General features: G+C 42.5%; 1 protein-coding gene across 1 annotated transcript; it reads right to left on the bottom strand.

Annotated features, from left to right (window-relative positions):
* Positions 1 to 21,656: 21,656 nt before the first annotated feature.
* BATF3 (basic leucine zipper transcription factor, ATF-like 3) lies at positions 21,657 to 37,869 on the bottom strand. The gene is made up of 4 exons (XM_006834018.1): positions 37,786 to 37,869; positions 37,646 to 37,653; positions 34,420 to 34,522; positions 21,657 to 21,842 (listed from the first exon to the last, which is right to left on the bottom strand). Exons 1-4 carry the CDS (start codon positions 37,867 to 37,869, stop codon positions 21,657 to 21,659), a joined length of 381 nt encoding a protein of 126 aa, XP_006834081.1.
* Between the last annotated feature and the right edge of the window lie 21,500 nt (positions 37,870 to 59,369).

Genomic DNA, 59,369 nt, shown 5'->3' with positions numbered 1-59,369 from the left:
TTCACTAATTCAGGCTTCCATTGGTTTAAATGAACTATTTTCCCCTTTCAATATATTGTCCATTTCTGAAATCTTAGTGATAATCTTCTGGATTTCTGGTTGTAGGTTTTGTATTGTTTCAAAAATTTGTGTGTATTTTGTCTGTCTGTTCTGACAGTAGTTTCCTGAATCCTTGTAAAGTTTTTATTGTGTTCTCCTTGCTTTCCTCCATCATTCTGTCAATCCTTTGAATTCTTTTGAATCAATAGTTTCTTTTACAGTTTTTTGAATTCTTTTTCAGTTAGTTTCATTACCTTTACTTCCTCAGAAACATTTTCTGTATCTGCATCTTAGTCATTTGTTGGAGATATTCTCTTTTGTTTCTTCATGTGAGCTAAAATTGTCTGTTGTCTCTGGGGCATTGTCGGATTGTTGTATTTGTATTTAATTGGTGATTGTATGTTGATGTGTTCTTAAGATCACAGCAATTGTCTTCAGTGGGTATAGTTAGAGAATAGAAGCAAGTACACCATTCTCATTTGTGGTTTTTGCAGCTCAGTTTAGGGTGATATAGGAGCTGATATTGACTCTTGCCCAGTGGGTAGAGCTGTTTTGGGAATGGTTGGAAAGAGATCTCCCCCCCCGCCCCACACACACACATGGGGAAAAAAAAACAGAATAAACAAACAAGGTACCAATAATGAAAAGAGAAAAATGTAACACAGACAGGCAGCAATGAGAAAAAGAATATGATGATTATAAAAACAAAAGAAGGACAGGGAAATAAAACTATTGAAAAGAAAAAGAGAAAATAAAAGGAAGACATTTTTAAAACACTTAGAAAAACCAGGGAGAGGGAAGAGAAAAATAGTAGAAAGTAGTAAAGAAAGACCAAAAGGGAAAAACAAAGAAGAGGGGAAATGAAAAAAAAAAAAAAAGCAGAGATACAATGGATAAAATTCAAGAGAATGGAAAGAAAAGAAGAAGGAGAAAGACTAAACAAACAAAAACAATGAAGCAACAAAAAGAAAAAAACAAACTTCAAAACAAAAGTCAGTGCAGCTGTTGAATCCTGAGAGGAGAAAACTATTGGGGGGTTGGGGGGAGGAGCTCTTGCAAGCCAAGGAGTTCACAAGGTGGATGTGGGAGGGATGTGACCTGAATCCAGGCACGAGAGCAGCCCAGCCACCTCCCATGTCACATGGATATGGCTCCCAACCACTTGTCTCTGAACTCCTAGAGAGCAGGGTCTGTACTGGGGGTGGATGCAGGTGGGAGCTGGCCACAACTCTGGTCACCAGGGGAGTGTTTGGGAAAAGAAGGAATTGTACCTTTCCTGTTGCCTGTTGTGTGACTCTACTCTGCCAGACCACCTTCTGTTGCCAAAGCTGCTCACAAAAGTTCAAGATGGTCATGCCACATCTGGTCGGCTGTTCTTCCTCTCTCGCCATCCCTTCCAGCAAGCATTCAATCCACTTCTTTAACTTTTCCTCTAAAGATCATGAGTCCAGAATTTTCATCTATGTCTGTTGCATTTTAGTTCCTTATATCTTTGTTGTAGAATGTCCATTTTGTGCATCGGCGTAGTTCACCACCTTGCTAGAAATCACCACTGTGACTTGCTACTGCCACTGTGTCAGTCCATCTAGTTGGGGGTCTCCCTCTTTTTTGCTGACCCTCCACTTTACATCAAGCTTGATGTCTTTCTTCAGGGATTGATCCCTCCTGATAATATATCTGAAGTATGAAAAACAAAGTCTGGTCAGCCTGGCTTCTAAGCAGCATTCTGGTTGTACTTCTTCCAACACAGATCTATTTGTTCTTCTGGCAGTTCATGGTACCATTAAAATTCTTCTCCAACACTGTACATAACCCCAATGCATCAATTCTTCTAGTCTTCCTTATTCATTGTCCAACTTCCATATGCATATGAGGCTATTAGATATACCATGGCTTGGATCAGGCACCCTTTAGTCCTAAAACTGACATCTTTGCTTTTGAACACTTTAAAGAGGACTTGTGTAACAGTTTGCCTAATGCTGTACACCAGTTGATTTCTTGACTGCTGCTTCCATGAGTGTTGATGGTTAATCTGAGCAAAATGAAGTCTTTGATAACTTCAATCTTTTCTCCATTTATCATGATGCTATTTATTGGTCCAGTGGTGAGGATTTTCTTTGCATTAAAGTGTAAACCATAGTCTTTAATTTTCATCAGTAAGTATTTTAAGTCTTCTTCACTATAAGCAAGCAAAGTTATATCATGTGCTTATCACAAGTTGTTAATGAGTCTTCCTCCAATCCTGATGTCATGTTCTTCTTAATATACTCCAATTTACAGATTGAATAAGTATGGTGAAAGAATTCAATCCTGGCACATACCTTTCTTCACTTTAAACCATCCAATGTCCTCTTGTTCTGTTCAAACCACTTGTCTGTCAGTTGGTCATACTGTGGTGGCTTGCATATTGCTGTGATTCTGGAAGCTATGGCCCTGGTATTTTGAATGCAACAGGATCACCCATGATGGACAGGTTTCAGCTGAATTTCCAGACTAAGACAGAGTAGAAAGAAGGAGAGTCAGACTACTTCTGAATATTTAGTCACTGAAAACCTTGTGAATAGCAGTGAACACTGTCAGATAGCACCAGAATGTTGAATATTGAAACATGATGAATAACGCTAGAATACTGTCAGATATAGTGCAATAAGATAAGCCTCTCAGGTTGGAAGCACTCAAAATATGACTGGAGAAGAGCTGTCTCCTCAAGGTAGAGTTGACCATGATGATGCAAATGGATAAAGCTTTCAGGACCTTCACTTGCTAATGGGGAACAACTCAAGATGAGGAGATACAGCTGCAAACATCCAATGATAATTGGAATATGGAATGTACTAAGTATGAATCTAAGAAAATTGTAAGTTGTCAAAAATGAAATCGAATGCATAAATCTCTGTATCCTAGGCATTGTGGTAGTGGTGGTGTGCCTTGGAGTCGGTTCTGACTCATAGCAACCCTGCATAGGGTTTCTGAGGCTATAAGTCTTTATGGAAGCAAAAAGCCTCCTCTTTCTCCCATGGAGCAGCTGGTAGTTTCAAACTGCTGGCCTTGTTATTAGCAGCCCAGCTCGTAATCACTATGCTACCAGGCATTAGTGAGCTGAAATAAACTGGTATGGCCATTTTGAATCTGACAATTACATGGTTTACTATACTGGGAATGACAAACTGAAGAGGAATGGTGTTGCATTCATCATCAAAAAGGACAGTTCAAGGTCTATCTTGGAGTATAATGCTGTTTGTGATAGGATAATATCCAAACACCTCAAGGAAGGCCAGTGAATACCAATAATATTCAAATTTGCACACCAACAATCAAAGTCAGTGATGATGAAATTGAAGAATTCTACCAGTTTCTTAAGTCTAACGTGATCAAACATGCAATCAAGATGCATTGATAATTAGTGGTGATTGGAATACAAAGATTGGAACCAAAGAGGAAGGATCAGTAGTTGGAAAATATGGCCCTGGTGATAGAAATGATGTTGGAGATAACATGAAAAAATTTTCTAAGACCAATGACTTCTTCATTGCAAATATTTTTTAAAACAACATACAAGATGAGTATATACATGGACCTTACCAGATGGAATACACATAAATCAAATTGACTACATTTGTGGAAAAAGACAGTGGAAAAGCTCCATATCATCAGCCAAAACAAGGACCAGGGCAGAATATGGAAGTTCAGGCTGAAGCTGAAGAAAATTAAAACAAGTCCACAAGAGCCAAAATATGACCTTGAACATCTCACACCGGAATTTAGAGATCATCTCAAGAACAGCAAGCAGTAGTGAAAGTTAAAATCAATGGTACTAGGAAACATGGGGCTTGGGTAGCAAAATACATCTGGAATCTCTACTACCCACCTCTCATCCTGGTCACAAATTTTATATACTCTTAGGGGGCTGGGGAGTTCCTAGGTGGTGTAAATAGTTAAATTTTCAGCAAATAAAACTGAAATATTGGAGGTTCAAGTCTTTCCAGAGGTACCTCAGAAGAAAGGCGTGGCAATCTACTTCCAAAAAAATCAATCACAGAAAACCCTGTGGCGCTCACGTCTACACTGACACACAATGAGTTAGGTTCTACTGGACAACAATTAGCTTTTTTTTATTTAGAGGACAGAGAGCAGCAGCTAAGACATCTGTATTTTGCAAAGGCTCCCCAGTTGATCCTGGCTGAGAACTCCTGACCTTAACAAGATGGGGTTGGAAAACAGGGGCCAAATGGAAAGGAAGACAAATGGATTTGGAGACCAACTGGACTTGCAGGAGAAGAAGTCTAAGTTAGTGTGTAATGATTTCATTTTCCAGGATTGGGAAGTTAAAGGCAAAGTAGTTTATATAAGTGAGTGGGAGCAGGAAAGGCTGTGAAGAGGATTTCTAAGGTCCCAAAGGAGCTCTGGTAGCATAGTGGTTACGAGAAAGGTCATCAGTTCAAAACTACCAGCTGTTGCTTGGGAGAAGGATGAGGATTTCTTCTCCCCTAAAGATTCACAGCCTTGGAAATCCTATGCAGGGTCATTATGAGTTGGAACCGACTCCACGGCACACCGCCATCACCACCATCACAACAGAGAGCTCAGGAGTTCAGTCTGGGTGAGTGTGTCTAGCAGGGCAGCAATCCAGAGATGGGTTGATTCTAGTCTGCGCATTAGTTTTTGCCTCTGTGGGTCAGACCCTGCTGGGGACATTAACTAGTTGGGCAAATGCTGAGTCTTAGGGCTCTGAAAACGCATAAAGCAATTTTCTTCATGTTTTTCTTTTTGTTGTTATTTAGCATGGATTTTGTTAGCCCCTGAATAGCTACGGGAATCAATTTAACCAATGTTGTTTTTGTTGTTGTGATGTGCCACAATGGAGTCGGTTCAGACTCATAGCAACCCTGTACAGGGTTTCTGAGGCTGTAAATCTTTATGGGAGCAGAAAGCCTCATCTTTCTCCTGCGGAACAGCTGGTAGTTTCGAACTGCTGACCATGAGGTTTACAGCCTGATTAGTAAACACTATGCTACCAGAGCTCCTTTTAACCAATGTACCAGTCAGGATTCCAGGACTTTACTCAGATCATTCCACTGAGGAGATTTTAATGAAGGAACAGTTCAAAAGGAAATAGGCAATGACAGAAATTCCTGGGCAGTGAAAACTGTCAATACATTTGGCTGATAAAACACATTCAGACACCTTGAAGGGAAGCCCTGGTGATCTAATTCTGATAAATCAGCCATTGAAAACTCCATAGAGCAAGTGCCATTACTGGGCTCAGTGTGGCAACTCAGAGTGTCAACCTCCCTCTTCCCCCGGATGACTCATATAGTTGTAAATTGCTTAAATGTCATATTTCTTAGCTGATATGAATACGAACAACAAAATCTTTCTACATTGAATCACAACATTATTAGTAACTGAATGGGCGTCATTACAATCTTTTCTCCTCCTTTTTCTTTAGTTATGACTTCATTCTCAAAAACTTTCTTGCTTTAGGTTCACAGATACCAATAACCATAATACTGTAGTTAAAACACAAGAAAATTAGATAAAATCAGCAACTATTAAAAATACCAACTGTGGCAACAGCACGCAAATGAAACCAGCTGATTGGAAAGGTCACTGTAATTGGGTAACAGTAACAGCTCTGACAGGAGTATTTTAGAAGATTAATAATAAGCACTGTATTGCCAACTACAAGGTCCATGGTTCGAGCCCACCAGCTGCTCTGAGGGACAGAGGTGAGTCTTTCTGCTCCTACACAGATGTACAGCCTCAGAAACACTACATAGGGTTGCTACGAGATATTTTTATTAAAAAAAAAAAAAAAGAATAAATTTCTGCTGAAATGACACAAAAATTTTATAGACAGTCATTTTGCTGTTACTCCCTCTAAGTGTGTTTACCCTTCGTACCCCTCTAATGATGTGACTGTGTGGAGCACAGGTCTGTTCTGACACACACACATAGGATCACCATAAGTAGTGGTTACAAGTCGGGTCGCTAATCTGAAGGTCAGTAGTTCAAAACTACCAGCCAGTCTGTGAGAGAAAGATGAGGCTTTCTCCTCCCATAAAGCTTTATAGCCACAGAAACCTTATAATGGATCACTATGAGTAGGAACCAAATCCATGGCACATAACCACTGCCAGGCAGGGTTAAGGGATCCAAAAAGAGATACTGAGGTACTACCATCCACAGTAGGGAACTGCTGCCACATCTTGGCCTGAAGGGACAAAAGGAAGGAATGGTATTGCTAGAGAGTCCTGGTGTGGCATTGTAGGATAAGCACTGGACCACAAGGACGGCAGTTCAAACTCACCAGCCACTCCTGGGAAACCCTAGACAGGGTTGTTATGAGTTGGAACCGACTGGAAAGCACTTAACTATAACAACAACAACAAGTGGGAACTGGAGATGTAGAGGAGGGGCTGCTGCTCTAGAAGCTACAGCAAAGGAAGGATGCAGCCACTTCCAGAAGGAAAGCTTGGAATAGGCAAGAACCACCAAGACCCAACCTCTCACTCCAGAGTCTTACTGGTACCTTCTATCTGATTCCAACAGGAAGTCAGCCATCAGGGAGTCCAAGGATGGAGAATGTCAGAGAGCAAGGCAGAAAAGGATAAAGAACCAATCAGGTGTGTGTGGTTAAGAAGCACATAGAGAGGGACTCTGGTGGCACAGAGGTTAAGCACTAGGCTGCAAAACAAAGATCAGCAATTTGAACTCACCACCTGCTCCACAGGAGAAAGATGTTGCACTCTGCTTTTATAACAATTAAAGTCTTGGAACTCCTATGAGGCACTTTCACTTTGTTCTACAGGGTTGTCCTGACTTGGAACCAACCTGACAGCAGTGGGTTTGGTTTTTTTGGTTTGCTAGAGATAAACCAGCACAAACACATGTAGAACTCACCCTGGGTAACTCTATGAAATGGAAAAAAAAACACAGCACAGGACGTCAGCAGAGGTCTGACCCTGCTGCACACTCACTGTCCTGATTGCTGAGAGGCACATCCCAGGCATCTTGGGCCTCGACTGCTTCAGCTGTGAAATACGTGCGTGTGTGGGTTGGTCTCTGTCGTCACTGTTGTCACTGTCGAAGCCTTCTAATGCAGAATGCCCTGGCTCTGCATAAATCAGCATAAACTGACTTGGTACTCTGCTCTCTTCTCCTAGGGCTCAGACTACATTCAGGGTTTGAGTCAGAAGACGGTGAGGGGCGCTGGTCTAGGGGGAGCACTCAGGAATCCTGGGACTGGCCAACACCTGGGACTAGACCTGGTGCTCATCTGTTCCAGGAAACACGTGGTGCGTGCAGTCAGCCAGGGGCTTTCTCGAATGTACTTTTCACAGTGGTGAGGTACATTCAAAAAGAAAGAAAAGGCTATTCATCTCCAGAGAGCTGCAGCTTCACAGAGCTGAATTGCTGTCCTCCAAGTCCTGGTGGCCCCCCGCTCAGTTCCTGATAACTGAAGATGAAACTTGAACAGCAAAAGGGAAGTCTCCTGTCTCCTACAGGGTATCAAATCCTGTTTCTAGATGGTTTCAGTTCTTAAAGACAAAGGATTCCATATTTTCTCACCCAATAAGCTGGAAGGCACAGAACCTTCAGTGACCACCAATCATAATTTCACGGCCCTGGGGTGCAATGAAATGAACTACAAAGCCCTTCTGAAATGTGGTTTTGAAAGGGGGGGTCCAGATATTTCTGAAATGTATCATCATCTTTCTCCTTATTAATGTGAAGTGCTGGCCCGCATAAGTGCACAGATTTGATCATTCTGATCTCTGTGGGCCCCAAAGTGCTTCTTGTGCTTTTACTTTCCTAGCTTTCTATGGGGTCACATGACTCAGAGACGTGCAAGTCAGCAGTGCATCTTGGAGGAGAGAAGGAGGCCCCACACACTGGCTGCTGGGTCATTCACAGGCTGCCCTCAGAGAGTCATTGCTCCTTTGTGGTGTTTGGTAATGCCCAGGACTGCTGGGAGAATGGTCAGAGGTGGAATGGGCTGGGGTCTTGCTGCCTTGAAAGCGCTTGTTGGTGTACACAGGTTCTAATTGTAAAATTGATGGTTCAAACCTAGCAGCCGTTTCTTGGAAACAATGTTCCTCAGACTTGACAGCACTTTAACAACAACAACATAGTTAATTAAAGAGAATCCCAAACCACTATGATTCTGATTTATAGAGATCCTGTAGGACCGAGTAGATAGAACTGCCCCCATAGAGTTTCCAAGGCTGTGAATCTTTATGGAAACAACTGCCACATCTTTCTCCTGCTGAACTTTTGGTTAGCAGCCAAATACTTTTAATTGAAGAGGATAGAGGAGTGGGGAAGAAAGACAAACACACACACACAAAAAAGACAACAAAAAGGTCTCTAACCAAGTGAAAAAAGGTTATGTGCTCACTAAAATAAAAAAGAGAGGGAAACATTTCTGCAAGATTTCAATTAGACTCACCCACAAAATTTTCTCACTGAGATCAGACTGTTGTTGTTGTGAAGTGCCGTCGAGTCGGTTCCGACCCATAGAGACCTTGTATAGGGTTTCCGAGGAACAGCTGGTGAGCTTGAACCACCGACCTTGCAGTGCTGGTTCATTAACCCACAGCGCCACACCAGGAGATCATGATGATCCTAGAACAGGTGAATAAAAGATGTTGTGGAATCTTTCATGTCAAGATCCATTCATATATCTGTTCATTTATTGAAGAGGAAAACATACACACAGTTGCTATAGAATCAACGTTAATTCATGGCAACCCCGTGTGAGTTACAGGAGAACTGTGCCCCATGGGGTTTTCAGTGGCTGGTTTTCCAGATGGAGATCACCAGGCCTTTCTTCTGAGGGTGGGTGGACTCAAACCTCTAATTTTTCAGTTAGCATCTGAGGGCATTATTCATTTATTTAAATGTGAAATAACAACGAAATTGATGAGTGCTGTGACTCATGAACACAGCCACAGGAAGCACATAGGAGTAGCACCTGAGCAAAGCAGTAAAGGGTCCCAGAAAGTTTCTGGAATAAGTGTCAAGTAGCTGGTGACCTAAAGTATACTTAGGAGTTGGAAACAAAGTGAGGGGGAGGACCAAGTATGAGGACCAGCTTCAGCAGAGCCCAGCCCAGCAGACTAGATGCTGAGCTTGAGATTTGGTTTCTTGGTGATGATGTTCAATGTCAACAAAATGCCTGGCTTTCTCCATGGCTCTGTCCACATGGGAAAAATGTCTTCCAACAACACTAGGGGCACTTGACCCTGCTTTGAAAAAAAACCTTTTAAGGAAAAGTTCAAAGCATGACTCTTATTCAGCTGTGACATGAACAGGTGTGAAATCTTTTTATTTATTAAAGGTCACGAATCAGTGAGAGAACCAAGACGTTATAACCAGTTCAAAGAAAAATCATAAGACGTGTTTATAGATCTAGAATACTGAAATGAATGTGTTTTTTTCTGTGGGGTGATGGGAGGAAAACACATTGATCGCTTTATGGACAAGACATAATTTGCATAGCTATGTTGTTGTTAAGGGCTGTCGAGTTGGTTCCAACTCATAGTGGCCCTGTATAGGGTTTCCGAGGAGTGACTGTTGAGTTTGAACCACTGACCTTTCGGTTCAAACTGACCTTGTGGTCCAGTGCTTATCTTGCTTATCTATAACAAGAATTATTTTTGCACTTGCATATCTGTAGACAAGAATTGGGAAGCCCTGTGGCGCAGTAGGTAAGTGTTCAGCTGCTAAACTTAAGTAGTTTAAACCCACCAGTCACTCTGCAGGAGAAACACATGGCAGGCTGCCTCTGTCAAGATTTATAGCCTTGGAAGCCCTATTGGACACTTTTATTATGTCCTATAGGGTCACTGTGAGTCACACTGAACTGGACGACAATGGGCTTTGTTGGGTTTGGTTTAGACAAAAACTATTTTGCATTTTTATCAATTAGCTATCATTGAAAAGCAGAGCTGTCTAACAGACTCAAACTCATGGTGATCCAGGGTATCAGAGTAGAACTGTACTCCATAGGATTTCTGTTTTTGTACAAGAATGCTCATGGCACCTGGAGATGAAAGAGAGAAGAGGAAGGACTTGTTGGTCCAAAGTGTGGTGATATCTGGGGACACCTGAGCCCATGGACAAGGACATAAACATAGAGGGCTAGAGCTGAGAGTGAAGCATTCAGCTGATATGAAGTGAGGGGAGACGCACAAGAACACCCAAACTTGCAGATAGTACCCATTTGACCTAGCCTCGATGGTTTGATAATCAGAATTCAACTAGAGGCAGATAGAAACAGATTTAAAAATAAAATTTTTTTGGATAGAGGAAACAAGAGTAAATTGCTACAATTTGATGAACTTGACCTATACTCATGTATGTAGTAGTTCAAAACACCAACAGAGAAGGAAGGAGTCTTCACATCAAGTATCAATCCTATCCCCTCTGTATACAAGGCAGATAGGGATGGTCAACTTAGACACTGACTACCTAAAATGAGGGGGCAATAAAGGCACGAAGTGACTGGCTTACAAGTTTTCAAGAGGGAGTTTATTTAAGAGTGTGTGGGGGAAGATAGAGTCCCCACTGAATAGTTTTCGTCTTGTCTAGATGGGTCTGGTGCAAAGAAGATGAGGATAAAATTCTTATGATTCTATAGTAATTCTTATCATGACTAATTGCAACTGTCACAATTGTAAAGGTAGAAGTTTGGTAACAAAAACTGGGGAGTAGTTAATCTTACAGTCCAGAAACAGAGGACCCTAGGACCATCAAGGGAGAAGAGCATAAGCAGAATGCAGGACCTTATCCAGAGAAACAGCGACACCAGAGATGGAGGCAGAGATGGGGACATGGAGAGAGGGAGCAGCTGAGGACTCTAGATTCATGGAAAGAGAGGCAGGAGGCAGGCTTGCAGAATGTACCCTTTGGTGGTGTAAATTATTATATATGCCTGGGTGTTAAAAAAAAAAAAAAGAGCTAAAACTAATAGAGAGAAATACTGTTAATTGATGGTACATGGAGGGGATTATAATCATTGTAATGAAACAAGGTATATGATTTGTTGAATGTAAAACTGATGATCTGCCCTGTAAACTTTCACTCAATTCACAATAAAAACTTAAAAAAAAAAATGTTCATGGCAAATTCATTCATAATTGCTCCAAACTGGAAACAATCCAATGAAATTTAGCAGGAAAATGGAGAAGTTGTGGTACAGTCATATTCAGGCAGAGAAAACAGTGAACTACTGATATATACAAAAACACGGGTGAATCTTGCAGACGTTCTCTGAGCAAAAGAAGTTGTGCTTGTTTACATTCTAAAACAGACAAAACTAACCTAAGGTGAAAAAATCAGGAAGTGGTTATCTCTGGCAGGTGGAGACTGCCAGAGTCACGAAGGAAGGAAATGGTCTCTACTGTGATAGGGGAGTGGGTTATATAGCTACGTGTACTCATTTGACAAAATAGTATGACTATTATCTGTGCACTTTCATGTCAATTTCACCCAAAATATATATGTCAATTTTACAAAACAATAATTAATAGAAAATGACAATAATAATAAGAGTGTGTGTGTGGTGGGGGAAGGAGGGTTGAAGGTATTGGAAATAGAAATGAAATCAGAATGCTAATAATTATTAAAGCTAGGTAATGAGTACATGGTGGTGGTCATGTGCCGTGGAGTCGATTCCGACTCATAGCAACCCTGCATAGAGTTTCTGAGGTTGTAAATCTTTACGGGAGCAGAAAGCCTCATCTTTCTCCCATGGAACAGCTAGTAGTTTCAAACTGCTGACCTTAAGGTTCACAGCCCGATTCGTAACTACTACGCTACCAGAGCTCCTTAATGAATACTATATATATATTGAATATGCTTGAATTTTTACAGACTAAAAAGTTATTAAAAAAAAAAAAAAAAAAAAAGACTCCAGCAAAGTGGAATTGAACAAGTTATAGCTTGGAGCTGTACCCCAGCCTTGAACGGGGTTTCATTGAGTTCTGTCATCTTTCTGAACTCTGTCTTTTCATTTATAAGTATTGGTGGAAGTAGGTACTTTCTCTAGTTCACCCCTTTGTAGGTGTATTTGCTCAGATTCTTTGAAATACTCCCTTGTGATGCAAGTCTTATTGAACACTATGAAGGTGCTGTTCACTTGCTGGCAATGAGAGTAAGGGCTCAAATTTCAAGTAACCCAAAATGTTTGGCAGCTCTTCAGGAATTGTCTCTTCTTTGGAAGAATCCTCTTCTCCACCCGCTTCCAGTAGTGCTCTTATTGTGGATGTCTATTCACCCTTTGTGCAATGGTTATCTTTTAGCAGACACTAGTTCTCGGTTATGATGGGAAAGGATACAGACAGCAATGACAGGTCCTCAAGGAGACAGAGGTGCCAGGACAAAGGCAACTGTAGTCAGGGATGCAGACAGTGTCCTCTCCACTGTGGGACTTATGGAGCCAACTATGTTTGAACTCCTTATAAGAAAGGCAGTTGCTGAAAATGTCGTAAGCTTCTAGCACCATAGAAACTTCAACGACAGTCACTGTCTTCACATTAGCATACTTCACATTAGCATATTGTTTTCATACTGTAGGTCAGAACCTCTTTGAAACGTTCCCATGAAGCCTTGAGGGATGAAACCCACAGCAGTATCCAGTTTGGCGGCTACCCTGTTTTAAAGAGAGTCACTAGTTTCTTTTCCTTCAGTGGCACAGATAATGCCGTCTTAGAGTCCTGAGTTTTCTTTTTTATTATTATAATTTTATTTGTGAGTGTGTGTTGTTGATAACATACACAGCAAAACATGTACAAATTCCACAGTTTCTAGCTACCATTTAGTAACACTGATGACATTCTTCAAGTTGGTTCACCCTTCTTACCCTCCCTTCCTGAGTGTGCTTCCCTCATTAACAAAAATGCATCGTTCCCTAAGGTTTCCATCTAATGTTTCCAGTTATTGTTGTCAATTTGATCTTATATTGTTTCTAAGTGCTGTGGAGTCAATTCGGGCTCATATCGACCCTGTATAGGGTTTCCAAGACTGCAATTCTTTGTGGGAGGAGCAGAAAGTCTCATCTTTCTCCCAAAGAACAGATAATGGGCTCAAGCCGCTGAATTTGTGGTTTGTAGCCCAGTGTTTATTCTACAGAACCACCATGCTCCCCTTTATTCCATATTGTTGTTGTTAAGTGCCATCAAGTTGATTCCAACTCATAGTGACCCTGTATAGGGTATCTAAGAAGTGGTGGGTGAGTTTGAACTGCCAACCACGTGGTTAGCAGTCCAGGACTCTCTTGTTCCCACATAGATAGTGCTTAAAAGAGACTAATGCTCAAAAAAGCACTTCTTTACTAGTCAAACTATTGCTTGGTTTTCAAGAAGACTTCAAGGGATAGTTTTAGTTTAAAGATTATCTCAGAACAATTGCTTTCAAAGATTCATCCAACCTTCATGATTCCAGGAAGTCTTGTAGGCCACAAGAATTTGACATTCTGTTTGCATTTCTCCCCTTTGGGGCAGGATTCTTCTATGGAATCTTTGATCAAAATGGACACCATCCAGTTCTTCTGGTTTCATGGCAAGGAAGCAGTTGCTCATGGAGACAATTATCCGCACATTTCATTTCCTCCTCCTATTCCTGATTCTCCTTTTTCCTCTGCTGTTTCAGGTTAATAAAGACCAACTGTTGTGAATGGAATGACGACTGGCAAGATTTCAAGACCTCAAGCACTACACATCAAATTAGAAGGCAGAAGTGAGGCACTAAGTATGTTCATTAACTAGGATGGCCCCTGAAACCAGGACCCTAAGCCTCCAAACCAAGAAACGAAATCCCATGCAGTGTTTGGTTGTACGTAAACAGACCCTGCCACTACTCCTTTTTGCTGTTGTTGTTGTCATTGTAAAAATATCTATTACACAACTGTTGCCAATTCAACTTTTTACAAGTGTACAACTTACTGACAGCAATTAGAATCATCAGCTGAGTAACCCTACCCTTAATGGATGTAATGTTTCCATCACCACCAACCTGTTTCCTCTCACCTCTGTTGTTGTTAAGTGCCCTCCTAGTCAGTTGTTCCGACTCATAGGGACCCTGTATATGGTTTCCGAGGAGCGGCTGGTGGGTTCGAACCACTGATCTTAAGGTTAGCCATCCAGTGCTCATCCTACAGTCCCACACAAGGACTCCCTTTCACCCCTGATAACTACTAATAAATTTTGTTCTCTATAAATGGGCCTTTCATGTCTTTTAACATAAGTGAGGTCATACAATATTTGTCCTTTTGTAATTGACTTTATCTTATCCAGCATGTCTTCCGGCTCCATCCATATTGTAGCGTGCATCAAGACTTCATTGCTTCAACTGAGCTGTATTCCATTTTATGTATGTCTCACATACAATGTATGTCTCATACAATGCTAATTCTACAGCACCACACCTGTAAGGTATAGGGGATTGTTTTCCCCTTGCTGGTGCTGCTCCCACACAGAGCGGGTTTTTAACCACCAATTATTTTAACAATATTTAATTAGTAAAAAGGTTAGCTATAATAGTTAAAGGACTGCTGTGAATACATTTATTTGTTCTTTTCATTCTTTTGATTTTTTAGTCTCCAGATGCTAGCCACCATGGGTGTTTCTCAAACTTCCTTGCTTTCTCAATTCTCAAAAAAGTGTTTCCTAGCACATTAAGCCTTCTGTGGGTTTGTGACATTTTGGAAGGTACTTTTTCCCCCTTGCCATTGATCTAGGGGGAAGGTTGCAAGGAAGATCCATGAAGCCAGAGACATCTAAAAGCACTCCTGTTTCCAGAATTCTGTGCAGTGGCAAGTCCCCTGTCCAAGGACACATGGATCTTGGAATTCAGACAATACAGGAGGCGAATTTACAGCAGAACAGAAATCTACAGCCTGCAAAAAGTGACTAAGAACTTAAACCAACTCAAGAAGTGTTTGATTAACTGGCAAATAGACACTCAAAGCCACTATCATTGAGTCAATTCCAACTCAAGTTGTTGTTGTTAAGTGATGTCGAGTCAGTCCGACCTATAGCAACTCGACACATAGGGTTTCCAAGGAGTGGCTGATGAGCTTGAATGGCCGACTTTGCAATCCAGAGCATTAACTCGTAGTGCCAGGCTATTACAGGTTTCCAAGTCTGTAAACCTTCATGGGCACAGACAGCCTCATCTTTCTCCTGAAGATCAGCCAGTGGGTTTGAACTATCAACTCTGCAGTTAGTAATCCAGTGCTTATCCTGCAGCACCACCAGAGCTTCTTGGTACATAGATAAGTAGCAGATGATTAAGGGAAATCAGGGAAGTTCCAAGAACCTCTCTGGCCTTTCGGGGATGTTTTGTCGAATGCAAACACTGTACTCTCCCTCACATGTTCCCTCAGGGCTGTGGTCAGAATTCTGGGCCGGTGGCCTTTTTGGTCTAATCTGCGATGACATTTCAGATCTTCCTAAGAATATCTTAACCAGAAAAGGTCATGCTAGAACACCCAAAAGAGCAGGTGAGCTGTCTCAAGGGGCAGAGTAAACACAACCCCAGACTTAAGGTACAAGCTCTTCAAGCATGCCACACCAAGTACACCGCTACCTGCTAAATACAGACTTGTTTTTAGTATGCTGAAGTGAGTACTAACTATTGACTTTTGGAGGAGGTCATACTAAGGGTGATAATGTCTGTGGCGGTTGATTTCCTTTGTCCCAGATAAATAAAACCAGTTGCCATGGAACTGACCCTGACTAATGATGCTCTGTGTGTGTGACAGTAGACCTGTGCCCCTTAGGGTTTTCAATGACTGATTTTTCAGAAGACCACCAGGTCTATCTTCCAAGATACTTCTAGGTGGACTTCAACCTCCAGCCTTTAGTTAGCAGTCAAGCATATTAACTATTCACACTATGCAGGGAAGCCCCCAAATAGACAGGGTAGGAAAATTTCATCAGGATGCTCAATTGCCAAATGGACAGTCCAGAAAAGTTCTTTGAACTCAAATCATAAGACAAGAGATTCTGGCTTTGGCTAGTCCCATCCTCAATTCTCTGGTTAGATGGCGTTATCAGCTGGACTTCCAAAAATGTTCAGTCCTGGCATTCAGCATAACCTTCTCAGAGCAGAGATGGTTACAGTTCAGAGCTCAAGGAGCCCCAATGTTCTCATCCCTTTCTCCCCTTCTCCTTCCATCTTTCGTCTTCCTACTTTCTTTTTTCTCCCTGACTCTCTCTCTGACACCTTCTTGCTGTGGTATGGATGACCTCAGTGGCATCACTATGGGGGTAGAGGGATGGGAGGTATGCAAGTGATATTGTCAGAGGGGTGACACCAAATGACTGTCTATAAAATTTTTGTACAATGTTTTAGCCAAAATTTATCATTTTTATTAAACTATTCCTGCAGTTAGTTTTAACAACAAAAATTTATTTCATGAGCCTAGCTTACATGTATCAATATAGCTACAATATAACTCTATGCTAATTTGCTTTTTGAGCCTTCTTATACAGGGTTGCTATGCATTGAAACCAACTCTACAGCACCTAACAACAACAATATAATCCGGTCAGAGCTGTCATTGTTGTTGTTGTTAGGTGCCATTGAGTTGGTACCGACTCATAGCGACCCTGTGCACAACAGAACGAGACACTGCCTGGTCCTGGGACAACCTCACAAATTGTTGCCATGCTTGAGCCCATTGATGTTGCCATTTTGCCAATCCATCTTGCCGAGGGTCTTCCTCTTTTTCTCTGACCCTCCACCTTACCAAGCATCCTTCTCCAGTGACTGATCCCTCCTGACAATATGTCCAAAATATGAGAGATGAAGTTTGGCCATCCTAGCTTCCAAGGAGCACTCTGGCTGCACTTCTTCCAACACAGATATATTTGTTCTTTAGGCAGTCCATGGTACTTTCAATATTCTCCTCCAACACCATAACTCAAAAACATCAATTCTTCTACGGTCTTTCTTATTCACTGTCCAGCTTTTGCATGCAGATGAGGTTATTGAAAATACCATGACTTGGGTCAGAGCTGTCATTATTACCCAATTATAATGATTCTTCAAATCACGTGCTTTATCTCTAAGTACTTGCGGGTATTTTTGTTTGCTGCCAGTGTTTTCATAGTTGCCGATTTTGTCAAATTTTCTGGTGTTTAGCTACAATATTGTGGTGATTAATATTTGTGATAATAATCAAAAGTCAATAATTTTTTTGAGAATGATGTAGGAGTTCAAGGAAAAGAAAGAGAGAGAGAAAAAAAAAACAAAAAAAAACTTTACAAGGCTCCTGCTCAGTTACTAATAATGTAGCTAATAATGTAATCCATGTAGAAAGATTTTATAAAAGAACTTTGTTGTTGGTATTCGTATCACCTAAGGAATTTACAACGATACCACATATTACTCTATGATTTCCATGATTAAAATAGATAGATGGTTAGTAGTACTAAGGACTCTACATGCTCAGGGAAGAGTTCTGTGTGTGTTGGGGGTGTGGGGGGTGGGTGGATAGGACTCCACGAAGTCACACTGGGTGACACTCACTACCGGATGACCCTGCCAGCACTTCCTGGGTGTCTCAGGATGGAAGTTTGTGTCCGTGAGAGCGGGGCTAGCTAGCACTTTCCTTCCAGCTTTCCCTTGGGTTACCAGTAAGTACCTCCTGGTTGTGGGGACCCTCGCACTGATATGAAAGAAGACAGTGGTTTTTGGGTCTCTTGCTTTCTTGTCTGTTAGAGTCATCATTCTTACCCAAATTTGAGGCTGCAATTGGGGCCTGATTCAGTGATGGAAACCCCAAGCTTCAAGGCTGGTCTGGTGCAAAAGCGGCATGATCGCGGACAGGAAGAGGAAAGGCTGCGTGGGTGTGAAGGAAGGATTTCCTCCCTCTCTGACATTTTCTATGCCCAGGAGTTGTTGGGGTTTTATGGAGATATCTATGGAGACAGTGGGCTTTCTCAGTCACTGCCTGCCTTCTCCATAGCCCACAAATTGCGAGTCAGGGACTTTTCAACCTGAAGCAGCCGTGGGAACACAATCTAACAAACCCACCCTCAGCAGCCTTTTGTCCCTCCTGGAAACAAGTTTCTCCGGTTCATCCAAAAGCTGTCTTTTTTCATAGGTGGAGCTGGGAGCTGAGGTAGCCCATAAACGCTACAGGGAGCCCACTCATTGATCATTTGGTTTCCCATTATCATCATTTGATTTGTAGAGCTCTGCTTCCTAAAGTTTCAGACTGTGACCTTTCCTATGACGTGTCCCTAGATATGTTCAAACCACCAATCTTCTGGTTAGTAGTTAAGTGCTTAAGCATTTGTGCCAACCAGGAGTCAAAACTCGAAAGTCACATCTCCAGTCACCTGGGAGGGGATCTGGAGTCCAGAGCCACGATCCTCTTCCCTGGGCAACCCTGGTTTCAGTTCCCTGCCTCCGAATTGACTGCTTTGATATCAAAAGTGGAGGAAGTCATGCTTCTCCCTAAGCTTGAGTTCAAACTAATAATAGCACAGCTTAGAAAGGAAGGCAAGTCTCAAGCCCTGACTGACAGCAGCTAATTTAAATTACATCTTGATGGCAGAGAATGAAATTCACATGCCGTAGTAAAGGGGCCAAAGAGCGTTGGGATTGAATTAAGCATTGGGCTACTAACCGCAAGGTTGGTAGTTCAAATCTACCAGCCACTGTGTAATAGAAAAGTGAGGCTTTCTACTCCTGTAAAGATTTACAGCCACAGAAGCCCTATGCAGAGTTCCTGTGTTGGAATTGATTCGGTGGCCGTTAAGTTTGGTTTGGAGTTTGGTAGCATAAACGGCTACATCTGGGGGGAGATGTAGAAGATACAATTGACAAGACTTAGTGGATTATCCCAGAGGAACAGAATAGGCTTTTGACTCAATGTATGGTAGAGGCCTTTCTTAAATAACTAAGAACAGAATGAGATCCTGAACATGGTTTCGAACATGTTGAACCGATTGAACTTGTGAGAGGCTGTCTCAGAGGCCTGAGGAACAGTTGGACAGACAGGTCTGCCTCAGAAGAAAGTTGGGTTCTGGATACAGAGGTAGGAGTTATCAGCATAGGGACAGATGTGACCAAGTGTCAAAGAAGAGGCGCCCATTTACGCTAAGAAGTAGCAGGAAGAGAGGAGGAAACACAGAGGCCAAGGTCAGATACTGGAGGGGAAGGAAGACCAAGTCTGAGATATGCCCATTTGATTTAGCAACCAGAGCTGACATGTACCCTCCAAGTAGGATGCTTCAGCAAGGCTATGGGAATAAAAGCTCCATCTTCTTGTGACAGATGGCTAAATTTCATTTCCTGGACATATGGCTTAACTTTATTTCCTGGATTTATGGCTAACTGGGCATATGGATAAACTTCATATGGATAAACTTCATCTCCTGATGATCTGCCTTGAAATTGGCTGTGGCCACATGATTGAGTTCTAGCCAGTGAAATATAGGCAGAAAAGAAGGCAAAGCCATTTGAGAGTCCCTGAGTGATGCCAACAGTTAAGACACTGATGTTAACCTAAAAGCTGGAGGTTTCAATCTACCCAGAAGCACCTTGGAAGAAAGGCTTGGCAACCAACTTGTGAAAAATCAATCATGGGAAACCCAATAATGGAACACATTCTCACAACACACGTGGGGCTGTCTTGAGTCAGAGTTGATCTGATAGCAACTGATTCTAGACCCAGTCAATTCCCCATCCTCCATGGAGTCTCTCCTCCCTAGTCTCCCAGTTAGAACAGAGGGTCAGTGAGGAGCTCCAAGGCCTTGGGATACAGAGCCGCCAGACGGAAGGAACTGGGTCCCTAAGCATGGAGCCAGGGGACTGTATGAGGTCAGGGCTTAGGAAAATCAGGCCAGTGGGGTCAGAGGGCATGGATATGCTGGGTCTGCAGTGGAGTGGGGGAAGCAGCCAGCAGAATAAAAGAGACTCTATAAGGGCCTGGGCAGGGTGGCAGAGAGATTTCAAAAATCAGGTGAGCTACAGGGGTCAGCAACCAGAACGTGGAAGCACTGCAGAGTCAGGTGGCCACTTGGCCAAAGTGTTAAGCATTCCTACAGGGCTATGAGTCCTGGTGTGGAACTGCAGGATAAGCACTGGACTGTGTCAGTGTGAACTGCAAGGTCGGTGATTCAAACCCAACAGCCGCTCCTTGAAAACCCTAGACAGGATCGCTATGAGTTGGAACTTACTCGACGGCACTTAACAACAGCAATAACACAGAGTCAAGAAGTCTACTGGGTTGACAGGCAGCTGCAGTGAAGTGTCTGCACGTACGAGGCACACAAGTTCTCATGTTCACACTCACAACCACATAGTCCCCTGGATACTGGCTCCAAGTCCAATCTTCACAGACTCAGTCCTGGCCGGCCTTCTGAGGTTCTGGCAAGACTTGCGACTGCTGGACCCTGCCTCAACTCACCTCCTTACTGCCCGGCTTCAGCCTGACCCTATTAACTCAACAATGGAGAGCTGGGGTTTCATCTCAGGTCTGCTACTCACCTTGAGCAAGTCCCTTCCTCTTTAGGAACCTCAGTTGCCTCTTCTGCAAAGCAAAGGGTTTGGATGGTATGGTTGTAACTTTCCTTGCATGAAAAGATTCTATCATTCCCCTAAACTCACTACACTCAGAAAGCTTGGGCCTGGAATTGCCAGCAGACATCAGCCTTCCTGTACCTGTAAGGGGATTCTGCAGTCTTCAAATCTTGCAAGTTAGAGGATACCAGGCAGGCCTCCAATCAAAGCGGGGTATCCTCTCATGAAAGGGAAGCTTATAGAGAGTAGTTGTTAGTAATCATTCTATGAAGTCAACAAATCCATCACCTCTGGGCAGAGCTGTGATCTATTTCTTCCCTTTTCTTTTTTCCCCCTTTTTAAATCATCTACATTTGCAACAAAGAACTTTCCTTTCTGTTCTCATTTCTTGTTCCCTTTATGATGGGATGGCTCCACCCTCCACAACCCCCCTCTTCTTCCAGGGAAGAGGAAAATTAGAGGGGCATGGGGGAGTGCTTTCCCAATTTGGTTTCCTCTCTGGGGTCACCTCTAATTGACTTGGTTCTTTTTTTCCTGAAAGAATAGAACTAGGACACAGGGGTGGTAGGAAAATCCTGTTAGCCTTTGTTCTATTGCCCCCAAGAATGCCTCTCCAACCCACCATGACCATCCACTAAGAGTGTGACTGTCAGACAGAACAAGAGTGGAGAGCAAGACCCAGGAGGCACAAAAAAAATTTGAGGAGAAGACCTCTTCAGGAAGAGAAAATGAGTGTGTGGCTAAATTCCAAGAACTTGGAGGAAGAAGAGGCTATAAACAACCATCTTTATTATTCAAATTCTGAAGGAAGTGATTCTGCAGAACCATAGTACCTACTAGCTGCCAAAGTGGGTGAGAAGTGATTCCTGAGGGGGTCGTCCTTGTCTGCATCTGTACCAGAGTCAGGTGCCTGGGGGGCTTCATGTAGAGCCCCATCTGTGGAGACAGGGCTCCTGAGCTTCTGGGAGGAGGCCGGGCAACAAGTCCTCCTGTGCACAGACATGGAGGGAGAGTTCTCCTTCCTGGTGCAAGACCAAGGCTCCTCACTCCCCAGAGGAGGAGATCCTGGAGCTTCACCGGGGCAGGCAGCCAGCTATAGGGTCGGGTCGAGGCATTGTCACAAAGTTCATGGGGCAGAGCAGCAGAGGGCACATCTTCTCATGCTCCTTCAAGGCCTCGCTCAGGTGCTTCAACTCCTCTGTCAGCTTCCCGATTTCTCTTCGCAACACTGTGTTCTCTTGCTCCAGGCACTCATACTCCTGGGGGAGGCAGAAGAAAAGTAAAACCATTTCTAAAACCAGACCCTCTTCTTCTGCAGCCATCGCAGAGATGTTACCATTATCAACCCCTCTCTTTTACCCCTTATATTTATTTGCCTGATATTATTGCTCTATTCTCACTAGAATGCAAGGTTCATGAGGCTTTGCTTTTTTTTATGTCCACTTTACTAGGTGTAAACCAAAAACACCATGCAAACACAGCTATTAGTAACTTGATTCTGACTCATGATGGCCCCAGGTGGTCAGAGGGGAATTGCACTTCATAGGGTTTTCATGACTGTGAGCAGATCACCAGGCTTTTCTTCCACAGTACCTCTGGGTAGATTTGACCCACCAACTTATCTGTTGGTTGTTGTTAAGTGCCATCGAGTCAGTTCCAACCAATAATGACCCTATACAGGGTAGCACAGTGGTTACAAATCGGGCTGTGAACCTTAAGGTCAGCAGTTCGAAACTACCAGTTGTTCCGCGGGAGAAAGATGAGGCTTTCCGTTCCCAAAAAGATTTACAGCCTCGGAAACCCTGTACAGGGTCACTATGAGTCAGAACCGACTCCATGGCACACCACCACCATAGGATTTTCCAAGAATGACTGGTTAGCTTGAACCACCAACCTTGCAATTCAAACTGACTTTGACTTTGCACTCCAGCGCATCAACCCATAGCATCACACCAGGACTCCTATCTATTGGGAGCCAAGCACTTCATCATTTGTACTATCCAGGAATTCCTTCATCAAAGCAAACCCAAACCTACTGAGTCAATTCCGATTCAGCAACCATGTAGGACAGAGTAGAACTGATTGGCCCATATGGTTTCCAAGACTGTAATCTTTACAGGAACAGACTGCCTCATCTTTCTCCCAAGGAGCAGGTGATGGGTTCAAATGCTAACTTTTTGGTTAGTAGCTGAGTACTTAATCACTTAACCACTAGGGCTCCTTCAGGACCTCTGACTGAGAAATAATTTATATCAAATAAAATGCATCCATTTAAAATGCATAATTCAACGAATCTTGCTAAATGTGTACATCCATGTTATCAGGATGTAGAACATTTTCTTCACCCCAAAAAGTTTCTTCATGTCCTTTGCAATCAGTCCTCCATCTAACTCCCAACTGCTGATCTATAACATAATAAAAGTTTGTTGATTACATGCATAAACGAAAAATAAACACTAGGCAACTTTGGCTTTGCCTTTCCTCCAGCACTCGCATGTTGCATTTCCACAGAAGCTTAGAACTGAAGGGGATCATAGAGACCCCTTAGCCCAACCTGCCCAATATAAAAACCTTCCATGTGCTAACTCTAGTCCTTGCCATTTCTGAACTGCTCTATTAAAAAGCTCCTCTTCATAGTTGCTGTCAGGTGCCCTCAAATTCAGACTCGTACGACTCTGCATTAAGAGAACAAAATGTTGCTTGGTGTTACGTCATCTTCCATATAATAGTAGGCATGTTTGAGCCCAGTGTTGCAGTCACTGTGTCAATATGTCTTGTTTATGTTCTTCCTTTTTCATTGACCCTCTTTATAATGACCCATAGTCTCTCTCTTCTTCAAAACCACTTGCTGGGTTTGGTTGCACCTTGTGGAACTACATAGAGTAAATGCACTGTTTTTTCAATATCACAGTTCTTAAGATGTTAGCTATTCTCTTTAGCTTCCCTTTAGCTATTCTCTTTCTTGAGCTCAGCTATCGTAGGTTCTCTAAGTTCCTTGGGTGACAGGACTTCCAGCCCCTCTGCCTTCCTGAATACCATCCCTGAAACATACTCCAGTTTGGCAAAATCTCTGAGACAACGCTGCTTCCAAAGCGCATGATCCTGGCGTGGCCTGATCATAGGTGGACAGATCGTGGTGACGTCACCCCCTCCCTTGTGCTGACTCAAGCCCTCAGCCAATGCTTGCCGGTGATTCTCCCTGCGCTTGCAGTGAAGAGCAAGTTTCTCCTACATCTGCTGCTTTTGAGTCTCACTTGGATGATTGGATGTGGTGGAGCTTAAGAGTGAGACTTTACACTATCTTCACTGAACATCACTTTGTTAAAATCCCACTCACAGCCATTAAGTTCATTCCAATTCACAGTGACCCAACAGCACAAAGAACAACTGCTCCTTAGCGTTTCCAAGACTTCAGATCTTTAAGGGAGTGGACAGCCTCATCTTTCTCCTGCAGAGTGACTGAACGGTTTGAACCTCGGACCATTGCCTAACCCACTGCACCACCAGGGTTCCTTCTCACTTTGTCAGTGGAACACATTCCATTCTAGCAAAATCTTTTTGAATCTTTGCTGTAACATCTCACGGATTAGTGATACCACCCAGCTTTCTGTTGTCTATTACACTGATAAGCAGATCTTTCTCTGTGTCATCCAAGGTATATTCTGCAATACAGGATCAACTATAGAGCACTATGACATTCAATAGACAACCTCTCTAGGTTGACAATCTTGTTTAAATTTTGCTAAAATGCTGTTTCAATTCAGTTCTAGGTGTTTTTTTTTCCTTTTTCTTTTTTTCATATCATTATGCTTTGCTGCTCCATGTACACTATGCATTTCCTGGGTTAGGGACCCAAATTTACTATCTATCACACCCTCTCTCTTCCTAGAGAAAGAGCACTAAATAGCATTAAAGAATATTTTACAAGTCTGAGAGCTTTATAGCTGTGATGAAGACACCTGCAAATTCTCAGCTTTGCTAATGCTGTTTACCTCAACTGGCCTCCCTTCTCTTGTCCTGTGTAGATACAGACTAAGCTCACCACCTCCAAGAAGGCTTCCTGGATCACAGAACCTATCTGAACCACATGTTTTATTGTGCATTCTAGTTCGTCTTGCATCATATTCAATCTCATTGAAGTTAAATGATGTCTCTCCCCAAATATTAGGACTGTATTGCACCTAAGAGCCTCCACTCCACTCCCTGTACTTCCTGCCTGATGGGCACAGTTCCAGCGGCTACATGTGCAGTGACCCTGCAGCCCTCGTCTTGGGTCTCCGTCTCTTACCCTGTGTCTTCTCTTCCACCCTCTCTAGGCATCTTCTTCCCTTTCAGAACTCTGGGGCCCACAGGGGCTGCATTCAGAACCATTGTTCTGTCTCTCGTCCATCCTGGGCAGCCTCCCAGCATGAGCTGGAACCTGCTCAAAGGCAACAGTTCTCCCAGCTTCTCCCCATGGCTGTACTCAGTCAGACCGTGGCCATCTCCACTGGTGCATTGGCCCCATTCTGCCTTCAGGCCTCCTCTATGCCCATCACCCCAACCCCTTATGCTCTACTCTAGCCTCTCCACAACAAGCTCTGGTCTTGAAGTTGGAATCCAACCTAGAAACCCACAACAAAGCCTTCCGTGGGCAAAGGGGGTGTGGGTCAAGATTGGGAGATGAGGATGGTGGCTAAGGCATCATGGGAAGCCTGAGCACAACAGAAGGTGAAAGTGATTGCAGCTACATGCACACACAGACTCATGCACACACATGTACACAGCCACAGACATGCAGCTGCATGCACATGAAGACCCATGCAGACACACACATGCACACACATGCAGACATGCAGCTTCATGTACACACAGACCCATGCACACACACACATGCACACACTCACATGCACACACCTGCTGCACACACAGACCCATGCAGACACACACATACACACACCCATGTGCACATACCCACAGACATGCAGCTGCATGCAAACACAGACCCACGCAGGCACACACATGCACACAAATTACGTACATGCACACATGCACATGTACACACCTATGTTCCACCCTGCAACTGAAAATTCTCTTCACCTAGAAGTGAAATGGAAAGTAGATTTGAATGGTTCCAATGAGCTAATGTTTTAATTAGATTCCAAAGGACAGAAAGCAAGATGTCCTGGGTAGTGCAAATGGTTAGACACTTGACTATTAGTTGAAAGGTTGCTGGTTCGAAACCATCAAGAGAAGTTTTGGAAATAGGCCTAGTGATCTGTTTTCAAAAGGTCACAGCCTTGAAAATCTATGGAGCACAGTTCTACTCTGCACACATGAGGTCCCCAAGAGTTGGAATCAGCTCAGCACCAATCAGCAACAAGAAGTAAAGGTATCTTTCAGAGAAAAGGAAGAAAACCTGGAAAAGTCGTGAGTTTCTAAAAGTAAACGTCTACAGGACCATGAAACCCAAAGCACAGTAAAGCTCTCTTCTTTTAGCAGAATATTCCAAACTGCCTTTCTATATTTACTGAATTCTGTTGTGAGACACTTTGAATGCCTGAGCCTTATCTCTGGAAGTCATGAGGAGTCCCGTGCCTGGTGTCCTCCTGTGGTCTTATCGCTTCCCCCAAGTCCCAGTTCAAAGGGCATAAGAGCTGTCTGTTCCGGGGCCTCATAGAAGGCCCCACACTGACCTTCTCTTCTGGGATTTAATTTTCCCTCATAAATCTGTTGATAGCCTTTTATCAAGATGAGAAATAAGAAGGAGACAAAGGCAAAACCTCACTTCTACAAAAATACAAAGATAATATGGGAAGGGAGAAAGAAAAGGCCAAGTGGGAACAGATAGGAAAGAGTAAAAGCATACTGAAAAGAAATTACTTGGATTTAACACAAGTGGGGAGTCCTGGTGTAGGATAAGCACTAGACCATAAGGTATGTTTGAACCACAAGGTTGGTGGTTCAAACTCATCAGTGGCTCCTTGGAAACCCTATAAAGGGTTGCTATGAGTTGGGACCCACTCAAATAACAAAAACAACACAAATGGAAAATAAGACAAGCACATTAGACCCTTTGTTATATCCGAACAGATCGTCAGTTCAGCTCAAATCTTGCTGAGTTTTGAAGCATTTGACAAGGGGAGTTTGAGGTTACTGCATTGCCAGGAAGCAAGCTGCAAGCAGAGATCTAAAAAGTAAAGGAGGAGAAGTCACTGCAAATCCCAGCTGCTGTCTAGAACTGTGGTTCTCAACCAGGCGACTTTTGCCCCTCCCCCTGAAGATATTTCTGGTTGTCACAGCAGTTGGGGTTTACTACTGCATCTAGTGGAAAGAGGTCAGGGATACTGCTAAATATCCTACAATACACAGCACAGCCCCACACACAACAAAGGATGATCACTGGATTGCTAACCACATGATCAGTAGTTCAAACCCACCAGCAACTCCTTGGAAGCCCTATACAGCGTCACTATGAGTTGGAATGTCACAGCATTTAACAACAATAATATATGTCAGTAGTGTTGAAAAACCCTGGTCTGGGGATCTGAGAGAGACTGTCAGGAGAACAAGGAACTATTTGGGGGATATCTGGGTTCCAGGGAGCCCTTGAGGCAGAGGAAAGGATCAGGGACCAGTACAGACCCTAATGTTGGTACCAGGGACTAGAGCTGATAATTAGGGTGAGAAAAAAAAAAAAAGGAGGAATAAGAAGAGACCACCAGGAGGGTACAAAGCTACCCACAGACCCCATTCACAAACAGGAAAACCGAAGCTCTGAGGGATACAGTGACTTTTCCAAGGTCACACAGACTTAGAACTAGATTCCTGACTTCAGGTCAACTACAACTCTCATGCAGTGACAGCAATCTTGCTTTCTCTTGACACTGCTGAGGACCCAAATTTCCCCATGGTGGTTACCAGCAACAGACACTGAAAAAGTCCAGAATTTTACAAGAAGTCCATTCCCAAGCCTTGAGCTGATCCACTTCCCAGCAAGATAATTGTGTCACCAACAAGGTCTGTACAAATTAGTGTCATAATCAGTTTCTAAACCAAGTGGGTCTTGACATGAAGCATTCTTTTAAAACATGCAATATCTGAAAAACCATGGCAATACATACCATAACCATATTGCCCAAGATCTCTGTCAGTTTGAGACATTTGGGGCTCTTTAGGATGGTATCACTGCCTTCCTTTTCTGACTCAAAAGTCTTTCTCAGTCTTACACCTTAGTGCGCTTGGCTTGAACCAGTCTGACCCATTTCTGAGCCACCTTTGGCTTCTCTCAGAGACCCTGGCTGTTCATTGGGTTCCTATATGTGGATGTGGACTCAGGCATGTGCTTAGTGTTCAGAGATGAGTAGAGGTTGAAATCCCCAAGAGAGGTATAAGCACATTGAAGGGATAGATTTGAAAACCCACAGTGAACACTGATGCAGATAGACACACGATAGGAACTGCTTTTCAGCAACATAGTCCTACTTCCAGCAACCATACACTGAAGGAAAGGCTTCAACTGAAGAGCAGCCCCAGCCCCTCCCTCTCCTTTCCCTGCCCTCCAAGGAGGCTTGATGGACAGTCTTTGGGCTCTGGTGGTCGAGAACTAGGGGCAAAGAGAGGTGGCCGAGATACTCAAAGATATTTAAAAGCTGGCTATGGAGTACAGTTTTCAAGGTGTTGAAAGTAAGAGAAGCACAAGAACAGTTGAGGTGTGTAGGGAAGGTGGACAGAAGGAATAAATGGAAACTTTAAATAAATCTTGCTTGAAATAGTACCCTTTGTGGTAATCAAGAAAGACAAATAAAGAACTTGAGTTACTTCAAAATATTTAACACATTACTTCAGAGTGTGAGGCTGAGGAAGGAATGAGTAAAGTCTTTTTGATGGGTTCATATCTCCAGGAAGTAACAGGCCATCATGATCATCACACAGCTGTTTCCTGGGCCCCTCAGTGCCTCCCAATGTGCTTCTCTCACACCCACTTTGAGGAGAAAGCTTCCATGTCCCATGTTCAATTCTCATTTCTCCCATGCTAGAGTTAACCTAGAGTCCCTGGACAGTACAGTTAACACACTGGCTGTTAACCAAAAGGTTGGTGGTTCAATCCCACCCAGATGCACCTTGGAAGAAAGGCCTGGTGATTTACTTTGGAAAAAAGCCATCGTAACCCCTATGGAGAATAGTACTACTCTGATACACATGGGGTTGGCATGAGTTGGAATCGATTCTATAGCAACTGTCCAGGAATCCTAAGAAGTCTGAGTGCCTTTCCGCCATGACCTATAGCGATGTTCTGAGCGCTTGTCCTCAACTCTCTGGGACACGACACAATGATTCTTCACATTGTTTTAACCAGACACCTCCCCCCAACATGTAACATATTTTCAATTTTTCACAAAAATTATCATTCAATGTTCTACCACTAGAGAGTTGGTCAAACAGAGCACAGATGCCCATAACTGTGGTGCCCAACCTGTAAAGAGGATGGGAGCAAATAAAAAAGTTGGTGTTGTTCAGTCCACAGAGAATGTTCCTCCTGTTCCACAGTTTAGGATGGATTTCAAGTTTCCTGTGCCAGCCACCCAGTCCCTCACACCCTCTTATGACCAGTGGCCCTTGTGAGTAGCTAGTGAAAGTAGATGTGTGGGCACCAGCTTTGGGATCCACCTAAAGAAGAAGCCACTGTCCTGGTGATGCATAATCCTGATCCAATTCTCAGGCTCCACAGAGAGAGAGAGAGGGACCTTCCATAGAAGGATCAAGTTTCAGATAAGTAGCCTCACTTCTAGATAGGGCAGTTGTCATAATTAGTCACATGACATAGTCTACCAACAGGAGAGTAATGGGCCCTCCTCCACTCTATGACTTTAAAGCGAATCCAAATCCCCAAATCCACTGCCATGGAGTCTATTGCAACTCATCGCAACCACATATAGGGTTCTGAGACTGTAAATCTTTACAGGAGCAGACAGTCTCAGCTTGCCTAGGAAGCAACTGGTGGTTTTGAACTCCCATACTTGTGGTTAGCAGTTCAGTGGTTAATCCACTATACCACCAGGGTTCCTTAAGAGGGATCAGGCAGGAACAAATGTAGCACCCTCTCTAATTTCCACAGCATTTATGTCACTTGGCTGTCAAACCCATCAATGATAGAAACTGAAAGAGACTCAATGCTTCATTGAAGCATCTTTTTTGGCACTGTAGTAAAGTTACATGAGTATTTATACTACCTTTAGTGAAAGGCAGAATAATACAGCACACACACCAAGACGTTCATGTCCTAATCTGTAAATATGCTACCATGCATGGCAAAAGGGACTTTGCAGTTGTAATTCAGTGAAAGCTCTTGAAATGGGGAGAGGATCCTGAATTTCCCAGGTGGGCCCAATGCAATCACAGGGAAAGAAGAGAGTCAGAGAGCAAGATGTGATGATGGAAGAAGTGTCATCATGAGAAGAACCTGATAGCCCATTGTTGGCTTTGAAATGAAGGAAGGGGCCCCTAGCCAAAGAACATGGTAAGCTTCTAGAAGCTGAGAAAGTCAAGGAAATGGGTTTTCCCTGGAGGAATGCAACCCTAACAATATCTTGATTTTAGCACAGCAAGAACTATTTCATATTCCTGCCCTCTGAAACTGCATGATAATAAAATCACATAGTCTTATACCCTAACTTTGTGACTGCAGCTATAGGAAGCTAATACATCTTCTGCTGGGAATCCTATGCTTCCTCAGGACAGCAAATAAAAACCGCTTCCTGTTTGTGACCAATGGCAAGGACTTGTCCATTGTTCACCAGTAACCAGCTGCTATTGAGTTGATTCCTAGTCACAAGGACCCTGTGTCTGTGTCATGGAGAATCGTGCTCCGCAGACTTTCAACAGCTGATTGTTCAGAAAGAGGTCACCAGATCTTTCTTCCAAGGTGCCTCTTGCTGTTGTTGTTGTTAAGTGCTGTCGAGTTGGTTCCAACCCACAGTGACCCTGTATAGGGTTTCCAAGGAGCAGCTGGTGAGCTTGAACCTTTGACCTTGCGGTTCAAACTGACTTTACAGTCCAGTGCATTAGCCCACAGTACCACACCAGGACTCTAAGGGGACTCAAATCTCCAACTTTTTGGTTAGCAGCCAAGTGTATTAAACATTTATAGCACCCAAGGACTCCTGCCCACAGTTGTGACTAAGTGCTGCCAAGGCAGTTCTGACTCACAGCAACCCCATATAGGGTTTCTGAGGCTTTAAATCTTTATGGGAGCAGAAAGCCTCATCTTTCTCCCAAGGAGCGGCTGATGGGCTTGAACCACAACAGACCTTGTGGTTCACAGTTGGGTGCTGATCATATGGAGCCACTGCACTCCTCTGCCCACAGTAGTGGATCTACTCAACCTTACTCCTTGAAAGGTCATGGATCCACTATGCACATAATCACTTGGGACTTACCACTCAGTGTCCTGTGGGGGGTGTGAGTTATTATTAGTACACCTGGCTTGGACTAGAAGCTTCTTGAGGAAAGGGGCCTTGGTTGTCAGGCTGCTGATCTGAATGCAGGGCCATGCACATCTGTGAGCTGCTTGTCTTCCTAGGACTTCTTTGGTAATATGAAGCTAGAACTATGATTACTTCAAGAGCAAGGGGCAAGGTGACAAAGGACACTACAGTTCTTGTGTGGAAATGTCACAGAACTAACAAGGGCTGGAAAGGACTTTCTTTTGACCCTGCTCTGCAGAAACCTTCCAACTATACCCTGTGAGTTTGTGGGCCACAGAAACTCAGGGTAGATTTTATGTGGAGGGTCAACCCTTACAATGACTGTGAAACAGAAATGATCATCATGATTGTCTCCTCTTTCTAGGGTCCAGCCTCCGTGCTCCCAGGAAAGAACCTGGCATTTATCACTTAGGTCATGTGGTGAATTTATATCAGCAGGCCACTAAATCTGTCCTCTGTTCATTGTTAAAGAGTTTTTGGAGAGTGCTTTCCTCCCCTCCTCCCATAAAGCCTCAGAATCTCCTATACTGACAAGTCAGGCTGTCCTTGCTGAGATAATCTATGGCAAGAAAGCATGGCAGAAAAGAGCTAAACTAAAATTCTTAATCATTCATATTAAGAGAGTGCAAAGACAGGAGCTGTCATCAACTCTTTGGACAGATTCTCTTTGAATGGATGCCTTCCAGACCAGTTTCTGATTAAAACAGTTCCCATGTCCTAGCCATAGAATTATGCATCCAAAAAAACCAAACTCATCACCATTGAGTTGATTTTGACTCATAGTGACCCTAAAGGATAGAACAGAAATACTCTATAGGATTTCCAACATTGTAATTCTTTACAGGAACAGAGAACCTCATCTTTCTCCTATAGAGTGGCTGGTGTATTTTAACCAGAGACCTTGCAGTTGGCAGTGCAACAAAATCCACTGTGCCACCAGAGTTTAGGGTTAATCTTGATTTGAATGACAATAAAGATAGTGGTGGTGGTGGTGGTGGTGGTGGTGGTTATGTGCCATAGAGTCAGAACCAACTCATAATGACCCTGTACAGGGTGTCTGAGGCTGTACATCTTTACGGGAGCAGGAAGCCTCATCTTTGTCCTGTGGAACAGTTGGTAGTTTCAAACTGTTGACCTTAAGGTTCGCAGCCTGATTCATAACCACTACACTACCAGAGCTCCTTAATAAAGATAGTAGCTTCATTAAATATAATTTGAAAATAGCGAGAAGAGGAAATTTTGAGGCAAACACACATTCTGTTACGAATGTTGTTGTTGTTTTTAAATGCCATTGAATAGGTTCTGAGTCATGGCAACCTTGTATACGGTTTCCAAAGCGTGACTCATGAGCTTGAACTGCCGACCTTTTGATTCAAACCGACTTTGCAGTCCAGCGCATTAACCCGCAGCGCCACCCCAGGACTCTCTGTTACAAATAGGTTGCATCTAAGGAGCATCTGGAGCCATCTAAGCAGACACGGGAGAAACAAAATCTCAGGTTCAAGACAGAGGTCCTACCTTTAGAGCTCTTTACCTGAGAGTCACCAATGTTGGGAGCTGATGTTGGAAGAATAAATTAACTTTTCCAGGGTAAGAGTCCAAAACCCTGTCAACAGCAACATTTAAGAAAACAGACAGAGGTCAAAAAATTTTTTTTAAAAGAGGTTAACAAAGAGATTGAGAAAAAATTACAAAAGAGGCAGGAGAACTAGGAAGAAATGTCTGATTTTTAAAGATAAAGAGGAGAAACTTTCAAGAAGAAGAATGGTCAGTAGAGTCCAATGTGCAAGCAAAGTCAAGGAAGATGAGACCAGAACAGAAGCCCCTCAATTTGGCAGTGTGTGACGCTTTGGTAGGAAGTACGTGTTTGTAGGTATATTTGTGTGTTGTGAGGTATGGTGGCAGAAACACAATCCCAGAATTCCTGAGCATTCAGTTATGAATAAGGCACACTTGAGAAACCTTTAGCAGACCCATCTGGAGACATCAGAGACAAAATCTAAAGCCTAGGAAAGATGTCCTACCTGGAGATATATGAGGTTTAGTCAGAAAGTATTGCTACAAACCCATAGAAACCTTCATTAAAAAAAACAAAATGTGAAGCTATTGTTTCTTTGCATCTTCTTGGGCTATTCGCTTTTTTTTTTTAAGGGCTCTTCACTTCTGAAGGCAGCGTGTCCATCTCTCTAACTTTCCCTGCAGATTTCTGCACTCTTTGATTCACACTATGAAAACAGCAATTGGGGGAACAAACAAAAACATAGCATTTGGGGCTCAAATCATGTTTCAAATCAAGTTTCTTTTCAATGTTCTTTAAGTTTGGGGAACAAAAAGAAGTCTGAAGGGGCAAGATCAGGACTGTAGGTGGATGGACAAAATTCTCCTGGGGCAACCAACAAAATCCTAATGGGACAGACCCTTGTTCTCCTCAAAGAATAAGCAGGGAATTATAATGGGAAAAAATTCCTCAGGGCAACTATCCTGGCCTTTTCCTTCCCAATACAGTTTTCAATTTTCTGAAAACTTCCTAATAAGCCCCTATGATCGTCCTGTGCCCTTTGAGAAAATCTATCAAGACTGTCCCTTTGGGATCCCAAAAGAAAGTCGCCATAACCCTCTGAACTGACCTCTCTGCCTTGTATTTAACTGGACCAGCAGATCCCCTCGGAAGCTACTGTTTTGATTGAACCTTTTTGTTTAAGGCACCCTAACTCCCTGGAAATCCTATACAGGGTCACCATGAGTCAGAACCAACTCAACAGCACTTAACAACAACAACAATGAGACTAAAGCAAGTGTACCATTGAGAGAATTTGTCTGCCGTCATCTACTGATTGCAGAGACATCTTTAAACACATTTCGTTTGGAATAAACTTGTGCACGTGTGAACTTGAATCCCCTAATAGCAGTACTTTTTGACTTACTCTCATATGCCTGACAGTCACCAGTGTTGGAAGCTGATGCTGGGAGAATAGATTGAATCTTAAAAGAGAAATGTCTGAAACTGACGACATGGAGACAGTAGGTATACGGTCATCTTTTTAAGACAGAAGGAAGTGAGGGGAATAAAGAAATGGAATAATAAGAGCTTGCAAGGGAATCAGGATAAGAGGAAGTTATGCTTTGTTTGATAATGAAAGAAACTTGAGCATGAGAAGGAACCAGTGGGTAGGGAGAAATGAAGATGTCAGAGAGCAAAGAATCAGAACACTAGGCTGAGAAACCCCTGGTGCAGCCTATGGGCCCAGCAGCTTGTCACTGTGTGTTGCTGAATTGGTGTGGGGACCTCATCACCAGCCCCACAGGGCAAAGCACCCGGACCACTCTTCCCAGTGGCTCCAGCGTGGCTCTACCCCAACCACAGCCTTACCTCATGGAGTTTGTCAGCCTTCTGAGTCTGCTTCTTTCGACTTCTCTGAGCAGCAACTCGATTTTTTTCTCTCCTTCGAACCTTCCTGTCATCATCTTCAGGACTCTAGGGAAAAATGTTTGGTCAGGTGTGATGCAAAGACCCGTCTCCTTACCCGTCTCACTTTCTGTCTTCAGTCAGCATTGCCTGTTAAGCTTTACCATTTTATTTGCAGGATGCAACAGCTGTTGTAAAACACTGCTGGGATAACAATGATGTTGTTAGGTGTCATCCACTTGGTTCTGACTCATCGTGACTCCATGTGACAAAGAAGAACTGCCTCATAGGGTTTCCTAGGCTGCAAGCTTTACGGAAGCAGATTGCCAGGTCTTTCTGTTACGGAGCTATGGGTGGGTCCAAGTTAGCAGCTAAGCTCTTAACCACTGTTCCACCAGGACTCCTGGGATAGCAACACCTCATTGTTCAGGAGCATTCACTATGCTTAGCTGCTTATCCCTACAATCACCTTGAGAAATGTGTGGTGTGGCCATCATTTGAAAGATGAGGAATAAGAAACTCAGAGAGAACTTGCTCCAGGTAGCATGGCTAGTGAGTGGCTAAGTGGGAAGTGGAACTCAGGTCTGTTAGGCACCAAACCAATGTTCACAAACCTCTACAGGGCGTGTGCCTGGAAGAGTTGTGGTTTTGATGGTTCGTATCCAAGACTAGACAAGTCAGAGGGCATCTAGAACTTACTGTGTGCCAGGTTTCCCAATGCCACACAAGAAGGTACTATTAGTTCTGTCTGCAGAGTAAGATTACACTTGTAACTAATTGTAACCACATAATGACCAAAAGATAATGTGCTCATTTGAATAATACTTGGCTGCCATTTTGTTTAGATTTCAAAGTGAAGCAGAAAGCAAATTTGCAATGGATCTGGAAAGCCTTTGTCTATATAGTACATGAGATTTAGTCAAATCCTACAAGAGTTATCATGAATCAGGCAGACTGAAAAATGCATCTACCATGATAAAACAAAACATTTCATTCAGTTACAGAAGGCATGCAGCACTAGAACGGTATTTGTTTTTCAGACTCTGTGAAAAGATTTGAAGGAAAAGAAATAAAAATACTACCCATAAAGAATTTTAAAACCAAGAGGTCAATGGAGCACAAACACAGGAAAGCATTAATAACACAGTGTTATCATTTCATCTGCTCTTGTATTCCAAGTAGGCAAGACACATACTCTCTCTCCAAGTTACTGCAGGTAGAGTGATTTTTAAGTAGGGTGTAAGAATTATTATTGCTGTTAGGTGCCACCCAGTTAGTTCCAACTCACAGTAACCTTGTATAGGGTTTCTGAGGAATGGCTGATGGGTTTGAACCATCGACCCTGCAGCTAACAGCTCAGTACTTATCCTTCAGTGCCACACCAGGTGTCCCTGTGCAAGAATTGTTGTTAAGCACCATCAAGTTAGTTCCAACTCACAGCGACCTTGTATAGGGTTTCTCAGAAGTGGCCGATGCATTTGAACCACCAACCTTGTGGTTCAAAGCTACTTTGCAGTCCAGTGCTTATCCTATAGTGCCACACCAAGAGTCCCTGTGTAAGAACAGAAGAGTGTAAAAGGAGAAAAGGATAAGTAACACACAGAACAAACAGGAGTGGTCGGGGGACAATGCTCAAGGGAACAGAGTCAAAGAGTAAAAGTGAAAGCTTCTGGAGGCAAAGAAAACTTGTTAAACATAACCAGGACACCACAGCTAGGCAATGAAGAAATTAAAGTGTGAAAGCAAAGGGAGTGGTGTAGGGGACAAAACTAATTTTAGAATAGCACATAGCCTAGTTTTGTCTCTTACTGTCAATATAATCCTGGGTAAAGTGCTTAAATTCTGTTGGTTTTTCAATTTCCTCATAAGTGGGATTCATTAGTTTTCTTCAATAAATAATAACGGAATACCTACCACATGCCAATCACTGAGGACACAAGCCCTGAGCAAATGGTCTGTGATCACATGGGGCTTACAATAGCTTAGTGTTGTTGTCAAGTGCCAGCGAGTTGGTTCCAATCCATAATGACCCTGTATAGGGTTTCCAAGGAGCAGCTGGTGATTTTGAACCACCAACCTTGTAGTCCAGTGCATTATCCCACAGTGCTACACCAGGGCTCATTTCATAAGCAGAAAAGAGATTTTTGCCTTAAAGCTTCCAGCACACAGTGTGATCTTAATGAGTTATTTCCCTCGGTTGGGGTTGCTGCTGTGTTTTTTTTGTTTGTTTGTTTGTTTTAATTGTATCTTTATGGTGCTTGTTACCAAGCCATGCCTCTTCACTCTCCATCATCATAAAAGTCATAGGGCACTAGTTACTGTATGTGAAGGAGCCCACAACCTGCCCTCAGGGAGCTGACACTCTAAACTGGTCTTAAACACATATCTGGCTATACCTGACAAGCCAGCAGAAAACATTTAATCAAGACAGAAAGAGCTGAAATAGCCACCACATAACTGTAAACCATATTTCTGTAATCCTCACAAAAACCCTGAGAGGTTGATGCTATATTCATTCTACAGATGGGGAAACCGAGGCTCAGAGATGTTAAGCAATTTGCCCAAAGCTACTCAGCTCATGTGTGACAAAGCTGAGTCCCAAAACAGGACATCCGATGACATTGTATGACAGGCATCGTGCTCAGTGGGGGCCATAAAGATAGAATGACCCAGCCTCATTCTTTTGCTGGATGCAAAGCTCGTGGACGATGTTCCCTGAGTGCAGCTTCGTCTCCGTTCTCCTGAGTGCGTGGTTGAAAATATTGTCTGGGACAGAACGGAGTTTACACTGGGTGAGGGTGAGGGGTTTCCATCAGCGCGGGGGGTGGAGCCTATTCCCACGCTTAGAGGGGGGACTCCTCCCCAAACTCCTAGACTGGCTTGTCCCGCTGCAGGCAGCAGCTAAAGGGAGTGCTGGCTGGGCACAATTCACCCCTCAGGCCGAATTCCCCTCGCCACATCCTGGCTTGGAAGGGCCAAGCACTTCTACGGTGGGATGGCGCTGCCCTGGGGACAGCGCGGAGTCCACGTGCGGGGCCAGCTAGGCGTCTGTGTGTCACGCCTCCCTCTTCCAGGGGCGAAGAAGCCAGGTCACCATCCCAAGCGCCGCGGGAACAGTGAGTGCACCAGAGGCATGGACTGGCAGTGGTGCGCACGCACCAGGGCTTCAGTAGCTCCCTCCTGGCCGCACGCCTGCTGCTCTCCGGGCTCACCATCCACCCCGCACCTCAGTAGCCACCACCCTAGAACACAGCGCCCTCCTCCGAGCGCGTCCACTCGCACTCCCTCCCCGCCCCCCCCTCACTCCTCCTTGGACCCCTTGCCCACTACCTGTGGCTGAGGCTGCGGCTGGTTCTCAGGCGCCGCGATGCTTCTCTGCAAGACGCTGCCGGCCGCTGGGATCCCTTGCGACATGCCGGGCGCGCCTCCGGCCCGGGCTGCCGCGTGAGCAGCCTCGCGGAGGAGCGGCCGCCGGCCTGCCGCGCCCTGCCCCCGGCGCTGCTATGGGGACTCTCCCACCCGGGGCATCCTCGCGCCTTGGCACCTGCCGGCCGCCCGGCCCCTTCCGCCCCACCCTCACGGGCTTCCTGCTCTCCCTGCTTGAGCCAGGCGAGCAGTCCCGGGTCTCCCCACCCTCCTGAAACGTCGGCCTTCAACCCTTCCCAAACCCGAGTCGGCCCCGCCTCTTCTCCCTTCCCCCGCCTCATTTCCTCCTCTCCCGCCTTCTCTCCGCACCCCGGGGTCCCAAATCCCACCCCTGTAGCTGCTCTCCGCTGGGGCTTGCTCTTAGTGGAAGTCACGTGGTGGGCTCCGAAACCCGGGAGGGAACATGAAGCCCACCCACAAGAGGCGACGCTGGGGTGGAGAGTCTGGGAGTAGCAGCGCAGTCTTCCGAGTCCTTCAGTCTTCCGAGTCCTTCAGCTACCCCCGGGGAAACTGGGCTGAGAAACACAGTGGGTGGGTTGGGTGGGTTTTTCCCAGTTTAATCGCGGAATCTTCCTTTGCATCTGCCCATCTCCCAGACTTCCCCCATCGTCGGGGTCCTAGTCCGCGGGGACTTTCTTCGCAGCTATCAGCCATCCTGGCTTCAGAGGCGCTTCTCTCCCCACTCCCACTCCATCCGTGGTCTTCGGCTCCCCAGCTAGGGAGGTGGAGGTGCAGGGAATGAAAGGGGACAGTTGGCTTCACCACATCCCATCGCGAACACTGACAGTCGTTCTTTTCAGCAGTCCCGCCCAGCTTGCGAGAAGGAACCCGGCTGGGCGGCCCAGAGGGTGAATTCCCAGGGAGAGGGAGTAAGTTCTCCTGGAAACAAGCAGTGACATCGACCACATCGAACGTCAGTATTGACAGATTTGGGGATCTGGACCCATCATACTAAGCTTAAATGGACCAGATCCTCTTTCTTTCTCAAGATCAAAGTGACCAGTGTCCTGCCTACAGGTCAAAAAAAAGCTTAACTGTTACCATGCTCCAACCAAACTGGGAATGGGAGCCAGATATGCGGTGCTTTCTCCTCCGCCCGCCTGCTGGTTAAAAGATGCGAAGTCAAGACAATTTTGTAAATAGTCCAGAAATGGGGGAGGGGCGGCAGGGAGGCGGGGGTGGAGGTTATGGGTTTGTAGTATGAATACTGTGAGCTCCAGGAAAGAAAGATAGGCACAAGCCCAAGGAAAGGGATGGGAACCTGGTCCAGGAGGTCAGAGGTGCTTTCTGAGTGCGGTCGTTTAGTCCTTAAGGCTCAGTGGGCAGCAAGGGGTAGGGATTCAATTCAGATTCCCAATCTAGTGCACCTCATTCTCCTCCAGGATTTATGATTTACAGAAGCTCTGGAGACTTGCTTTGAGCGGAGATGTCTATAGGAGCAGAGAATGCGAGGCGGAGTTGCAAGGCAACGGGAGGGCAGAGATGGACAAAACTCTTTAAAGTACAGTGTTACATACCACACCATCAAAACGAGCATAGAGGTGTCATCTCCCTTATATTTTGCCATGACTCGTGGGTCTTCGTGATTTATTACTTTTATATCCCGCACACCTACTTACCATGTGCCACTCTATATACAACAGGTGCTCAGTCAATTTCTTGATAAATGAAGCAATTCTTCAACTGAAAGGTCACATTCTTGAAACATAAAAGGACTCTAGTAGGTTAGGAAAACCTCTAGGGCAAGTGGTCATTAATTTTGAGAAGTGCTTGAGTTCCCCAGAAGTGTTTATGAATAGAAAGGGAAAAGTAAAACACAGCAGGGACATTTAGCTTCATTCTGGTTCGTGTCTGTCTTCTGTTCTCATTTAACCATACCATGATCTAAGTCCTTGGGGCTGTACCTACAATTTTCCGTCTCCAGGGAACCGGAAGTCTTGCCCCAATACCAAGAACTCTTCATATAGGCATAGTCTCCATTGCCCTATGTTAGATCAGGATGTTTTCAATTATCTCAAAAGGAGGCAAATCCATTAACTAGTTAGAATTTAAGGAACACATCAATCCAACCTATACCAAAATGAATGAATTAGATAGACATAAAAAAAAACTTAAATTGGGGAGATAAAGCACAAATAAATCCCTAATAAAGACCTGGAGATAAGACAACAAGCAGATCATTTTCTAAGATTAACATGTGAAGGAAGGAGCCCTAGTGTGCAGTGGGTTAAATAATTGGCTGCTAACAGCTGCTTTGTGGGAGAAAGAGGACTCTATCTGCTCCCATAAAGATTTGCAGTCTTAGAAACCCTATACAGTAGTTTTACTTGGAACCAACTTCATGGCACATAACAACAACAACATAGAGTTGCTATGACCAGAATCCACTGCAGTGGGTCTGGGTTTTTCTTATGCAAAGAAATCACAACGGAGGGATCTAGACTATATAAGAAATGATTTTAGATGACAGAATAACCAGACATTTAAAATACATATTTTAGGACAAATGTTAACACACCATCACTGACAAAGAGTTAAAGAAAGAAGACTAGAAATGGGAAACACAGGGAGGAAGTGGGAATAAATGATGTTATGTATGTTGTGGGGATTGCAATCAATGAGATGAAGGAAAATGTGTATGAATTGTTGACCGGAAAACTGGTTTATTCTATACTTCACAATAAAAAGTTTTCACCCAATTTACAATTAAAAAGCTTTAACAATGACAAAATTCTAAGATTTCTATTACTATACATCTGCAGCTCATAAGAAGAAATAAGGAGGGAAAAAAGATGAAGTAAGAAACATATTAGGACACAGTCAAAGGTAAACTGTACTGAACTGCATTTCCTAACAGAGGAAATAACCCAAGGAAATAGAGTTAGGAAAAAATACATAGTAAAATAAGAAACTCTTCAAATGTTAAAGTGGCAAAATAAAAAACCACAATATCAAATGTTGGTGAGTTATGTGGTGAATTTATTACTTTTGTATTAGAAAGCAACTTTATTGTACCTTTCAAGAACCATGAAAGAAACTCCATTTTTGACTCAGTGTTCTCATCTAGAAAATCATCCAATAAAGATAGTTGAAAATAATGAGGAAAATGCTATATTCATAATAACATTTTAAAGAGTGAACGATTATAAGCATTCATTTTCGATTATAGATGAATGGCTAAATAAAATACAGTGCAGCCACTAGATAGAATATTAGGTATGCATCTTTGAAATTACAAGCATGCAGACAAATTTGCCACATGAAAGACTGATTTAAAACGAAGGAGTCCTGGTGTGGCACTGTAGGATAAGCACTGGACTGCTAACTGCAAGGTCTGTGGTTCGAACCCACCAGCCACTCCAAAGAAACCCTACACAGGGTCACTATGAGTCTGAATCAGCTCCATAGCACTTAAAAGCAACAATAAACTAAGAAAAATATCAGGATGCAAAAGTACATATATAACTCATAAAGCATGTATGTAAAACCAAATATATGTGAGAAAATACAAAAGGAGAATGCATCAATTACTAGTGGAAGGTTTACAGATAATTTTCTTTCATTTGTTTTTCTAAAAATGTTATGTTAATAGTATATTTGCAAGTAATATTACCTTCTTTGGTGCTATAACAATTGTAATACCAGAATGCCAAAACTTTTCTGACCAAGTGGGATGCTCTTGCTTTTCTGTCATATTTTATGTCCCATAAGTTAAAAAGGGAAAGACAGATGAAAAAGAAAAGCAATGGAAAAGACAAACAAGAATAAACATTTTAAAGGTCTCCTTTTCTTCTTCTGCCCTTTCTTTTTACTTGTGCTTTTTTTCCCTTGAACTAGAAGAAAATTATATGACTTGGCAACTTCCTATTAATACCACAGTGACCCTGGATTACACCTTGGGGAACAAGGAGATGAGGTGCAGGAGGTTTACAGCTAAGTGACTAAATATTTTGGTAATTGATAAGAAAACAGTTTTTTATAAAAATATGACTCGCTCAATTGCTAGAAAATCCAGACACCATTTCACCTTTGCTCTTTTCTTTTGGGGAAACCAACCTTTCAGTTGCATGCTTTCACTGCTCTTCCTCAGAGGGTGGTCCTGAGGTCTTCTGGTATGACTGGAGACTAGAAAGTCTAAGGCAGCCACCACTGTGTTTACCAGAAGTTAGCTGTTGTGTGCCAGGAAGGGTTCCTTGGCATTGGGATACAGCAATGAACAAAACAAAGATTGGCACCTTCACAGAGTTTACACTCTAGAGATGGGAGCGTGACAATAAACAAGACATAGTACATTAGCTAGTGGTACATTCTATGGAGAAATATAAAGCAGGGAGTGAGCAGTAAGGAGAGGTGTGGGGGAAGAATTGCATGTTTAAATATGGAGGTCAAACAAGGGTTCCTTGAAAGAAATAGAGGGAAAAAGCCATGGGAACATCTAGTGAAAAGGGGTCCAGTTGGCATGCATGGCAAATGCAAAGATCCCAGGGGAGGATGATTGGCCATTCCAGAAATGGAAGGTGTGAGGCTGTTAAGGCTGGAGTGAAGTGACAAGCAGGTGGACACCAAGAGAGGAGAGCAGAGAGATAATGAAGCCAACCAGATCATATCCTTTGGGCTATCTGGTTTTCACTAGGAATGAGATGGCAAAACACTGGAGGTTTTTGAATGCAGGAGTGACATGATGTTGTTTCCATTTTTATAGGACTACACTGAAGGAGCAACGAATAGGGAGCCAGATGCTCATTGCACTAACCCAGGAGAGCAGGCCTGAAGGCAGGGAAGATGTTGGGAGCCACAGAGATGGAGGCAATTATTCCCTGCAGGGAAATGAGCTTAAGACTCAGGACCCTTCGCTTGCACAGGTCCAATTTAAAGTCAACAAGGGACCGTGGTATGTTCACAGGGTTATATATTTTCATAAAATTTGCAAAAATGGAATATTTTAACCATAATCCATTAAGACCACCATCTCTTTCCAACCCAGCTCCCTTTTAGTCCCTTCATGTGTGGTGATGTTGAAGTCACTGTAGATATTGTAAAGACCATGTGAAGGAGGGTTCAACTGGGGGATATATTTATATATTGGGATATATGTTGGTTAATGTACCAGACTGCAAAGTCATTTGAACTGCAAGGTTGGCAGTTCAAGCTCACCAGCTGCTCCTCAGAAACCCTATACAGGGTCGCTATGGGTCAGAACCAACTTGACAGCACTTAATAACAACAGCATATGCATGTGGTGTGCAGTTATTTTCTGTAGAGACACATTATTGCGAGCTGTATGGCTTCCAGGAATATCCCTCCTGCCCGCTATACTACCTCACCCAACCAAACATGAGTTGTACCGAGACAGGAATATACCTTACGCTGTCTGGGAACAAAGGTATATGGGTGATGGAGGAGAAATAAGGGTTCAAATGTTCAGACGTCAGGCTGCAAAAATTCTTCAAATCACCAGACACATACAAATTGCAAGCAGAGGATTTAGTTCTTGTTTATGACTAATCAAAACAGAATTCTCTTCTGTTGAGAATAAAATTAACAGTGTAAGTTATACAATTACCAATTTGGCACTATGCCAAAAACAAACAGCTTCATTGCCATCCTGTTGATTCCAACTCATTGCGACCCTGTAGGACAGAATAGAACAGCCCCAGAGGGTTTCCAAGGCTGCAAATCTTTACAGAAGCAGACTGCCATGTCTGTTTCCAGAAGAGTGGCTGGTGGGTTCAAACCACCACACTTTGCAGTCAGCAACTTAACTAGTGAACCACCAGGGAACCTAAAGACTCCACAGTTGTTGGGGTTATTTCTTTGCTATTGGGAGCAGCATATATTATAAAGATGGAATATGACATTTAATTGCTATTTGGAAAGATACTGTGGAACATGTTAGTAAAACAAGTCAGAAATCACAGACTCCTCCAACACCGATGAGTATGACGATTTTGCCAGTTTGTCATATTGTGGTGGCTTACAAGTTGCTATGATGCTGTATGTTATATCAGCAGGTATTTCCAATACCAACAGGGACTTCCATGGTGGACAGGTTTCAGTGGAGATTCCAGACTAAGACAGTCAAAGAAAAAAGGCCTAACAGTTTACTTTTGAAAATTATCCAATGAAAACCGTATGGATAACTACAGAATATTGCACAATATAGTGATGGAAGATTAGACCTCTCAGTTGGAAGGCACTCACAATATAGGGTGGCCACAACAATGGACTGAAAAACACCAGTGAGTGAGAAGATGGTATAGAATTGAAGCAATGTTTTGTTCTGTTGTATGTGGGATCACCATGAGTCATAGCTGACTGGAGTCGTTGTTATGTGTTGTGGAGTTGGTTCCGACTCATAGCAACCCTGTACAGGGTTTCCGAGGTTGTAAATCTTTACGGGAGCAGAAAGCCTCATCTTTCTCCCGTGGAACAGCTGGTAGTTTCAAATTGCTGACCTTGCGGTTCGCAGCCCGATTCGTAACTACTATGCTACCAGAATCATAGATGATAACTGAGTCTCTGTCTGTGGCACTGCAGGATAATGCACTGGACAGCAAGGTCAGTTTGAGCTACAAAGTCAGAGGTTCAAGCTCACCAGCTGCTCCTCAGAAACCCTATACAGGGTCTCCGAGTCATAACTGACTCCATGGCACTTAAACAACAACAACAATATTCCTATAATCTGTCCCCATGATATTATAAAAAATATATATGTACAAACATTTTCTGGATTATAACTGCTTATGCTAAAACTGAATATGGCCAGTCAAAAAAAAAAAGAGAGAGAGAGAAAGAATTTACAGACTTCTAATTCATTGTCATCTCTAAACTTACTTATTTATTAAAGAGATAAAAGAGCTTGTATGTAAAACTAATGAAATATAAAGGAGATAAAGGCAAGCAATAAAATCAACAGAAATTTTTCTGGTTTCAATAATCAAATTATAGTTAAACATTTCAGATTTACTAGAAGCAATCCTTCTTTCAGAGGAAAAGATCAATGTCAAAGGGAAGTGATGAACTGGCTCTTGGATGACCTGGTGATCCAGTAATGAGGTAAAGCAGATGATATGAACAGAACACACTGGAAAAACATTTAGAGTTTTGTTGTTCTGACCTGAAATAAGACATGTATGAGAAAACATCAAACTCATAATACCAACACAATGAGAACATCTGGGACAAATTGCTTAACCTGTGTCATCAGTTCTAAGTGTGCTGAAGTTGAATCACTGAAAAAGAAAGCACAAAATGCCCCCAAATATTACAACTTAGATAAAATAACTTCATAGAATTTTTTCCAAAGCTGACAGCAATTCTAAAAAAAAAAGACTAATCAGGAGTTGTGAGACTGAAAGAAATGTTCTGAACTTGAAAAATTAAACTTCAGAAATTTTCTGATCTATAAGGAAATGTGCTAAATTTGAAAAAATAAAATTCTCATCAGTCACACAGAAAGACTAGATTCCCTCCCTTATTCTTTCTCTAGAAAATCACTCTAAGAAGAGGTGAAAAAGACCATGAAGCCAAGACAAATAAGAAAAAAGTCCTATACAGATAAGTCCAAAAGTTCATTGGTAAAATAGGACTCTTAGTGATTTTTTTATTGTTTATATTTAATAACTTTTTTACTGACACAAATTTTCAGAGTTCTATATTCTCATTTTAAAATATTGAGTTCTTTCAGAGAATTTCTGGATACAAGATAAAAGTTTACAGTGCAATTCTTGTAGGAATACCATTCAGTGTTCCCTTGTTCTATTTGAACAACTGTTTCTTGGTCTTTGTACAGATTCCTCATGAGCAAAATTGAGTGTTCCAGAGTACTCATTCTCCACAATGTTGTCCACAACTTGTCATGGTCCACACATTCTAAAGCCTTTGTGTAGTCAATAAAGCACAGATAAACATCATTATGGTATTCTCTGCTTTCAGCCAAGATCCATCTGACATCAGCAATGATATCCCTCCTTCCATGTCCTTGTCTGAACCTGACTTGAACCGCTGGCAATTTTCTGTCAATGTACGTTTGTAATCGTTTTTGAGTTATCTTTAGCAAAATTTTACTTGCATAAGATATTAATTGTCCAATGATTTCCTCATTGCATGGGGTCACCTCTCTTTGGAATGGGCACAAATAGGGATCTCTTCCTGTCAGTTGGTCTGGTAACCGGTTTCCAAATTTCTTGGAATAGATGAGTGAGTGCCTCCAATGTAGCATCAGTTTCTTGAACTATTTCAAGAGCCTTGTTCTTTGCCAATCTTACTGCTTTTAAAGTTTTTTTTTTTTGGGGGGGGGGGGAGAGGGGTTGCTCTTTATATGTTAGCTTTTTTAATTGGTCATTTTTTGTTCTATATTTCAGAATGAGAAAATTGATTATTCTTCTGTTCAAAATATTCTTTATTTGAAAAATAGGATATTAGTGAAAGACTATAATTTCAAAGATTTGCTGTTGGTTTGGCTGCAGGTTGGAAGAGAAGGATAATAATCAAGACTGACTCTGAAGTTTGGGTCTCAGCCTGGGAAGGATGGAGCTGCCACTGACTGAAATGGGGAGGACAAGAGAGGAGCAGATTGGGGGCAAGATCAGCAGTTCTGTTTTGGACAAGTTACATTAGAGATGATTAATACCTATCCACTGGAGTCCTTGGTCTGGCACTGTAGGATAAACACTGGGCTACTAACCACAAGGTCGGCGATTCAAACCCACCAGCCACTCCAGTACTATAAAGGAGCTCTGGTAGTATAGTGGTCACAAGTCAGGCTGCTAACCTCAAGGTCAGCAGTTCAAAACTACCAGCCGTTCCATTGGAGAAAGATGAGGCTTTCTGCTCCTGTAAAGATTTATAGCCTCAGAAACCCTATGGAGAGTCGCTATGAGTCAAAACCGACTCCACAGCACATAACCACCACCACCACCAGCAGCCACTCCTTGGAAACCCTATACGTGGTCACTATAAGTTGGAATCAACAGCACTTAACAACAATAATAATACACATCCAAACTACCCCTGGTGGCACAGCAGTTAAACTCAGCTGCTCATTAGAACCCAGCCAGCAGGTTTCTGAGAGGAAAACCAGGCAATCTGCTTCCTTAATGATTACAAACTACAAAACTCTATAGAGCAGTTCTCCTCTGTCATATGGGCTCCCAGTGAATTGGAATAACTACAATAATATACATCCAAGAGAAGATGTGGATCAGGTGGTTGGATTAACTATGGCCCAGGGATTTTAGTGGAGAGGCCAGAAGTGGGATATGCATTTTGAAGGCATAGCATTATGATGACATTTAAAACCAATGAGTCACCAAAGGATTAAGTTAGAAAGAAAAACTGATTCTGAGGATGAACTCTGGGCACTGGACATGAAGAATCCCAGCTGAGAAGGCATCACAGAGGCCTCAGAAGAGGAGTAACCACTGGAATTGGGGAAAAAAAACACAAGAATACAGACATCCTGGGAGTCAGGCAAGGAAAGTGTACTAAGAGATGATGCAAGGTGATGACTGATAATTAACCATTGGATTTAGCTCATGGGTGTGGCCAAGAAGAGCAGTTTCATGGAGAGATGTGAGTACAAGCCTGACTAGAGAGTTCCAGAAATAAAAAGAGAAAATGGGGGAAACTGTGAAACAAAACTCAAACCTGGTCTAATAGAGACTGGTGTGAGACTGTAGCCCACAACCCTGGAACTGAACTCACCCCCATGGCTCAACTTTCAGCCCAACACTAGACAGCCTTAGAAGGTGAACAATAGCACTAGGGAGGTACGCCTCTCAGAACAATCAGCCATATGAGACCAAAAGGGCAGTATTTTCCCAGGGATAAAGCTCAGAAGGAGGAAGGAAGTGGGAAGAAGAAGGAAGGGAAAGGGTAAACACAAAGAGTAAGTGGTTACATGGTGGGGGTTCAATGCCACGAAACAAAATGTGTATGAATTGTCGGCTGGAAAACCAATTTCCTCTGTAAACTTTCATCCAAATCACAACCCAAACAGTTTTTAAAAGAAGCAATATTGAAGTTGCTGGGTGGTGCAAACAGTTAAACATTCAGCTACAAAGTAAAAGGTTGGTGGTTCAAACCCACCTATCATAAACACCTTGGAAGAAAGGTGTGGCTATCTACTTCAAAAAGCAGTTGTATTCTGAAATGGCATGGGGTTGTAATTGACTGGACAGCAACTGTTTGGTTTGTTTTTTGTTTTGTTTTGATTTAATATAGACAACTATTTGGAGGAGTTTTGCTATGAAGAGAAACAGAGGCATGGGGTGGGAGCTAGAGGGAGAAGCAGGGTCAAGGGTTTTACTCTAAGATGAGTGAAACAAATAGCATGTAATTTTGCTGAATGATAAAGATTCAGGAGAGAGGAAGAAAGTTTGGATGCAGAAGAGAGTTCATGGAGCGATGCCTTTGAGCAGGAGAGAGGAGACAGCTCTTGGGCACAGTGGGAGAGTTGACCTCTACTGGAAACTCAGTCTGTGCCTTTCATTTATCACAGGAGAATAGGCAGAGCAATCTAGCAGGTTCTAGAGGGCAGGTAGATGTCAGTGATCAGAAATCTCTGTGACCTAGAAGCCAAAAGATTGTATTGACATAAAAGCTAAGATTAAGCTTTGTATCTGCAATAGGAGACTGGTCGAATAAAATTATGCTCCATCCAGCTTCTGGCTGAAACATTACTCAGCTGTTTAAAGAAAGAGAACTATACATACATTTTGATACCCAAATAAAATCCACTACTATCAAGTCAATTCCAATTCATAGCGACCCTGTAAATCTTCATGAGAGTAGATAGCCTCAACCTTCTCCCATTGGAGTAGCTGGTGAGTTTAATCCACTGGCTTTGCAGTTTGCAGCCCAAAGCCTAAAGTTCTGATACAGTGTATGTGAAGAAGCAAAGTGCTGAAGACTATGTGTAATATAATGTCATTTGTGTAAGGTGGGGTATTTATGCATATGTTTGTAAATGCATGGAAGAATTCTGGAAAGCTGTAAAGGAACTGTTTTCAAAGGTTGTGCTTGGAAGGGGAGCTGGGGGGCAAAGAGTCAGGGGAGGAAAGGACATTTACTTTCCTTTTGTATCTCTTGTATCCTTTTGCATCTTTTAAGTTGGGTACCATGTGCATGCATTATCTATTCAAAAATAAATTTCATATTTAATACTAAGTTGAAAGGAATGGCACTTGGCAAATGAGTATTTGGATCCAACAAAAAGATGAGTCAGGTATATAATTGGTTGGGGGTTTTTTTCTGTTGTCAGGAATTCTTCTATCCATGCTACATTTTATTTTCCCTCTGTGATTTTAGCAGAACAAAATATGAGGAGCTCAAAATTCTTTAGCTTCAGAGACCATGAAGAACTGATCTAAAGCATGTACTCAAACGTAGCAATGGTTGTAAGGTTTGTACAGGACCAGACAGTGTTTTGTCCTGTAGTGTATAAGGTCGCTCTCTGTGAGTTGGTACCAACTCAACTCAGTGGCACCTAACAACAACAACAACACTAGTAAAGCAATGAGCACTATAACTGGTACTTGATAACTGTGTTGTTTGCTGTTGGTCAGTAGTGCCCTGGGAGGGAGGCCTTATTGTAGCTTCAGGCAAAAGGAGAAATGGACACATGGATACTTTTTATAATGATTCATTTTGATCTAGAACATTGAAGACATTGAAAACATAATGAAAAATTTGAAGTGTATTAAAATGTACAATTTTTCATCTATATTAAGAACCTAATTTATTATAATTTTACTTTCCTGGCTATAATGGAAACAAGCTCATCAATAATATTTACAAAATCTACTTCTTGTTTTTTCAACTGCCAGTTGTTAAGTTACAACAAAAAATGGGAAAGTCACTTGGAAAGTACAACTCAACAAGGAACTGTTGAATCCTCTTTGTTTTAAATTTTGATGTTTTATTTATCATGTTGCTGTGGGGGTTTTTTGGTTTTTGGTTTTGATTTTTTCTCATCAATCTTATTTATTTGTTTGCTTGTTTGTTTTTAATATTGTAATAAAATCTTTTTTTTCTGGCATCACCTTAAATTTTGCACTTGAGGTGGGTGCCTAATTTGCTTCATCCTAATCCCAGCTCTGCTACTCAATAGTTAGTGACACCATGGTAAAGGTGGGTTGTTGTTGTTATTAGGTGCCATCAAGTCGGCACCAACTCATATCAACTCTATACACAACAGAACGAAACACTGCCAAACCCTGTGCTAACTTCACAATTGTTGCTAAACTGGAGTCCATTGCTGCCACTACTGTGCTAATCCATCTCATTGGAGGTCTTCCTCTTTTTCTCTGACTCTCCACTTTACCAAACATGATATCCTTCTCCAGGGACTGGTCCCTCCTGACAACATGTCTCAACTATGAGAGATGAAGTCTGGCCATGCTGGCTTCCAAGGAGAACTCTGGCTGTACTTCTTCCAACACAGATCTGTTGGTTCTTTTGGCAGTCCATGGTACTTTTAATGTTCTCCTCCAACACTATAAATTCAAATGCATCAATTCTTATATGGTCTTCCTTATTCACGGTCCAACTTTCACACGTATATAAGGCTATTGAAAATACCATGGCTTGGATCAGGTGCACCTTAGTCTTCAAACTGACATCTTTGCTCTTCAAAAGGTGTACCCACCTTTAGTTATTAGCTAGAAACTAATAACAAGCTAATTAGTTTATATTATTTAATATTTTTGTGATCTAAGGCATAGATGGTAATACAATCTAAAATAGATTGAAAAGCACATAGAAGAAGCAGAATCCCCATAATTCAACCACTCACACAGAGGTGTTATTTGTTTGTTGCTCTTAGTTGCCCTCGAGTCAGTTCCCACTCATAGCCACACTGCACAGGACTTCTGAAGCCATAAATCTTTACAGGAGCAGAAAGCCTCATCATTCTCCCATGGGGTAACTGGTGGGTTTGCACTGCTGACCTTGTGGTCAGCAGTCCAGTTCTTATCCTCCAGTACCACCAGAGATACCTTGTTGAATTTTGGCATATATTGCTTTCTCAAAAAAAAAAAACCCATAAAAATTATGCAACTGTGTACATACATATGTATTTCTACAAGCATATTTAGATATGCCACTGCATGATACTGCACTAGACCACAAGGTCGATTTGAACCACACGGTTGGTGGTTCAAACCCACTAGCTGCTCCTCAGAAACCCAATACAGGGTTGCTATGATTCCACAGCACATAACAACATTTAGACAGTCATGAACTCATATGCTAAACTACTTTTTCACTTAAAACACCATGCACATCTTTCCATGACAATTGTTATTGTTAGGTGCCATCGAGTTGGTACTGACTCATAGTAACTTTATGCACAGCAGAACAAAACATTGCCCGATCCTGGGCCAACCTCATTATTGTTGCCACACTTGAGTCCATCGATGCTGCCACTTGGCCAATCCGTTTAATTGGGGGTCTTCCTCTTTTTCTCTGACCCTCCACCTTACCAAACATGATATCTTTTTCCAGCAACTTGTCCCTCCTGACAGTATGTCTGAAGTATGAGAGACAAAGTTTGGCCATCTTGGCCTCCAAGGAACACTCTAGCTGCACTTCTTCCAAAACGGATCTATTGGTTCTTTTGGCAGCCCATGGCACTTTCAATATTCTCCTCCAACACCATAACTCAAAAGCATCAATTGTTCTATGGTCTTCCTTATTCACTGTCCAGCTTTCGCATGCATATGAGGTATTGAAAATACCATGGCTTGGGTCAGGCGCACCTTAGTCCTCAAGCTGACATCTTTGCTCTTCAACACTTTAAAAAGGTCTTGTGCAGCAGATTTGCCTAATGCAATATGTTGTTTGATTTCCTGACTGCTGCTTCCATGAGTGTTGATAGTTGATCCAGGAAGAATGAAGTCCTTGATAACTTCAATCTTTTCTCTGTTGGTAAGAAAGTTGTTTACTGGTCCAGTGGTGAGGACTTTTGTTTTCTTTACATTGAAATGTAATCCATACCGAAGGCTGTGCTCTTTGATCTTCATAAGTAAATATTTTAAGTCCTCTTCACTTTCAGCAAGCAAGGCTGTATCATCTGCATATCGCAGGTTGTTAATGGGTCTTCCTCAAATCCTGATGTCACGTGTTTCTTCATATAACCCAGCTTCTTGGGTTATTTGCTCAGCATACAGGTTAAATAAGTATGGTGAAAGAATACAACCTTGTCACACACCCTTCTTAATTTTAAAACATTCGGTGTTCCCATGTTCTGTTCAAACAACTGCCTCTTGGTCCATGTACAGATTCCTCATGAGCACAATTAAGTGTTCTGGAATACTCATACTCTAATAAATATGCATAATTTAAAACATACATAGTATTTCATTATAAAGACATACCATTGCTTTTCTAAAATAATGGTGAAACAACATTGTTATAAATAGCATTGTACCCACATATTTCTGCTCTTGCGTGATTATGGCCTCAGGTTTAATTCCTAGGTATTAAAATTGCTGATCAAAGAGAATACCCATACTTGCAAGGTAGATTGAACACATATTGCAAATGCAATTAATGATCCTGCCAGAGGTCTATAAAACTTCCACTAGCAATTAGACCATGTTTTTAAGTGGACGGTCATTCGGAATCTGGACTGAACTTGCTTCTTGGGTCACTTGTTGAATTCCTGATAAAGGAGATGAAAACAGGAACAGAAAACTGTAAGATAGGATCTGGCTCAAAACAAAGTCATGAAGACTGTTTTTAGTAACTTCCCTTCCACATCTACTTCCTGAAGCTCTCTCTCTGGTGCTTAGGATTACCTGAAGGGCAGGCAATCTAGGTCTGCTCTCCCTGCAGATGAATCCAAAATACATCACTAGGTTTCCTCCATCCAAACTTCCCATCCCTTATCTCTCAAAGAAGAAAGAGTGGGAAGAAAGCACATCAAGTCTGAGTGCGTGTTCAACCTCACCTCATGGCACTTGCTACCACCCATCCGTTAGTTTTCTGTGCTGTGATGGCTTGAGTGTTGTTATTATCCTGGAAGCCATGCTATCAGCCATGATTGACAGATTTCTGTGGAGCTTCTAGACTAAGACAGAGTAGAAAGATGATCTACTTCCAAAAACTAGTCAATGTTATTAACCCTATGGATCACAGAATATTGCTCAAGACTTTGACTTGCTTACTTTGGACACATCATCAGGAAGGACCAATTTCTGGAGAAGAACATCACATTTGGTAAAGTGGAGGGTCAGTGAAGGTGAGGGAAATCTTCAGTGAGATAGATGAACACACTGGGCTCACACTTACCAAGAATTGGGAAGATAGTATAAGACTGGGCAAAGTTTCAGTCTGTTATACTAGAGACTGACAATCAATGGCAACTAGCAGCAACAGCAAAAGGTACCTGATTCTTGAAAGAAAAAAGTAGAGGTGATGTATTGGGACAAACATCAAATGGTAGAATTTTAGACTCAATGGCTCTGAAAGTGGGAAAAAGATTTGGGGGAGATTCCTTAACTGCATTATGTTAGACGATTATCCTCTTGCTCCTATGGATAGAATTGGCCTTGTAAAAGGATAGAGGAGAAAGAAGAAAAAGTCCAAAGGAGAAAAAAAAAAGAGGGAAAAGAAGACAGAAAAAGGAAAGGAGGTATTCATGGTATACTATCAACTGGCTCTACCTGGGCCATAGAAGTTTCTAGAATAGAGGCTAGGAAATTTAAGTGACAGGTTCTGTACCTTTGCTCTGTTTCTTTGTCTTTCTCTCTGTGTGTCTGTCAGTCCTCCCCACAACAACCCTCAATTTTTTCTGTCTGTTTCTCTGTCTTATCTCTACCACATTCTTACCTTGATCTCTGCATCTCTGCTTGCCTCCTGGTTTTTGGTGTCCCAAGCTCTATCCGTGATCCCTACTTTTCTCATTCTGAGTCTCTATATGCCCAACCTAGACACAACTAAGCATATGCCAACTCAATTCCCCTTTGCTCTCATTCAAGAATGCTCTTGACCACTCCAGTGCTACCTGATAGTGAGGAAATATGTCAGAGGGAAAAACAGAGTGGAAAGAGACAACAGTCTTCACTAATTGTCATTAAATTTTTTTGGCGGGGGAGGGGACAAATTTTACACACAAAAATTTATATGGTCATGTGAACATGGTGCTAAAACCCCTCCTAGGGCTTTAGAAAGGGTCTAAGTGACAGGGAACAGTCACTACAGAAGGATATCATGCTTGGTAAGATGGAGGGTAGGAGAAATAGAGGAAGACCCCCAACGAGATGGATTGGCCAGGCAGCAGCATCGATGGACTCAAGTGTGGCAACAGTAGATAGGTTGGCCCAGGATCAGGCAGTGTTTGGTTCTGCTGTGCATAGGGTCGCTATGAGTCGGTTCCGACTCGATGGCACCTAACAACAACAACAAGTGACAGACCAGCTTCAATAAATCCATTGCAACTTCTACCTTCAGAATGTCCCTGAGACTTCTCTCCTCATTCCCCCTCCCCAAACCTACATCCTCTGGACCATAGCAGCAATGTTAGATAAAATACTAGATATTTTACTAGATGTTCTTCTGTTTTCTCAGGCCTTTATTCCATCTAAAATGCAAATTTGTCATTTCATCATGCTGTTTAGAACCTTTTCAGAGCACATCTTTACCAGGATGAAACACAGCAAGCTGGCTTGACTACCACCGCTCTCTTTATGTCTCCAACCTTTTCTCCTTTCTCTACCCACTTCACCTGGGCCGGGATGTCTCCTACTTCTTTTCTCTACCTGTATCTCTTTCTCACCCCTAACTGGATCAGCTTGATGAACATCTCCTCTTTCCTGAACTTAGTAACTTAAGCTCTCTCCCTCTAGAAAGACTTGCCTTGACTGTCAAGTAGATTTGCTGCACATCCTTTTTCCTAGTACTTCTTTATAAAAACTGCACTTGGAACTACATATGAAATAAATGAATGCATTTTCAATGAAGAAAGAATGATTCAACCAATACAGATAAATTGGGAGTGATCAACACCGCCAATTTCATTCATCAGTGTCTTCTATATAGGTTAGCACCCCCCTCCTCATTTGTACATCTGTCTCCCTCTATTAGATGTAGAGGCATCTCACTTCATCATCATCCCTGTGAGGCAGAGACAGTGGCCTCTTCATAACTCTGTCCTTACAATACAGCCAATGCTTACTGCTGTTGTTAGGACCCAAGTCATGGCGACTCCATATGGTACAGAGTAGAATTGCTTCCTTAGGTTTTCTTGGCTGTAATTTTTAGGGAAGTAGTTCACCAGGTCTCTCTTCCTTTTAGCTGCTGCATGGGTTTGAACATTTGGGTTAGCAGCTGATTGCACATTGCTTGCATCTCCCAGGTTCCTAACCAATGCCTAGCTGTATTAAGAACCAGCTCTACAAACAAGGGCACTAAAGCACAGACTGCTTAAGGAACATTCCCATATCTCCCAGAGAATAGGACTCATACTCAGGCAGAGCATGCACTTACTGGCTTAATTGTTAGCTATTAATGAACAGTCATGTTGCACCAGGTAAGATTTGTATTAGATGAGAAGAGTTACCAACAGAGGTCTAGCACATACCATTAGAGAAGACTCAAGAATGCTTCCACAAGCACCTTGATAGCATTGATGCTGCTGTTGTTAATTGCTGCTGAGTTGGTTTGAATCTGTATAGGGTTCCCAAGAAGCAGCTGATGGATTGGACTCATCATCCTCACTGGTTAGCAGTCCAGTGTTTATCCTATGGGCATCACACCAGGACTCCTTATGGTAGCATACTTCACACAAAAATTAAGCAATTATGCTTTCCCTAAATTTGTTTCCTGTGGGGAGGCATCTAGTAAAATAATGTTTTCTCTAGTTGTACAATGCTAATGTACACCTAAACGGTGCAAATTTATTGTAGCCCTAACAGTGGCATTTCCTTGGTGCCGTGGTTCTGTAAGATAAGCACTAGACTGTGAACCACAAGGTTGGCAGTTTGAGCTTACCAGTCCCTCTGTGGGAGAAAGGTGAGGTTTTTTGCTCCCACAAAAGATTTCCAACCTCAGAAACCCCATATAGGGTCTCTGTGAGTAGGAACAGTCTAGACAGCATATAACAACAATAACAGCAGCATATCCTTGATTGCAGACCTGTGGTTGCGAAGCATGTCAGTGTGAGACAGAGCAGACAGTGGGTCCCTGGATCAGGCAAGCTCAGCACCAGACCTACAGAACCAGCAGAGCCACCAGACCAGCATTAGTCTAGCAGAAACCCTCATAACCAGCCACTCTGACCCCAGATACCCTGTGGTCCTAATGCACATTGAAACCAGCTCCATCAAAACCCTCCAGGAACTATTTCCAGATTGAGTATCCTGAATGTAGATGACACTAAGACCGATCCTATGGTCAGGAACTCTGCTGTCACATCCCTCCCACATCCACCTCATAAACTTTTGGGCTGGCAGAAGTCCACCAGTGTTTTCTCCTCTCTAGGTCCAACAGCTGCACTGTTTTTGTTGTTGGTGGTGGTGGTTGGTTTTTTTTTTCGTTTCATTCTTTCTTTGTTTATTCTTCCTTCTCCTTCTTCTCTTTATATTCCCTTGAATTTAATCCTTCTTATCTCTGCTTTTGAGTTATGGTGTTGGAGGAAAATATTGAAAGTGCCATGGGCTGCCAAAGGAACCAATAGATCCGTTTTGGAAGAAGTGCAGCCAGAGTGCTCCTTATAGGCCAAGATGGCCAAACTTCATCTCTCATACTTCAGACATATTGTCAGGAGGGACCAGTTGCTGGAGAAAGTTCATATTTGGTAAGGTGAAGGATCAGAGAAAAAGAGGGAGACCCCCTGCAAGATGGGTTGGCCAAAAGTGGCAGCATCAATGGGCTCAAGCGTGGCAACAGTAGTGAGGTTGGCCCAGGATCAGGCAGTGTTTCGTTATGCTGTGCAAAAGGTCACTATGGGTCGGTACCGACTGGATGGCACCTAACAACAACAACAATAACAATCTCTGCTTTTGTTTTCTCCTTTTGTTCCTTCTATTTCTCATTTCCCCTCTCTTTTTTTCTTTTGATTTTTCTTTACAACTCTATTCACTTTCTCTTTTCATCTTCCACCCCCACCCCCAGGTTTTCTAAGTGTTTTTTATTTCTTATTTTTACTCTCTCTCTTATTTTTCTCTTTTGTAGCTCCATTTTCCAGTTCCTCTTCTTTTTAGTTATTTATTCATTTTTCTGGTTGATGCCTATTTTATTTATTTTTTCTGTTTTATTTTCTCTTTACATTGTAGGTTGCCTATTTGTTTATCCTGCTTTGTTTTCATATGTGTTTGTGTGTGGTGGGATTTCTCCTCTTTTCCACCAGACAGGAGACAGAAACCATGCCTATACATCTCAGCCACAATCATACCCTCTGCTTCTCCACCCATTGATCAAAAGCCAATATCAGCTCCTATACCACCTGATCAAGGACAGACAGCAGCCAACACCAGCCAAACCCACCCTAAACAGAACAGAGCACAAACTTCCATTTTCTAACTACACCCATAAAAAACAGTTGGTGATAGCCTAAGAACACATAATCATCAGTTACATATAAATGCAACAATCAATAATGAAATATGACCACAATGCCCTTGAAACAACAGACAATGATAGAGAATTGCTCAAACAAATGACCAAGATACAAAGCCAAAACACATTTCTGAAGAAGAAAAAGTAATGGAACTAACTGATAAAGAATTTAAAAGAATGATATTTAGGTACTTCACAGCATTGACAGAAAGATCAAGGAAAGCAAGGACAACACAGAAAAAAATTAGAAGAATTCAGGGAAATGCTACAAGACCAAATAGACACAATAAATGCAAATTATGAAACAATACAAAACCTGCAATTAGAAAGCCAGAAGATAAATGCTAAGATTTCAGAAATGGACAATACATTGAAAGGGCAAAAAAGTAAATTAGAAGCAATGGAAGCCCGAATTAGTGAGCTTAAAGATAAATCTCTCAATACTAGTATGCTATAAGAACAATTAGAAAAAAGAATGAAAAAAATCCAAAGAAAGCCTAAGAATTATGTGGGACACCATGAAGAGGAACAAATTATGGTTAACTGAAATTCCAAAACAGGAAGAGACAATAAAAAGCACAGAGAAAATTATCCAAGAGTTGTTGAAAGAAAACTTCCCTAACATCATGAAAGACAAGAAGATAAGCATACAAGAAACTGAGCAAACCTCAAACAGGATATATCCCAAAATAAAATCACCAACACATATCATAATCAAACTTTCCAACACCAGACACCGAAAGAATTCTGAGAGCAGCTTGGGAAAGATGAAAAGTTACCTACAAAGGAGAACTAGTAAGACTAAGCTCTGATTTCTCTGCAGAAACCATGCAAATGAGAAGACAATGGGATTACATATACAAAACTCTGAAAGAAAACAATTGCCAACCAAGAATCATTTACAATAGTGAAATTAGGGTATAAACAGAAATTAAAGGAATTTGTAATAACCAAGCCAACTGTACAAAACAAATAATAAAGGGAGCCCTTTGGACTGAGAACCAACAACAGCAGACAACAATCTGAGATTAATATGTATAACAACACCCAGAACTCAATTCACATATAAAAGTATTTAGAAGAATGTGGCATCAGGATTGGAGGAAGGCTCATTAACAATTGCAATGTGCAGATGATACAATCTTGCTTGCTGAAAGCCAAGAAGACTTAAATTACCTACTAATGAAGATCAAAGACCACAGCATTTGGTATTGGTTGTATCTCAATGTAAAGAAAACAAAAATCCTCACCAATGGACCAATAAATAACATCATATAAATAGGGAAAAGATTGAAGTTGTCAAAGACTTGTGTTTTTGTTTGGATCAATCATCAACACTCATGGAAGCAGCAGTCAAGAAATCAAACTTCGTATTGCATTAGGCAAATCTGCTGCACAAGACCTTTTTAAAGTGTTGAAGAGCAAAAATGTCAGCTTGAGGACTAAGGTGTGCCTGACCCATGCCGTGGTATTTTCAGTAATCTCATATGCATGTGAAAGTTGGACAGTGAATAAGGAAGACCACAGAAGAACTGATGCATTTGAGTTATGGTGTTGGAGGAGAATATTAAAAGTGTCATGGGCTGCCAAAAGAACAACTAGATCAGTATTGGAAGAAGTGCAGCCAGAGTGCTCCTTGGAAGCCAGGATAGGCCAACTTCATCTCTCATACTTCAGACATATTATAAGGAGGGACCAGTCTCTGGAGAAGGATATTGTATTTGGTAAAGTGGAAGGTTGGAGAAAAAGAGGAAGACTCACAATGAAATGAAATGAACTGGCACAGTGGCAGCAGCAATGGGCTCAAACGTAGCAATGGGCATGAGATTCGTGCAGGACTTGGCAGTGTTTCATTCTGTTGAAAAAAGGTCACTATGAGTCAGTACCAACTCTGTGGCACCTAACAACAACAACAAAAGTTAAAAAAA

Source organism: Chrysochloris asiatica, unplaced genomic scaffold (genome assembly GCF_000296735.1).
Source record: "Chrysochloris asiatica unplaced genomic scaffold, ChrAsi1.0 scaffold00009, whole genome shotgun sequence".
NCBI lineage: Eukaryota > Metazoa > Chordata > Mammalia > Afrosoricida > Chrysochloridae > Chrysochloris > Chrysochloris asiatica.
The sequence above is the reverse complement of the archived record's forward strand: the minus strand, read 5'-3'. Positions and strand labels throughout refer to the sequence as shown.

What these genes read in the sequence shown, in the direction of transcription:
- BATF3 (XM_006834018.1), bottom strand. Translation starts at nt 37,869, where the DNA reads ATGTCGCAAGGGATCCCAGCGGCCGGCAGCGTCTTGCAGAGAAGCATC. An exon ending in AGGCTGACAAACTCCATGAG is followed by an intron (nt 21,843 to 34,419) that starts GTAAGGCTGTGG and finishes TGCCTCCCCCAG; the next exon opens with GAGTATGAGTGCCTGGAGCA.